General features: G+C 46.0%; 1 long non-coding RNA gene across 3 annotated transcripts; it reads right to left on the minus strand.

Annotated features, from left to right (window-relative positions):
• Positions 1 to 30,395: 30,395 nt before the first annotated feature.
• On the minus strand, positions 30,396 to 38,787 carry LOC122464892. 3 transcript variants are annotated; one of them, XR_006289304.1, is made up of 5 exons: positions 38,600 to 38,787; positions 36,257 to 36,372; positions 35,597 to 35,821; positions 31,345 to 31,491; positions 30,396 to 30,601 (listed from the first exon to the last, which is right to left on the minus strand). It is a non-coding gene; the product is annotated as an uncharacterized LOC122464892 (long non-coding RNA). The 3 variants fall into 3 exon arrangements; XR_006289302.1 differs by lacking the exon at positions 35,597 to 35,821 and having other exon boundaries at positions 38,600 to 38,777; XR_006289303.1 differs by lacking the exons at positions 31,345 to 31,491; positions 35,597 to 35,821 and having other exon boundaries at positions 38,600 to 38,767.
• Positions 38,788 to 72,089: the final 33,302 nt, after the last annotated feature.

A 72,089-nucleotide genomic window follows, 5' to 3' on the forward strand; every position in this document is an offset into this window, starting at 1 on the left:
GGAGAAAAGCTGGAGATAACAATATTTTGCTGTTGTACAGAAATGGGAAAGCATCTGTGAGCGCCATTGTTTCTCCCCCTCCATGGGAGGACCCCATGTGTCTGCCTCAGTTAAACCCAGAGATGCAAATATATTCAGGTTTCCATATATCCCAAATGCCCAGGCTGTTAAGTTAGTCACCCTTGGGGAAATAAACATACACACACACACAGAGTGATACTGATGCAAGAATTGTTTATAATTACAGACCATGATTTCAGAATCGTTTGATGTTAATTTATATAGACAGATTTTGTCTGGATGCTCTGAATCCCCTGTCTGAAGTTCCTCCATCTCCACTCAGTATGGTCTTTACTTTTATTTTGAACAACAAGGTACCCTATAAAAACACCTTCCTATGGTCCCTTCATTCTTATTACATCGAAGCGGTCGGCAAACACCACGAGCACGCAGGCACTGAAAGGGGCTGACCTGAACATCAGGATCTGCTGAAAGAAAAAGAACCTCTGTGATTTTTGAATTCATAAATTTGAGATCTGAGAATTTCAGAACAAGAGAGATAGTCTATTTAGCAGGTGTTGAGCACAGGTAAGTCAGCTACAAATGGTCTGAAACCATTGTCCTTACAGCCAGACTATCAGTCATAATTATAAAACCATATAGCTGCTACCAGTAACACCATGGAGACAGACAAACCATTCTGGATTAAACAATCAAGCCAAATAACTTCCTGTGTTAACATATGTAAGCAGAGTCAGGATGAGCTCCACCCTGACATCTGGTGGTGAGGTGTGGCAAGTTGTGGAAAAGAACTTCAGGGGATGATCTCATTTGCATAGGCACACCCACCCCGCCTAGAATGAGGCCATAGCTGCCCAAATGATCACTTTGGCTGCTGTGGGTTCCCAAGTGTCTCTGTTATTGGGGCAGGAAGAATAAATTGTTATTACCCTGATTATGGGAATCAAGGACAGTGGAACTGTACTTGGCCTTTTGTATGATGGAGGGACTCACCATCAACTAAGTAGCACTCGCTAGGCAAGGGACATGGGTTCCAAAACTCTGTGAATTGAGAGAGGCTTGAGATAGGTATTAGTACCTGGTGGTGTGGGCCCCTTTGTGAGGGTCTGAAATACCAATTGCAACTCTGTCTCTCCACTGTGGAATGTCAGAGCTAATTTTGGGTCTATTAAGAGTCTAGCTACAGGTACTGTGCTGAATTCACTTTGGCCTTATGGTGCACCAGCACTAAGGCTCCTACTACTACAAGCTGAAATCACTAAAGAGCTGAAATCACTGAGCACTGTGTCAAGTAGTGGGGAGCCTGAATATCTAGAGCACAGTGGTGTTGTTCGTGGCTGGGCTGGTAGAGCAGTTCATGGGATGGTGGCAGCTGCTTGCGTGATGCAGAGCGGAGCTGTTTGTGAGACAGGGAGTGGTTGGAGCGGAGCCGTTCACGAGACAGCGAGAGGAGCAGATCAGAGTGTGGAGCTGTGGGGCAGTCAGCTTCAGGTTACGTCAGGTGCCCCTTACCTCTTTCCCCCCACACACGCACATTTTTACCCAGACTGGGGAGTAACACTCTGCAGATGAACTTTTGAACTCTGGGGCTGGACTTTTTGGACTTTGGGTGAATTTTGGATTGCTGGACTCAAGAGATGTCAGGAACCCAAGGGAAAGGACGCGGCCCAATTTGCTGGGGTGGGTCTTAGCTCATGGTTTGGTTAATGAACACTAGTTGTGGTGTTTTCCCAATTTAATGCTGATGTCGTTTACCTCATGTTATTAAAGATTCTCTGCTACACCGAGTGCTTGCGAAGGGGAAGTATTGCTTCTCTGAGGCGCCCAGGGGTGTGTGTAAGATTTTCCCATGTCACTGGGTGGGGGCTCGAGCCAGTTTTGCATTTGCTTTGATGAGAGGGAACCGCTGTGTACTGAACCCAGCCCTTGCTGCTATCAACTCGGCCTGGCAGAAGAGTTACACATACAAAATAACTACAGCCTCTTTTCAATGAAACCCTTCCCCTTCTCCCATGCCCTTCTCCCACACAGGGGTTTTCTACCTTGGCTACCTTATGGATAAGCCAAAATATGGTTCCATAGGGTTCTCTAGATATTTTATACCCCCTCTAAACAGTGGGTCAAAACAAAATCCTAGATATTATGAGACCGAGTGTAAAGAGAGCGGCCACTTACAAAATCGGGATGAAGATTTGGGATCAGATTTGGAAAACCCTCAGTGTTCACATGGGTTCACATTGTAGGAGCGGGAGTATGTGAGGCCCATCCTTAGTTCTTCTTTTCCCTCGCATGTTTAAAACAATCTAGTGTGTCATCAATGACTTTAAAATAATCCCCTGTGTAACTGTGTAAGCCAGCTGGGCTCTGTCTTGACAAAACCACCCAAAATGGGGAGCAGAAAGGCAGGCAACAGCAGAGGTGAAGAATGATAGCATAGCAATTGCCGAGCAGTGACAGAGCCACTTTAAATATAACACAGCCATAGCTTTATGGGCCTGGATTCTCTGAGGAGCTCAGGACTAGACAGTCAATGCTCAGCACCCTCAATTCAGGCTCTTTAGCCAAGTGGCTCAGCAGCCAGCAGGTCGCCAGGGTGAATTTCAAAAGAGCCCACGCTCCACACTGAATTCTTTTGAAATATCTGGTCACTTCGTATCCCGCAACACGCCAGACATGTGTGTATATGAGGCACACTTTGTTGTGTGTTCTGACTTACATACATGCATGCACTCACACAAAGGTATCTACAACAGTCTCTCCACAGAACATGGATGTTGTTCTCTCACGTAATCAGATACTTCACTGGCAAACATATATTTCTCCATCTTACCTTTGGCAATGTCACCATCTTCCATTCCAATCCCATCATCCTCCGCAGCATCCAGGTTTTCAGACTCATCTTGTGGCACATCCTCGGGAAGGGGCTTGGGACTGGCCTGGACATGGAAAACCAAGCAAGCAACAGCAAAGAGAAGGTAAAGGGTCTTCATGGCTGAAGATCGGCTGGATCCCAGAGTCACCGCAGAGAAGAGGCACGGAGAGACAGTGAGACTGGTGCTCCTCTGCAGAAGGAGAAAGGAGAGTCCCTGCATTTATACAGTTCCCTAAGGAGGAAAGAAGATTAATTTACCATGTGGGGGGATTTTTAGGGTGCAGCTCCGGAGGCCATGAAATTGCTCCAAACCCCCTTTGATGTTGTTCTTATCTGGCCACTCTGCCCTCAGTCTGTCATCCTTTCTATTGACAATCCCTCGCAGGAGATAAGCCCTCCTGCTCCCCAGCTGTGTGAGTATCTGTTGGCTTTTCTGCAGCTGGCACATCTTAAGGAGCCATTGTCTCCCCCTTACCAGATATCATCATGATTAATTCAATCATTTCACCATAAACAAACATACGGAGCTGCTCCTAACTCAGTCTCTAGGCACCTTTGGCCATCGGTTACAAACCATCACAAGAGAACAGCACAGTCCTCCCAAAACACAACTTCCCCCCAGGATCCTCAACGAATGCGCATCACCCCCAGGCATCGACAGCCTCCCAATAGTCTTCAAAGAAACCCCAGCCTCAGCTATCTGCTCCCTCCCCAAGTGCCTGCTGAGGAAATGGGGCTTTTCAGCATGCCCAGACAGCCCGCAGAGCCAGGCTATTGCAGATGGAGGTGGGTAGTGCATTCCAAAGCTGAGGGGGGCTCGCTGAGAAAGCCTTGGCAAGACCTCACTCCCTACTATACCAAGGGGGCAGCAACTCAAGTGGCCATGTTGACTATAGCAGCAATGGCACAGGGAACATGGTCTTCATCCACGTAGGATCATCCAGGCAGTGTTGGGATTTATAGACCAGAATAACCCCTTCTGCTCCACCTAAATGCCAGATAGAATGGTATTTTATACAGGTTGGAAGCTCTTTGGCTCAGGGACTCCTCCATTTTTTGTGTTTGTACAGCATGTCGTACAATGGAGGCCTGGTCCATGACTGGGGCTCTGAGGTGCTGCCAAAATACAATAAGAATAACATGTTTGTATCACATTCATTCCAGAAACGAAAAACACGGGGCTAGGCCAGGCCATGTTCTTGTATGCGTGAAGATGCAAGAACCATCCTCTCCTTGGGCCCTGACACAACGTCTAGAGATAATCAGTCTCTGCACCCTCGAGAACATAAGAACGGCCATACTGGGTCAGACCAAAGGTCCATCTAGCCCAGTATCCTGTCTTCCGACAGTGGCCAGTGCCAGGTGCCCCAGAGGGAATGAACGGAACAGGTCATCATCAAGTAGTCCATCCCCTGTCACCCATTCCCAGCTTCTGGCAAACAGAGGCTAGGGACACCATCCCCGCCCATCCTGGCTAATAGCCATTGATGGACCTATCCTCCGTGAACTTATCTAGTTCTTTTTTGAACCTTGTTATGGTCTTGGCCTTCACAGCAGTCTCTAGCAAAGAGTTCCACAGGTTGACTGTGTGTTGTGTGAAGAAATACTTCTCTTTGTTTGTTTTAAACCTGCTGCCTATTAATTTCATTTGGCAACCCCTCATTCGTGTGTTATGAGAAGGAGTAAATAACACTTCCTTATTTACTTTCTCCACACCAGTCATGATTGCATAGACCTCAATCATATCCCCCCTTAGTCGTCTTTTCACCAAGCTGAAAAGTCCCAGTCTTAGTAATCTCTTCTCATATGCAGATGCTCCATATCCCTAATAATTTTTGTTGCCCTTTTCTGAACCGTTTCCAATTCCAATATATCTTTTTTGAGATGGGGTGACCACATCTGCACGCAGTATTCAAGATGTGGGTGTACCATGGATTTATATAGAGGCAATATGATATTTTCTGTTTCATTGTCTATCCCTTTCTTAATGATTCCCAACATTCTGTTTGCTTTTTTGACTGCCACTGCACATTGAGTGGATGTTTTCAGAGAACTATCCACAATGACTCCAAGGTCTCTTTCTCGAGTGGTAACAGATGATTTAGACCCCATCATTTCATATGTATAGTGGGGATTCTGTTTTCCAATGTGCATTATTTTGCATTTATCAAGACTGAATTTCATCTTCCATTTTGTTGCCAGCTCACCCTGTTTTGTGAGATCCTTTTGTAGCTCTTTGAAGTCTGCCTTGGACTTAAGTATCTTAGTAGTTTTATAGCATCTGCAGATTTTGCCACCTCACTGTTTACCCCTTTTTCCAGATCATCTATGAATATGCTGAATAGGACTGGGCCCAGTACAGACTCCTGGGGGATATCACTATTAACCTCTCTCCATTCTGAAAACTGACCATTTAGTCCTACCCTTTGTTTCCTATCTTTTAACCAGTTATTGATCCATGAGAGGACCTTCCCTCTTATCATGATATTTTGGGAAAAGAAGAGACACAAAGTTAAGGATTCAGATCTGCATAGACCTCCATAGGGCGTCACAACTGATATTTCATGGGGCACTTCATCCCTCTCAGAGCTATTGTTTTAGCCTCCCTGCATACTAAGGCAGACATCTCTGCATCGATTACACTTGATTTGCCTTGCCAAGCTTTTTTTTGTTGCCATAAGGTCTAGAATCACAATTAAAAATAAAAAGAAAGCCCAGATTACCCTATTCTCCCTAGCTCTTTGTTATCTACAAATTTAATCAGTATGCTCTCTATTCCTACATCCAGGTCATTAATCACAATGTTAAACAACATCGGACCTAGAACAAATCCCTGTGGATCCCCCACTGGAGCCCTCCTTCCAATCTGACCTCATTCCATTTATAGTTACTCTTTCTTTGTGGTTGTTTAACCAATTAAGTATCCACTTAATGGTAGTTCCACTGAACCCATATATCTTCAGTTTACTTATCAGAATGTCATATGGGACTGTGTCAAAAGCCCTGCTGAAGTCCAGTATGTTGTGTCCAACACATTCCGCCTCTCCACAAAAGCAGTTACCCTGTCAAAAAAGGAAATGAAGCTGGTTTGGCATGATTTGTTCATAGTAAATCCATGCTGGCTGCTAGTGATCACCCCTTCATCCTCCAGGTATTCACAAATTGACTGTTTTATAACAGTGGTCTCCAATCTTTTTACGCACAAGATGAGTTTTTGAATTTAAGATTGACCCAGGTACTACCCCGCCCCTTCTTCGAGGTCCTGCCCCTTCCCCGAGGCCCCGCCACGCTCACTCCATTTCCCCCTCCCTCAATCGCTCACTGTCTCCCACCCTCACTCACTTTCACCAGCCTGGGGCACAGGGCTGGGGCAGGCTCTGGGCTGGGGCTGAGAGGTTCGCAGTGTGGGAGGAGACTCCAGGCTGAGTCTGGGGCAGGGACTGGGGTGTTGGAGTGAGGGGTGCAAGCTCTGGGAGGGAGTTTGGGTACAGGGGTCATATGGTCACACTGCAACTAATCTCTTAGAATCCACTGGACATTTCATAAGTTTTACTTTTTATTAGTGTCATTTGTGGTTTATAGATCCAAAATCCTTCAGGGATTGTAAAAAACTGTGTAACGTTCTCAACTGTGAGGTGTGGATTGGCTGAGCCTGGGGCAGAGGGTTGGGGTACAGGAATGAGGAGCGCAAGCTCTGGGAGGGGGCGTAGGTACAGGAGGGTGCTCCAGGCTGGGGCAGAGTGTTGGAGTGCAGGAGGGGGCTCTGGGATGGGGTGCAGGAGGGGGTGCAAGGTGTAGGCTCCAGCCGGGAGGTTCTTACCACAGGCGGCTCCCAGTCGGCAGAGCAGTGGGGCTCAGGCAGGCTGCCTGCCTGCCCTGGCTCCATGCCACTTCTGGAAGTGGCTTTCTGCTGACATGTCTCTATGGCCCCTGGGAGAGGCAGGAGGCAGCGGGTCTCCATGCGCTGCCCATGCCCACAAGCACCGCCACTGCAACTCCCATTGGACATGAACCGGCCAGTGGGAGCTGCAGGGACAGTGCTGGGGCCAGGGGCAGCATGCGGTGCCGCCTCCCACCAGGGGCCGCAGAGACGTGCCAGCAGCCAGCTTCTTCTGGGAGCGGTGTGGGTCAGGGCAGGCAGGCAGCCTGTCTGAGCCCCGCTGTGCCACCAGACTTTTAGTGACCGGAGATCGCGATTGGCTGGCAGAGGCTCCAGGATTGACCAGTCGATTGCGATCGACCAGTTGGTGACTGCTGTTTTATAAATTGCTCTAGTAGCTTCCCAGGTATCAAGGTCAGGCTGACTGACCTATAGTTCCTTGGTCCCTCCTTTTTAAAGAGGGGCACTACATTAGCCCTTCTCCGGTCTTCTGGGACCTCTCCTGTCCTCCACAAGTTTGGGAGATACTTACTTCCAACACAATGCTGTTGGATGTGTGTTAACAGAATGCTGACTAGACCCAAGACTTGCAGTGTGATGTCTTATATTCTTAGAATCACTAAAATCATGCCAGTCTAAGAGAACATGGGCCTGATTCTCCACCATGTTGTACAGTTTTTACCTCAGTATATAGCTCAACTGATGAAAATGACAGTAGCTCGGTTGACTACAATGGAGCTAAGCTGATTAACTCCAGCTGAGGAATTGGCTTAGTGATGCTCGACCAGCACAGAAGTGGTGTAACACACTGGGTAATGTAGCCCAGTATATCATCTCCACAATTGCTGGAACCAATTATTGTTCTCCTAATTAGCCCAAGCCTAAAATGAATGACTGCATAATCTACTGGGAGTGAAATTTGGTTTTGGGGTGAAGCATGGCTAAGTAGGCCCACTTTTGTGTTTTCTTAAACAATATGATCCCTGGAGTCCTGGAGGGAAATGAGCCCTTATGGGGTGAGGGTGTTCTACTCTGGGAAGTAAAGGAACATTCTTTACCACCACTTAGCACTCTGTGAAGACAAGTGCTGTCGTGATTAAAACATGTGTTAGGAGGTTAAGGACGCAGGCTGAAAATGAGTCTAGACTAGTGGTTCCCAAAATTGGTTCATGGCTTGTTCAGGGTAAGCCTCTGGCGGACTGCGAGATGCTTTGTTTACCTCAGTGTCTGCAGGTACGGCCACTCGCAGCTCCCAGTGGCCGCGATTTGCGAACCACTGGTCTAGACACAAAAGTTCCTGTTTATACTTCATGTCTTGTTAGTTCTTATGAGACATAGTGTTACCGCTAGCAGTTTTCATCAGTAGACCCTAGCACTTTTCAAAGGAGGTCAGTATAATTATCCCCATTGTATAGATGGAGAAACTGAGTCACAGAGAGGTGATGTTGTGAAACACTGCACTTCAAAGTAGCACCCTGTAACTCCCATATTCATCATTTATATATGGTTGTGTTATTTCATTCAAAGCATGCCATGTAAGATATCATAGGAAAGATCATGATCTGCTGAAACCCATTATTATGTCAAAATATGTATATCGTTAGTGTGTATGAAGTTATGAGATTTTGCTGCATGGTGGTTATTGAAATATGTTGTGAGTCTGGGAGTAGCCCAAGCTAGCTCTTCAGTGACAACAACAAAGGACGTGACCAACCCTCCCGGGTGGGCACTGACCAGCAGGGGAGTAATAAACAAGGGATTTACAAAAAGAGAAGGAGTACTTGTGGCACCTTAGAGACTAACCAATTTATTTGAGCATAAGCTTTCCTGAGCTACAGCTCACCTCATCGGATGCATTCAGTGGAAAATTTGTGTCCATTGATTCTTTTTTCTTAGAGACTGTCCAGTTTGCCCAATGTCCAGGAAGTGGATCTCTTGTGTGGACTGGTCCAGGCTGAGGTTGATGGTGGGATGGAAGTTGTTGAAATCATGGTGGAATTCCTCAAAGGCTTCTTTTCCATGGGTCATGAAGATGTCATCAATGTAGCGCAAGTAGAGTAGGGGCATTAGGGGACGAGAGCTGAGGAAGCGTTGTTCTAAGTCAGTCATAAAAAAGTTGGCATACTGTGGGTACCCATAGCAGTGCCGCTGATTTGAAGGTATACATTGTCCCCAGACAATTGCACAAGACCACACCAGGGGATTTCTCAACTCTGTGACTCAGCAAGGCCAACCAGGCATGCCTTGGCTAGTATTTTCTAGGCACCTGGACTGAGTGTATGCAATTAGGGACAATGGGATCATGCTTTTGCCTTTCTCCACCCCCAACTATGCTGGAAGCAACAAGAACACTGGGAAGACAAAAACTTCAACTGAGGAGACTGGTCCCAGGCTTTAAGGGGAAGCCTGTGAATTAAGAACTGTAACATCTAGTGGGGTGAGAAAACTGCTTGATTCAAATACTACCTAGTCTAATAAGGTTTAAGATTAAATTGTGCACTTACCTTTTATTTTCTTTGGTAACCATCTCTGATCTTTTGTGACTACCACTTATAATCACTTAATCTATCTTTCTGTAGTTAATAAATCTGTTTTATATTTTACCTAAAGCAGTGTGTTTTGGTTGAAGTGTTTGGGAAATCTCAGTTCAGTTTACAAAAGCTTGTGTGTGTCCTCTCCACATTGAGGGAGGGGTGGACTGCGTAATAAGCTTACACTGGTCAGACTTCTGACCAGGGTAAGACGGTACACATCAAAAGTGGCGCCTTAGGTGCCGACTCCGTGGGTGCTCCGGGGCTGGAGCACCCATGGGGAAAATTTGGTGGGTGCAGAGCACTAACCGGCAGCTCCCCGCCCCATGCCCGTCCCCAGCTCACCTCCGCTCCGCCTCCACCCCTGAACGCGCCGCCCCGCTCTGCTTCTCCACCCACCCGCCGGCTTCCCGCAAATCAGCTGTTCGGCGGGAAGCTTGGGAGGGCTGAGAAGCAGGCGGCGGCTTCATGCTCAGGCCCAGGGTGGCGGAGGTGAGCTGGGGCGGGGAGCGGTTACCCTGTGCGCCCCCCGGCTTACCTGCTGCAGCATGGGCAGCCCTCCTCGCACGCCCCCCCCCCCCGCCCCAGCTCTCCTCCGCTCTGCCTCTGCCTCCCTGGGCCTGAGCACGAAGCCGCTGCCTGCTTCTCAGCCCTCCCAGGCTTCCCACGCGAACAGCTGATTTGCAGGAAGCCGGGGGGGGGCGGTGGCAGAGAAGCAGAGCGGGGCGGCGCGTTCAGGGGAGGAGGCGGAACGGAGGTGAGCTGGGGCCAGGTGCAGGGCGGGGCGGGGAGCTGCCGGTGGGTGCTCTGCACCCATCAAATTTTCCCCGTGGGTGCTCCAGCCCTGGAGCACCCACGGAGTCGGAACCTAAGGTGCCACTTTTGGCTGGTTGTTAAATTTAGAAGCCCTTTTAGAACCAGTTGTACCTCACGGGACAATCGGTTCTAAAAGGGCTTCTAAATTTAACAACCAGTTCTAGAGAACCGGTGCAAACCGGCTCCAGCTCACCACTGAGTAGGCCTGCTAGCCATCCTCGTCCATGGTGTACGGCTCCACCGCTTCCACTGCAACTCTGCTCTCCTGCTCTCCTGCGAGCTGGAGGCTTCTGCCTCAGGCTGCTCTCCCAGCCGGCAGCACTGCGCGGTCGCACCTACCCCAGCCTACCCCTTGCTTCCATGTCTCATGAAGCCTGGACAGTAGTAAGGAGCAGTTCAACTATAGGCTGAGCAAGTGCAGAATGGTGGTAGAATGCGCCTTTGGATGTTTAAAAGCTCGCTGGTGCTGTTGGTCAGACCTCAGCGCAACCAACATTCCCATTGTTATTGTTGCTTGCTGTGTGCTCCATAATATCTGTGAGAGTAAGGAGGAGACATTTATGACGGGGTGGGAGGTTGTGGCAAATTGCCTGGCATCCAATTTTGAGCAGCCAGACACCAGGGCAATTAGAAGAGCACAGCAGGGTGCGTTGTTCATCAGAGAGGCTTTGAAAACCAGTTTCATGACTGGCCAGGCTTCGGTGTGACAGCTGTGTGTGTTTCTCCTTGATGCAAACCCACCCCCTTTGTTGATTTTAATTCCCTATAAGCCTACCACCCTCCCCCCTTTGAAATAAAATAACTATTGTTTTGAAACCATGCATTCTTTCTTTATTAATTAAAAAAAAATTAGATAACGGACAAGGTAGCCAGGGTGGGATGGAGTGGGGGAGGAGGGAAGGACAAGGCCACATGGCTTATTGTAGCCACACAAAAATTAAACTGTCTGAATGACAGCCTTCTGTTGCTTGGGCCATCCTCTGGAGTGGAGTGGCTGGGTGTCTGGAGCCTTCCCCCCCCCCCCCCGCGTCCTTGGATGTCTGAGTGAGGAGGCTATGGAACATGGGGAGGAGGGTAGGCGGTTATACAGTGGATGCAGCAGGGGGCTGTGCTCTTGGCTTTCCTGCAGCTCCAACAGATGCTTCATCATGTCCGTTTGCTCCCACATTAGCCTCAGCATCGCGTCCTGCCTCCTCTCTTCATTCTGACTTAATTCTTTCCTGGCCTCTGCCACTGAATGCCTCCATGCATTAAGCTGTGCCCTATCAGAGCGGGAGGACTGCATGAGCTCAGAAAACATGTCATCGCGAGTGTGTTTTTTTCACCTTCTAATCTGCGATAATCTCAGGGATGGAGATGATAGGGGGAGCGTAGAAACATTCTGCATTCTACGATTCTGGGGGGACTGCATGGTCACCTGTGCTGCTGAGTTCGCCACGCTGAACAAAGAGGAAATGAAATTCAAAAGTTCCCTGTGTACCTGGCTAGTGCCTTGGAGTTCAAAGTGCTGACCAGAGCGGTCACAATGGAGCACTCTGGGATAGCTCCCGGAGGCCAATACCATCAATTTGCGTCCACACTGCCCCAAATTTGACCCAGCAAGGTTGATTTTAGCACTAGTCCCCTTGTCGGGGAGGAGTCGATTTTAAGAGCCGTTTAGGGCGACAGAACGGGGTTGGTTATGTGGATGCAGTCATTTTTAAATAGACCTAATGTGGCTAAATTCGACCTAACCCCATAGTGTAGACCAGGCCTTAGATGCTTCCTTGGCACGATGGGTCACCCCTCTCATAGAGCTTGAGTACTTGAGCCCTTCTTCTATGTCCAAATTTAGTTTCCTCACCCAAAAATGTTAGGATACATTTACTCCATGGACTACTATGTTTGTACACAGTGATGGCATATACATAGATATTAAAGACAATAGATCATTCTCACATTTGTTATTTCTGTCCTACCTGGTTATTTCAGTTCTTTCCTTGTGGTGTTCCTCTTAAGTTTACATAGGGTATAAACTTAGGAAGCCCCCTATGCCAACCTGCTTCAATGTATCCTTTATTATGCACCCTATGTTAAAGGTCGCAGCCATATATGGACTTTATGCTTTAGTTCATCACGCCCTATCTAGGTGAAAGGTCCCAACCATATGTATGCTAACTTTGCCTTAGCACAATATACAGGATGTGGCCTGTAAGTCCCTTGAGTTACAGCCAAAATACTTTAATATAAACCTATAAATCTATTAAAATAAAACAAATAATCCGACCCATAAGAAAATAAGAAATCCATAAGACAAGCTATATAGGCATGCAAGCAGGCTAGCCCTATAGGCTACATCTCTCTCCATGGGAGGACCCCATGTGGCTGCCTCTGATAAACCCAGACTTGCAAATGGAGTTAGGCTTGTAAAGAGCCCAAATACCCAGACTTAGAAATTAGCCTGTCTTGGGGAAATAAACACACACACACAGTGATACTAATGCAAGGATTGCTTTTAATTATAGCAACATGATTTCAGAACAGCTTGAGATATATAGATATATATGGATGGACACATTTGGTCTGGATGCTCTGAATTCTGTGTCTGGAGTTCTGACGTCTACACTCATGGTTTTCTTATACAGCACATTACGCCTGGGTAACACATTCCACTTGTCACTTCTTTACCACTGTCGCAAGATCCTTTGCAAGTACCGCCAGAAAACGAGCACACCATAGGGTTGGACTGACCACCAGGAGCTGCACAAATAAAAAAATTTCTGTGATTTTTATATTCACAAATTCAAGCTATGTGGATTTCCGAACAAGAGAGATAGTCCATTCAGTCAGTGAAGAGCACAGGTAAGTCGGCTACCAACAGGCGGAATCTATTATCCTCACAGCAAGACTATCATTCATCATTACAAACCCATCCAACTCTTAGTAATAACACAGCACAGATGGATACACCATTCTGGATTAAAAGATCAAAGCACGTATTTTCCTGTGTTAACATATTTGAGATCAGTACAGCATCCTTTCTATGAAACCCGTCCCACAGTCCTGTGCCCCTCTTCCCCCACAGAGGCTTTCTACCTTTGCTTTCTTACACAAAAGCCCAAATATGATTTCATTGGGTTCTGTAGATAGTGAGTACCCTCTTGTGCCAGTGGATTAAAAAACAAAACCCGAGATATTATGGTGCCCTCGTGTAAAGAGCAGGGATGCAGATTTGGAGTAATCATCGGCGTTCACATGGGTTCACATTTTGGGGATTGGTGGGTCCCACCCTTAATTCTTCTTCTCATGCTGTAAAACACTCTAGATGCCATTAGTGATTTTAAAATGCGCCCTTTCCCCTGTTTAAGCCAATCAGGCTTTGTCTCCCCAAAAGAGGGAGCAGAAAGGCAGGCAACAACGGTGGAGGGGAAGTTGGAGAGCACTGGCATAGCAGCTGCTGAGCAGTGACAGAGCCACTTTAAATATAACACAGCCATAGTTTTATGGGCCTGGATTCTCTGAGGAGCTCAGGGCTAGACTGTCAGTGCTCAGCACCCTCAATTCAGGCTGTTTAGCCAAGTGGCTCAGCAGCCAGCAGGTCCCCAGGGTGAATTTCAAAAGAGCCCACGCTCCACACTGAATTCTTTTGAAATATCCGGTCACTTCGTATCCCACAACACACCAGACCTGCGTGTGTGTCAGGCACACTTTGCTGTGTGTTATTGCTTACACACACACTCACTCACAGACATACATCCACATGCACACTCACACACAGGTATCTACAACTGTCTCTCCACAGACCATGGATATCGTCCTCTCACGTAATCAGATATTCCACTGGCAAACATATATTTCTCCAAATTACCTTCGACAACATCAACATCTTCCACTCCTATCCCATCGTCCAGGTTTTGCGGCTCCCCTTGTGGCACATCCTCAGGAACAGGCATGGGATTGGCCTGGACATGGGAAACTAAGCAGAAAACAGCAAAGAGAAGGTAAAGGGTCTTCATGGCTGAAGATTGGCTGGATCCCAGAGTCACTGCAGAGAAGAGGCACGGAGAGACAGTGAGACTGGTGCTCTTCTGCAGAAAGAGGAAGGAGAGTCCCTGCATTTATGCAGTTCCCTAAGGAGGAAAGAAGATTAATTTACCATGTGGGGGGATTTTTAGGGTGCAGCTCCGGAGGCCATGAAATTGCTCCAAACCCCCTTTGATGTTGCTCTTATCTGGCCACTCTGCCCTCAGTCTGTCATCCTTTCTATTGACAATCCCTCGCGGGAGATAAGCCCTCCTGCTCCCCAGCTGTATGAGTATCTGTTGTCTGTTGTGCAGCTGGCACATCTGAAGGATCCATCGTCTCCCTCTTCCCAGAATCTTCATGTTTAATTCATTCATTTCCGTCATAAAGAAACACACGGATCTGCTCCTAACTCAGTCTCTGGGCACCTTTGGCCATCGGTTACAAACCATCACAAGAGAACAGCAGAGTCCTCCCAACACACAACATCCGCCCAGGATCCTCAACGAATCCCCATCACCCCCAGCCATCTCCAGCCTCCCAATATTCCTCAGATAAACCCCAGCCTTCACAACATCCTCTTGCAAAAATTTCCACAGGTTGACTGTGTGTTGTGTGAAGAAATACTTCCCTTTGTTTCTTTTAAAACTGCTGCCTATTAATTTCATTTGGCGACCCCTCATTTGTGTGTTATGAGGAGTAAATAACACTTCCTTGTTTGCTTTTTCAACACCTGTCATGATTTTATAAACTTCTGTCATATCCCCCCTTAGTTCTCTTTTTTCCAAGCTGAAAAGTCCCGGTCTTATTAATGTCTCCTCATATGGCAGATGTTCCATACCCGTAATCATTTTTGTTGCCCTTATCTGAACCGTTTCCAATTCCAATATATCTTTTTTGAGATGGGGTGACCACATCTGCACGCAGTATTCAAGATGTGGGCGTACCATGGATTTATATAGAGGCAATATGATATTTTCTGTTTCACTGTCTATCCCTTTCTTAATGATTCCCAACATTCTGTTTGCTTTTTTGACTGCCACTGCACATTGAGTGGATGTTTTCAGAGAACTATCCACAATGACTCCAAGATCTCTTTCTCGAGTGGTAACAGATGATTTAGACCCCATCATTTCATATGTATAGTTGGGATTCTGTTTTCCAATGTGCATTACTTTGCATTTATCAAGACTGAATTTCATCTTCCATTTTGTTGCCAGCTCACCCTGTTTTGTGAGATCCTTTTGTAGCTCTTTGAAGTCTGCCTTGGACTTAAGTATCTTAGTAGTTTTATATCATCTACAAATTTTGCCACCTCACTGTTTACCCCTTTTTCCAGATCATCTATGAATATGCTGAATAGGACTGGGCCCAGTACAGACTCCTGGGGGATATCACTATTAACCTCTCTCCATTCTGAAAACTGACCATTTAGTCCTACCCTTTGTTTCCTATCTTTTAAACAGTTATTGATCCATGAGAGGACCTTCCCTCTTATCATGATATTTTGGGAAAAGAAGAGACACAAAGTTAAGGATTCAGATCTGCATAGACCTCCATAGGGCATCACAACTGATATTTCATGGGGCACTTCATCCCTCTCAGAGCTATTGTTTTAGCCTCCCTGCATACTAAGGCAGACATCTCTGCATCGATTACACTTGATTTGCCTTGCCAAGCTTTTTTTTGTTGCCATAAGGTCTAGAATCACAATTAAAAATAAAAAGAAAGCCCAGATTACCCTATTCTCCCTAGCTCTTTGTTATCTACAAATTTAATCAGTATGCTCTCTATTCCTACATCCAGGTCATTAATCACAATGTTAAACAACATCGGACCTAGAACAAATCCCTGTGGATCCCCCACTGGAGCCCTCCTTCCAATCTGACCTCATTCCATTTATAGTTACTCTTTCTTTGTGGTTGTTTAACCAATTAAGTATCCACTTAATGGTAGTTCCACTGAACCCATATATCTTCAGTTTACTTATCAGAATGTCATATGGGACTGTGTCAAAAGCCCTGCTGAAGTCCAGGTATGTTGTGTCCAACACATTCCGCCTATCCACAAAAGCCGTTTCCCTGTCAAAAAAGGAAATGAAGCTGGTTTGGCATGATTTGTTCTTAGTAAATCCATGCTGGCTGCTAGTGATCAACCCTTCATCCTCCAGGTATTCACAAATTGACTGTTTTATAACAGTGGTCTCCAATCTTTTTACGCACAAGATGAGTTTTTGAATTTAAGATTGACCCAGGTACTACCCCGCCCCTTCTTCGAGGTCCTGCCCCTTCCCCGAGGCCCCGCCACGCTCACTCCATTTCCCCCTCCCTCAATCGCTCACTGTCTCCCACCCTCACTCACTTTCACCAGCCTGGGGCACAGGGCTGGGGCAGGCTCTGGGCTGGGGCTGAGAGGTTCGCAGTGTGGGAGGAGACTCCAGGCTGAGTCTGGGGCAGGGACTGGGGTGTTGGAGTGAGGGGTGCAAGCTCTGGGAGGGAGTTTGGGTACAGGGGTCATATGGTCACACTGCAACTAATCTCTTAGAATCCACTGGACATTTCATAAGTTTTACTTTTTATTAGTGTCATTTGTGGTTTATAGATCCAAAATCCTTCAGGGATTGTAAAAAACTGTGTAACGTTCTCAACTGTGAGGTGTGCGTTGGCTGAGCCTGGGGCAGAGGGTTGGGGTACAGGAATGAGGAGCGCAAGCTCTGGGAGGGGGCGTAGGTACAGGAGGGTGCTCCAGGCTGGGGCAGAGTGTTGGAGTGCAGGAGGGGGCTCTGGGATGGGGTGCAGGAGGGGGTGCAAGGTGTAGGCTCCAGCCGGGAGGTTCTTACCACAGGCGGCTCCCAGTCGGCAGAGCAGTGGGGCTCAGGCAGGCTGCCTGCCTGCCCTGGCTCCATGCCACTTCTAGAAGTGGCTTTCTGCTGACATGTCTCTATGGCCCCTGGGAGAGGCAGGAGGCAGCGGGTCTCCATGCGCTGCCCATGCCCACAAGCACCGCCTCCGCAGCTCCCATTGGCCATGAACCGGCCAGTGGGAGCTGCGGGGACAGTGCTGGGGCCAGGGGCAGCATGCGGAGCCGCCTCCCACCAGGGGCCGCAGAGACGTGCCAGCAGCCAGCTTCTTCTGGGAGCGGTGTGGGCCAGGGCAGGCAGGCAGCCTGCCTGAGCCCCGCTGTGCCACTGGACTTTTAGTGACCGGAGATCGCGATTGGCTGGCAGAGGCTCCAGGATTGACCAGTCGATTGCGATCGACCAGTTGGTGACAGTAGCTCGGTTGACTTCAATGGAGCTAAGCTGATTAACACCAGCTGAGGAATTGGCTTAGTGATGCTCGACCAGCACAGAAGTGGTGTAACACACTGGGTAATGTAGCCCAGTATATTATCTCCACAATTGCTGGAACCAGTTATTGTTCTCCTAATTAGCCCAAGCCTAAAATGAATGACTGCATAATCTACTGGGAGTGAAACTTGGTTTTGGGGTGAAGCAAAGTAGGCCCACTTTTGTGTTTTCTTAAACAATATGATCCCTGGAGGGAAATGAGCCCATATGGGGCAAGGGTGTTCTACTCTGGGAAGTAAAGGAACATTCTTTACCACCACTTAGCACTCTGTGAAGACAAGTGCTGTCGTGATTAAAACATGTGTTAGGAGGTTAAGGACCCAGGCTGAAAATGAATCTAGACAAGTGGTTCCCAAAATTGGTTCATGGCTTGTTCAGGGTAAGCCCCTGGCGGGCTGCGAGATGCTTTGTTTACCTCAGTGTCTGCAGGTACGGCCACTCGCAGCTCCCAGTGGCCGCGATTTGCGAACCACTGGTCTAGACACAAAAGTTCCTGTTTATACTTCATGTCTTGTTAGTTCTTATGAGACATAGTGTTACCTCTAGCAATTTTCATCAGTAGACCTGAAGCACTTTTCAAAGGAGGTCAATATAATTATCCCCATTGTATAGATGGAGAAACTGAGTCACAGAGCGGTGATGCTGTGAAACACTGTACCTCAAAGTAGCACCTTGTAACTCCCATATTCATCATTTATATATGGTTGTGATATTTCATTCAAAGCATGCCATGTAAGATATCATAGGAAAGGTCATGATCTGCTGAAACCCATTATTATGTCAAAATATGTATATCGTTAGTGTGTATGAAGTTATGAGATTTTGCTGCATGGTGGTTATTGAAGTATGTTGTGATTTTGGGAGTAGCCCAAGCTAGCTCTTCAGTGACAACAACAAAGGAGGTGACCAACCCTCCCGGGTGGGCACTGACCAGCAGGGGAATAATAAACAAGGGATTTACAAAAAGAGAAGGAGGACTTGTGGCACCTTAGAGACTAACCAATTTATTTGAGCATAAGCTTTCCTGAGCTACAGCTCACTTCATCGGATGCATTCAGTGGAAAATACAGTGGGGAGATTTATATACATAGAGAACATGAAACAATGGGTGTTACCATACACACTGTAACCAGAGTGATCACTTAAGGTGAGCTATTACCAGCAGAAGAGTTGTGGGGGGGGACCTTTTGTAGTGATAATCAAGGTGGGCCATTTCCAGCAGTTGACAAGAACGTCTGAGGAACAGTGGGGGGTTGGGGGGAAATAAACAGGGGGAAATAATTTTACTTTGTGTAATGACCCATCCACTCCCAGTCTCTATTCAAGCCTAAGTTAATTGTATCCAGTTTTCAAATTAATTCCAATTCAGCAGTCTCTCATTGGAGTCTGTTTTTGAAGTTTTTTTGTTGAAGAATTGCCACTTTTAGGTCTGTAATCGAATGACCAGAGATATTGAAGTGTTCTCCAACTGGTTTTTGAATGTTATAATTCTTGACGTCTGATTTGTGTCCATTGATTCTTTTTTCTTAGAGACTGTCCAGTTTGCCCAATGTACATGGCAGAGGGGCATTGCTGGCACATGGTGGCATATATCACATTGGTAGATGTGCAGGTGAACGAGCCTCTGATAGTGTGCCTGATGTGATTAGACCCTATGATGGTGTCCCCTGAATAGATATGTGGACACAGTTGGCAACAGGTTTTGTTGTAAGGATAGGTTCCTGGGTTAGTGGTTCTGTGGTGTGGTGTGTGGTTACTGGTGAGTATTTGCTTCAGGTTGGGGGGCTGTCTGTAAGCAAGGACTGGCCTGTCTCCCAAGATCTGTGAGAGTGATGGGTCGTCCCTCAGGATAGGTTGTAGATCCTTGATGATGCGTTGGAGAGGTTTTAGTTGGGGGCTGAAGGTGATGGCTAGTGGCTTTCTGTTATTTTCTTTGTTGGGCCTGTCCTGTAGTAGGTGACTTCTGGGTACTCTTCTGGCTCTGTCAATCTGTTTCTTCACTTCAGCAGGTGGGTATTGTAGTTGTAAGAATGCTTGATAGAGATCTTGTAGGTATTTGTCTCGTCTGAGGGGTTGGAGCAAATGCGGTTGTATCGTAGAGCTTGGCTATAGACAATGGATCATGTGATGTGGTCTGGATGAAAGCTGGAGGCAAGTAGGTGGGAATAGCGCTCAGTAGGTTTCCGGTATAGGGTGGTGTTTATGTGACCATCTCTTATTAGCACCGTAGTGTCCAGGAAGTGGATCTCTTGTGTGGACTGGTCCAGGCTGAGGTTGATGGTGGGATGGAAATTGTTGAAATCATGGTGGAATTCCTCAAGGGCTTCTTTTCCATGGGTCCAGATGATGAAGATGTCATCAATGTAGCGCAAGTAGAGTAGGAGCATTAGGGGACGAGGGCTGAGGAAGCATTGTTCTAAGTCAGCCATACAAATGTTGGCATACTGTCGGGCTATGCGGGTACCCATAGCAGTGCTGCTGATTTGAAGGTATACATTGTCCCCAGACAATTGCACAAGACCACACCAGGGGATTTCACAACTCTGTGACTCAGCAAGGCCAACCAGGCATGCCTTGGCTAGTATTTTCTAGGCACCTGGACTGAGTGTATGCAATTAGGGACAATGGGATCATGCCTTTGCCTTTCTCCTCCCCCATCTATGCTGGAAGCAACAAGAACACTGGGAAGACAAAGACTTCAACTGAGGAGACTGGTCCCAGGCTTAAAAGGGGAAGCCTGTGAATTAAGAACTGTAACATCTAGTGGGGTGAGAAAACTGCTTGATTCAAATACTACCTAGTCTAATAAGGTTTAAGATTAAATTGTGCACTTACCTTCTATTTTCTTTGGTAACCATCTCTGATCTTTTGTGACTACCACTTATAACCACTTAATCTATCTTTCTGTAGTTAATAAATCTGTTTTATATTTTACCTAAAGCAGTGTGATTTGGTTGAAGTGCTTGGGAAACCTCAGTTCAGTTTACAAAACTTGTGCGTGTCCTCTCCACATTGAGGGAGGGATGGACTGGGTAATAAGCTTACACTGGTCAGACTTCTGACCAGGGTAAGACAGTACACATCAAAAGTGGCGCTTTAGGTGCTGACTCCGTGGGTACTCCGGGGCTGGAGCACCCATGGGGAAAATTTGGTGGGTGCAGAGCAGTCACCGGCAGCTCCCCGCCCCGCGCCCAGCCCCATCTCACCTCCGCTCCTCCTCCGCCCCTGAACGCGCCGCCCCGCTCTGCTTCTCCACCCACCCGCCGGCTTCCCGCAAATCAGCTTTTCGGCGGGAAGCCTGGAAGGGCTGAGAAGCAGGCGGAGTCTTCATGCTCAGGCCCAGGGTGGCAGAGGTGAGCTGGGGCAGGGAGCGGTTACCCTGTGCGCCCCCCGGGTTACCTGCTGCAGCGTGGGCGGCCCTCCTCGCACCACCCCCCAGCGCCAGCTCTCCTCCGCTCTGCCTCTGCCTCCCTGGGCCTGAGCGCGAAGCCGCCGCCTGCTTGTCAGCCCTCCCAGGATTCCCGCTTCCCACGCAAACAGCTGATTTGCGGGAAGCTGGCAGGGTGGCGGAGAAGCAGAGCGGGGCGGCGCGTTCAGGGGAGGAGGCGGAACGGAGGTGAGCTGGGGCCAGGTGCAGGACGGGGCGGGGAGCTGCCGGTGGGTGCTCTGCACCCATCAAATTTTCCTCGTGGGTGCTCCAGCCCCGGAGCACCCACGGAGTCAGAGCCTAAGGTGCCACTTTTGGCTGGTTGTTAAATTTAGAAGCCTTTTAGAACCAGTTGTCCCTCACGGGACACTCGGTTCTAAAAGGGCTTCTAAATTTAACAACCAGTTCTAGCGAACCGGTGCCAACTGGCTCCAGCTCACCACTGAGTAGGACTGCTAGCCATCCTCGTCCATGGTGTACGGCTCCACCGCTTCCACTGCAACTCTGCTCTCCTGCGAGCTGGAGGCTTCTGCCTCAGGCTGCTCTCCCAGCCGTCAGCACTGTGTGGTCGCACCCACCCCAGCCTACCCCTTGCTTCCATGGCTCATGAAGCCTGGACAGTAGTAAGGAGCAGTTCAACTATAGGCTGAGCAAGTGCAGAATGGTGGTAGAATGCGCCTTTGGACGTTTAAAAGCTCCATGGTGCTGTTGGTCAGACCTCAGCGTAATCAACATTCCCATTGTTATTGCTGCTTGCTGTGTGCTCCATAATATCTATGAGAGTAAGGGGGAGACATTTATGGTGGGGTGGGAGGTTGAGGCAAATCGCCTGGCATCCAATTTTGAGCAGCCAGACACCAGGGAGATTAGAAGAGCACAGCAAGGTGCGCTGCTCATCAGATAGGCTTTGAAAACCAGTTTCATGACTGGCCAGGCTTCGGTGTGACAGTTCTGTGTTTCTCCTTGATGCAAACCCACCCCCTTTGTTGATTTTAATTCCCTGTAAGCCAACCACCCTCCCCCCTTTGAAATAAAGTAACTATTGTTTTGAAACCATGCATTCTTTCTTTATTAATTAAAAAATATTAGATAACGGACAAGGTAGCCAGGGTGGGATGGGGTGGGGTGGGGTGGGGGAGGAAGGAAGGACAAGGCTACATGGCTTATTGTAGCCACACAAAAATTAAACTGTCTGAATGACAGCCTTCTGTTGCTTGGGCCATGGGACATGGAAAACTAAGCAGAAAACAGCAAAGAGAAGGTAAAGGGTCTTCATGGCTGAAGATTGGCTGGATCCCAGAGTCACTGCAGAGAAGAGGCACGGAGAGACAGTGAAACTGGTGCTCCTCTGCCGAAAGAGGAAGGAGAGTCCCTGCATTTATGCAGTTCCCTAAGGAGGAAAGAAGATTAATTTACCATGTGGGGGGATTTTTAGGGTGCAGCTCCGGAGGCCATGAAATTGCTCCAAACCCCCTTTGATGTTGCTCTTATCTGGCCACTCTGCCCTCAGTCTGTCATCCTTTCTATTGACAATCCCTCGCAGGAGATAAGCCCTCCTGCTCCCCAGCTGTATGAGCATCTGTTGTCTGTTGTGCAGCTGGCACATCTGAAGGATCCATCATCTCCCTCTTCCCAGAATCTTCATGTTTAATTCATTCATTTCCGTCATAAAGAAACACACGGATCTGCTCCTAACTCAGTCTCTGGGCACCTTTGGCCATCGGTTACAAACCAACACAAGAGAACAGCAGAGTCCTCCCAACACACAACATCCGCCCAGGATCCTCAACGAATCCCCATCACCCCCAGCCATCTCCAGCCTCCCAATATTCCTCAGATAAACCCCAGCCTTCACAACATCCTCTAGCAAAAAATTCCACAGGTTGACTTTGTGTTGTGTGAAGAAATAGTTCCCTTTGTTTCTTTTAAACCTGCTGCCTATTAATTTCATTTGGCGACCCCTCGTTCGTGTGTTATGAGGAGTAAATAACACTTCCTTGTTTACTTTCTCAACACCAGTCATGATTTTATAGACTTCTATCATATCCCCGCTTAGTTCTCTTTTTTCCAAGCTGAAAAGTCCCAGTCTTATTAATGTCTCCTCATATGGCAGATGTTCCATACCCGTAATCATTTTTGTTGCCCTTATCTGAACCGTTTCCAATTCCAATATATCTTTTTTGAGATGGGGTGACCACATCTGCACACAGTATTCAAGATGTGGGAGTATCATGGATTTATATAGAGGCAATATGATATTTTCTGTTTCATTGTCTATCCCTTTCTTAATGATTCCCAAGATTCTGTTTGCTTTTTTGACTGCCTCTGCACACTGAGTGGATGTTTTCAGAAAACTAGCCAGAATGACTCCAAGATCTCTTTCTTGAGTGGTAACAGCTAATTTAGTCCCCCATCAGTCCATATGTGTAGTTGGGATTATGTTTTCCAATGTGCGTTACTTTGCATTTATCAACATTGAATTTCATCTGCCATTTTGTTGCCAGGTCACCCAGTTTGGTGAGATCCTTTCGTAGTTTTTTGAAATCTGCTTGGGACTTAACTATCTTGAGTAGTTTTGTATCATCTGCAAATGTTGCCATCTCACTGTTTACCCCCTTTTCCAGATCATTTATGAATATGTTAAAAAGGTCTGGTCCCAGTACGGACCCCTGGGGGATATCACTATTAACCTCTCTCCATTCTGAAAACTGATCATTTAGTCCTACCCTTTGTTTCCTATCTTTTAACCAGTTATTGATGCATGAGAGGACCTTCCCTCTTATCTTGATAATTTGGGAAAAGAAAAGACATAAAGTTAAGGTTTCAGATCTGCATAGACCTCCATAGGGCATCACAACTGACATTTCATAGAGATGAATGGGGCACTTCATCACTCTCAGAGCTATTATTTTAGCTTCCCTGCATACTCAGGCAGACATCTCTGCATTGATTACACTTGATTTGCCTTGCCAAGCTTTTTTTGTCGCCATAATATCTAGAATCAGAATTAAAAACAAAAAGAAAGCTTAGATTACCCTATTCTCTCTAGCTTTTTTTTATCTGCAAATTGGATCAGTACGCTCTCTATTCCTACATCCAGGTCATTAATCACAATGTTAAACAACATTGGACCTAGAACAAATCCCTGTGGATCCCCCACTGGAGCCCTCCTTCCAATCTGACATCATTCCTTTAGTAGTTACTAATTGTTTGTGGTTGTTTAACCAATTAAGTATCTACCAAACCAGTTACCCTGTCAAAGAAGGAAATGAAGCTGGTTTGGCATGATTTGTGCTTGGTAAAACCATGCTGGCTGCTAGCAATCACGCCTTTTTCCTCTAGGTATTCGCAAATCTAATGTTTTATAACAGTGGTCTCCAACCTTTTTACGCATAAGATCACTTTTTGAATTTAAGATCGACCCAGGATCTACTGTACCCCATCCCCAAGGCCCAGCCCTTTCCCGAGGCCCCGCCCTGCTCCCTCCATTCCCTCCTCGTTCCGTCACTCGCTCTCCCACACCCTCACTCACTTTCACTGGACTCGAGCAGGAGGTTGGGGTGCGGGAGGGGGTGCTGGCTCTGGGCTGGGGCTGAGGGGTTTGGAGTGTGGGAGGGGGCTCTGGGCTGAGCCTGGGTCAGGGGGTTGGGGTGCAGGAGTGAGAGGTGCAAGCTCTGCGAGGGAGTTTGGTGCAGGAGGGGGCTCTGGGCTGGGGCAGGGGGTTGGGGTGCGAGGTGTAGTCTCTGGATGGGAGGCGACTACCACAGGCTCCCAGTCGGCAGCGCAGCGGGGATCAGGCAGGCTGCCTGCCTGCCCTGACCCCATGCTGCTCCCCAAAGCGGCTGTCTGCTGGCATGTCTCTTCGGCTCCTGAGGGGTGCGGGGGCATCGGGTCTCCCTGTGCTATCCGCACCTACAAGCACTGGTCCCGCATGCTGCGGGGACAGTGCTGGGGCCAGGGGCAGCGTGCGGAGCTGCCTCCTCCCAGGGGCTGGAGAGACGTGCCAGCAGCCAGCTGCTTCTGGGAGCGGTGCGGGGCCAGGGCAGGCAGGCAGCCTGCCTGAGCTCCACTGTGCCACCGGACTTTTAGTGGCCGGAGATCACGATTGGCTGGCAGAGGCTCCAGGATCGACCAGTCGATCGTGATCGACCAGTTGGTGACCGCTGTTTTATAAATTGCTCTAGTAGCTTCCTAAGTATCAAGGTCAGGCTGACTGACCTATAGTCCCCTGGTCCCTCCTTTTTAAAGATGGCCCTTCTCCAGTCTTCTGGGACCTCTCCTGTCATCCACGAATTTGCAAATATTATTGTCAGTGACTCTGAGATTTCTTTAGCTAATTCCTTCAACACCCTTGGGTGAATAGCATCAGGCCCTGCTGAGGTGAATTCATTAAAATTAGTAAGAAGGTCTGACATGTTCTTTATCTTATCCCAATCTGCATCCCTCCCCCTTTATTGTCTATGGCAGCTTTCCTAGTCACCCAGTCATATGTTATTTTTTGTGAGGAGACAGAAGCAAAGTAGGCATTGAGCGCTTGAGCACTTTTCCTGACTATAATCTTCTGTTACCAGCTCACCTTCACTGAGCAGCACACACACACAATCCTTGACCTATCTTATTTGTCTGACGTATTTGAAGAACCCCTTCTTCTCGTCTCTATCATTCCTTCCCAGCCGTAACTCATTCTTTGCCTTGGCTTTCCTGCTTTTGTCCCTACATGCTCGCGCTATTCAGAGGACGCCATTTTGTAGAACAGTTGTTCTGGGAAGGCAGATGCATTCAGGGGCGAAATGGAATTGTCCTGTGGGCTGGATCCCACCTGTGGGCCACCAACCGGAGCACCATAAGTCAGGTGTATCGGGTCATCTGCTTAGGCATTGAAGCCCCTCTCTTCTCCCCATTCCTCTCCTCAGCATTTCACTGATGGCTGGTGTAGACAGCTCCCCACTCAGCTGACCAGCTTCTGAAAACCCTTCTATAGGCACCTAAATCTCACCACACATTGCAGGGGAGCCTGGGTGCCTCGCTCAGGGTTGAAAATCCCACCGGATAGCAGGGCTCTAAAGGTTAGCCATTGCAAAAGCTAGTGACACAATGCCTAAGTACCTGTAAGGATCTGGATTTCAACTCTCTGTGCCTCCATTCCCCATTCTTAAAACAGGGGTAACAGCACGGACCTCCCTCACCAAGGTGTTGTGAGGGTAAGTACATTAACGATTGTCAGATGTTCAGACACTACAGTAACGGAGGCCAGATGAGTATCTTAGCTAGAATACCAGAGGATCTGATTTCTGAGTTTGAAAATGGTGCAGGCATCAGATGAGTCCTAGGAAACAAAGTGAGGAGGCAACGCACGGTGCATTGTAAAAATTGCCCAGAATGCTATATGGCTGGAAACAGTGCAAAGAAACCTGGGAGATACTTACTTAGAACAGGTTTCAGAGTAGCATCCGTCTTAGTCTGTATTCGCAAAAAGAAAAGGAGTACTTGTGGCACCTTAGAGACTAACAAATTTATTTGAGCATAAGCTTTCGTGAGCTACAGCTCACTTCATCGGATGTATGCTCAAATAAATTTGTTAGTCTCTAAGGTGCCACAATTACTCCTTTTCTTTTTACTTAAAACACAATGCTTTTGGATGTATGTTAACAGAATGCTGACTAGACCCAAGACTTGCAATGTGATGTCTTATATTCTTATATTCTTTGGATCACTAAAATCATGCCAGTCTAAGAGAACATGGGTCTGATTCTCCACCATTTGAATACAGGTTTTACCTCAGTATATAGCTCAGCTGGTGAGAATGACAGTAGCTCGGTTGACTTCAATGGAGCTAAGCTGATTAACACCAGCTGAGGAATTGGCTCAGTGAAGCTCGACCAGCACAGAAGTGGTGTAACACATGGGGTAATGTGGCCCAGTATATTATCTCCACAATTACTATTATGGCTGGAACCAATTATGGGGAACCAATTATTGTTCTCCTAATTAGCCCAAGCCTAAAATGAATGACTGCATAATCTACTGAGAGTGAAACTTGTTTTTTGGTTGAAGTGCTTGGGAAATCTCAGTTCAGTTTCAAAATCTTGTGTGTGTCCTCTCCACATTGAGGGAGGGGTGGACTGGGTAATAAGCTTACACTGGTCAGACTTCTGACCAGGGAAGATGGTATAGTTCTGGGGTGCAAGGCTGGTGGGTTGGGAGATTTGCTGTTGCCTTTCTCTGTGTAATTCATGAGTGGCTCAGGGAGCATTCATGCAATCTAGCTGGGTGTTGGGTTCCACATGCTGTTGTGCTGAGTGATCACAGTGCCTGGAGGGGCTTCCCGCTTGTCACTAGCAAAGCATTGTGAGAGACAGCCCAGGCTGGAGGGTTAAGAGGGCACAGCGGTACCCCAGTTCCAGGTTGTACCCTGGGGATCCCATCACAGATGTCACTTCCCTAAGGTCACACAAAGGTCAGAGCCAGGAATAGACTCCAGATCTCCTATGTCCCACACCAGTGCTCTCATCACGAGGCTACACTGCCTTCCCTGTTAATACATTAACAACTTTTGTAACACTGTGCCTTTTCCCAGTAAAGAAAAGTCCCTCCAGGGCTGGTCCCTGCAGAGACCAAGGTAAGGGCTGTGAGGGAGAGCTGGGCACGGGGCAGGGGGATAGGGCACTGGGAAAAGGAGCTGATTTGTGGAGAAAAGCTGGAGGTAACAATATTTTGCCGCTGCACAGAAATGACAAAGCCGCTGTGAGTTCCATTGTTTCTCGCTGTTGCCTTATTTTAGGAGGTTAATATTACTCATTTGGATAGTATGGGTTATAGGCTCACCAATTAATCTGATCAGAAGATAATGAGGTTCTTGTCCCAGAATCAGGCTACACAGAGTTTGCAAGGGCTCTCGAGGGTATGACAAGGATGTTCACACTGAGACAAATATAGTCTTAAAGAATTTTATTGAGATAAATGGAATTCTGATCAAATAGTAATCTAATGCTAACATAATCAGAGTTACAAATGCAATACTATTATTCTAAAGATACATGTGGTATTACATACTATAAAGCTTTTGATTAATATACTCACACCCTTCCTTGATAACCTTGTGGTAAGAGACAAAGGACCAGCCCCACCTCTGGCATTCCAAGAGAGTTTAGGTCCAGGTTCCTCAATTCTTGAGTGCGAGGTGCAGAGCTTAGGAGAAGCTAAAGAGATCTCAAAGCTAACTTAGAGTTTTACTTAACTTACTGTCTTAAAACTTACATTTAAGAACTAATAGACTAATAAACAAAGAAGCCTGGAAACGTGAAGCTCGAAGCTCAGGAGCCCTGAAGCTTAGAAACTTAGACACTTCCTTGGCATGGTGGGTCACCCCTCTCATAGAGCTTGAGTACTTGAGCCCTTCTTCTATGTCCAAATTTAGTTTCCTCACCCACAAATGTTAGGATACACTTACTCCATGGACTACTATGTTTGTACATAGTGATGACATATACATACATATTAAAGACAATAGAACATTCTCACATTTGTTATTTCTGTCCTACCTGGTTATTTCAGTTCTTTCCTTGTGGTGAACCTATTAAGTTCACAGGGGATATAAACTTAGGAAGCCCCTGAGGCCAACCTGCTTCAATGCATCCTTTGTTATGCATCCTATGTTAAAGGTCGCAGCCATATATGGACTTTATGCTTTAGTTCATCAAGCCCTATCTAGGTGAAAGGTCCCAACCATATGTATGCTAACTTTGCCTTAGCACAATATACAGGATGTGGCCTGTAAGTCCCTTGAGTTACAGCCAAAATACTTTAATATAAACCTATACATCTATTAAAATAAAACAAATAATCCAACCCATAAGAAAATAAGAAATCCTTAAGAAAAGCTATATAGGCATGCAAGCAGGCTAGCCCTATAGGCTACATCTCTCTCCATGGGAGGACCCCATGTGGCTGCCTCCGATAAACCCAGACTTGCAAATGTAGTTAAGCTTCTAAAGAGCCCAAATACCCAGACTCATAAATTAGCCTGTCTTGGGGAAATAAACACACACACACAGTGATACTAATGCAAGGATTGCTTTTAATTATAGGAACATGATTTCAGAACAGCTTGATATATATATATATATATATATATATATATATGGATGGACACATTTGGTCTGGATGCTCTGAATTCTGTGTCTGGAGTTCTGACGTCTCCACTCATGGTCTTATACAGCACACTACGCCTGGGTAACACATTCCACTTGTCACTTCTCTACCAACGCATCCATAATTTCTGCAAGTACCACCAGAAAACGAGCACACCATAGGGTTGGACTGACCACCAGGAGCTGCACACACAAAAAAATCTCTGTGATTTTTATATTCACAAATTCAAGCTATGTGGATTTCCGAACAAGAGAAATAGTCCATTCAGTCAGTGAAGAGCACAGGTAAGTCGGCTACCAACAGGCGGAATCTATTATCCTCACAGCAAGACTATCATTCATCATTACAAACCCATCCAACTCTTAGTAATAACACAGCACAGATGGATACACCATTCTGGATTAAAAGATCAAAGCACGTATTTTCCTGTGTTAACATATTTGAGATCAGTACAGCATCCTTTCTGTGAAACCCGTCCCACAGTCCTGTGCTCCTCTTCCCCCACAGAGGCTTTCTACCTTTGCTTTCTTACACAAAAGCCCAAATATGATTTCATTGGGTTCTGTAGATAGTGAGTACCCTCTTGTTCCAGTGGATTAAAAAACAAAACCCGAGATATTATGATGCCCTCGTGTAAAGAGCAGGGATGCAGATTTGGAATAATCATCAGCTTTCACATGGGTTCACATTTTGGGGATAGGTGGGTCCAACCCTTAATTCTTCTTCTCATGCTGTAAAACACTCTAGATGCCATTAGTGATTTTAAAATGCTCCCTTTCCCCTGTTTAAGCCAATCAGGCTTTGTCTCCCCAAAAGAGGGAGCAGAAAGGCAGGCAACAACGGTGGAGGGGAAGTTGGAGAGCACTGGCATAGCAGCTGCTGAGCAGTGACAGAGCCACTTTAAATATAACACCGCCATAGTTTTATGGGCCTGGATTCTCTGAGGAGCTCAGGGCTAGACAGTCAATGCTCAGCACCCTCAATTCAGGCTGTTTAGCCAAGTGGCTCAGCAGCCAGCAGGTCCTCAGGGTGAATTTCAAAAGAGCCCACGCTCCACACTGAATTCTTTTGAAATATCTGGTCACTTCGTATCCCACAACACACCAGACCTGCGTGTGTGTCAGGCACACTTTGCTGTGTGTTATTGCTTACACACACACTCACTCACAGACATACATCCACATGCACACTCACACACAGGTATCTACAACTGTCTCTCCACAGACCATGGATATCGTTCTCTCACGTATTCAGATATTCCACTGGCAAACATATATTTCTCCAAATTACCTTCGACAACATCAACATCTTCCACTCCTATCCCATCGTCCAGGTTTTGGGGCTCCCCTTGTGGCACATCCTCAGGAACAGGCATGGGATTGGCCTGGACATGGAAAACTAAGCAGAAAACAGCAAAGAGAAGGTAAAGGGTCTTCATGGCTGAAGATTGGCTGGATCCCAGAGTCACTGCAGAGAAGAGGCACGGAGAGACAATGAGACTGGTGCTCCTCTGCAGAAGGAGAAAGGAGAGTCCCTGCATTTATGCAGTTCCCTAAGGAGGAAAGAAGATTAATTTACCATGTGGGGGGATTTTTAGGGTGCGGCTCCGGAGGCCATGAAATTGCTCCAAACCCCCTTTGATGTTGCTCTTATCTGGCCACTCTGCCCTCAGTCTGTCATCCTTTCTATTGACAATCCCTCGCAGGAGATAAGCCCTCCTGCTCCCCAGCTGTATGAGCATCTGTTGTCTGTTGTGCAGCTGGCACATCTGAAGGATCCATCGTCTCCCTCTTACCAGAATCTTCATGTTTAATTCATTCATTTCCGTCATAAACAAACACACGGATCTGCTCCTAACTCAGTCTCTGGGCACCTTTGGCCATCGGTTACAAACCATCACAAGAGAACAGCAGAGTCCTCCCAACACACAACATCCGCCCAGGATCCTCAACGAGTCCCCATCACTCCTAGCCATCTGCAACCTCATAATATTCCTCAAAGAAACCCCAGCCTCAGCTATCTGCTCCTTCCCCGAGTGCCTGCTGAGGAAACCAGGCTTTTCAGCATGCCCTGACAGCCTGTAAATTCAGGCTGTTGCAGAGGGAAGTGGGTAGTGCATTCTAAAGCTGAGGGGGGCTTGCTGAGAAAGCCTTGGCAACACTTCATTCCCTAGTGTATTAAGGGAGCAGCAGCTCCAGTGGCCTTGCTGACTGGAGCAGCAAAGGCACGGGGAGCGTGGTGGTCTTCCACATAGGATCATCCAGGCAGTGTTGGGATTTATAGGCCAGAACCTACCCCCTTCTGCTCCACCTGGATGCCAGCTGGAATGGTATTTTATATAGGTTGGAAGCTCTTTGGCTTAAAGATTCCGCCTTTTTGTTCTGTTTCCGCAGCATGTAGCACAATGGAGGCCTGGTCCATGACTGGCGCTCTGGGATGCCACTGCAATACAATAACACCACATATTTCTATTGCTTTGCTTCCAGAAACGGAGAGCCCAGGGATAGACCAGGCCACATTCTTGCATGCGTGAAGGTGCAAGAACCGTCCCCTCCTTGGGCCCCTCACACAATGACTAGAGATAATCAGTCTCCTCACCCTGGAGAGTGTATGTGTAACTTACTGTTCAGTGTAATGAATGCATCCAATGAAGTGAGCTGTAGCTCATGAAAGCTTATGCTCAAATAAATTTGTTAGTCTCTAAGGTGCCACAAGTCCTCCTTTTCTTTTTGTTCAGTGTATGTTACAGGAACCCCTCGGTGCCCAACTTGCAAAGGAAGTGAGCTGTTACTGCCTCAACTGGGGAGTCTTGGCTGTTTAACTCAAGCTATAACAGCTCCTGCCGTTAGCTCTGAAGCTCTTCGGTTCAATCACGGGCGTATCAGCCAAGATGGCAGCTGTCACACATTTATTGCTGTCTCCTAGCACTCCAGGGGTGCAAACCACCTCAAAGTGGGAGGGATGAGAAGAAGTTAGGATAATATCTCCTCTCCTCATTGACCAGCAGAGCTGTCTGGGCCCAGAATGTCCCTCGGGATGGTCCTGAGCAATGTGCAGGCCTCCCCTGCACAAAGGGGGACACAGTGATAACCCCCACTGTGCAATTTCACTTATCTCTGTTAATGAGGCAAAACTACCTGCAGAAGCACATTCAGGCCACCAGGGTGTGTCCTGCGGAGCAGCTTCAATGGGATAAGCCTGGCTCATGTCAGGGGAGGGGCTTTGTGGAAGGACCAGCTTGGCCATCCTCTCTCCACATTGCTTCCCCTCCCGAAAACCCTGTCTCTGTCATGGCCAATGCCTCTATGAACTTTGCTGATACCGGCACAGGTGAGGAGAAACTTGCGACTATCTTACATAGAACCACGGAACCCAGGAGCCACTGTCAGCAAAGTTCATACAGGCCTTGTCCAGGTGTAACGATGCTGGTTCTGGCGGGACCCTACTGAGAGTGCCAATTCAGGACAAATTGCTTACAGCAGGGCAGTTACAGCCCAAGGCTGGGGTTTCTATGCACACCAAGGCAAACCAAACCAGCCAAACAGAGAAGACTTTGGTTTTACCCCATTGGCTAACCACAAGTCACACAAGCAATTCCCTTTGACACTCCAGTTTCCCAGTATCACCACCCTCGTTATGGGGACAAATGGTTATGAAAACCAATACCCCAGTAAAAGAAAAAAGGTTATCTCGATCCCAAAGGACCAAGCCCCAGACCCAGGTCAATATACAAATCAGATCTTACCCACAAATCACGCTGTTGCCAATCCTTTAGAATCTAAAATCTAAAGGTTTATTCATAAAAGGAAATAGATATAGATGAGAGCTAGAACTGGTTAAATGGAATCAATTACATACAGTACTGGCAAAGTTCTTGGTTCAGGCTTGCAGCAGTGATAGAATAAACTGCAGGTTCAAATCAAGTCTCTGGAGAACATCCACAGCTGGGATGGGTCATCAGTCCTTTGTTCAAAGCTTCAGTGTAGCAAAGTTCCTCCAGAGGTAAGAAGCAGGATTGAAGACCAGATGGAGGAGCTGCAGCAGCTTTTTATATTCTCTTGCCATGTGGTTTTTCTTTCTTTGTCCCAAAGACAAGCTGCCCATCACATGGCCTGGAAAAACCTCAGAGTTCTGTCCATAGGCAGGTCCCTGCATACCTTGCTGAGTCGCAAGGCGTGTCTGCCTTCTCTCAATGGGTCAGTTGTATAGCTGATGGTCCTTAATGGGCCATCCAGCAGGCTAGGCAGAGCTGACACCAACTTGTCTGGGGTGTCACCCAGAAGCATAGCATAAATTTGAAACACAGACAGTATAGAGCCAATACTTATATCTTTAAATACAAAAATGATACATGCAAACAGATAGCATAATCATACCCAACAAACCATAACCTCGTCTTAGACACCTTATTTGACCCCCTTTATACAAGATTTGGTGCCACTACAGGACCTTGGTTGCAACAATGTTCTATACGGTCCCAGTGCAAGTCAATAACGTCACACCAGGATAGAGACGAGATCTTCAGGAGGGGATGCAATGCAGGGAGCAGAGAGCCAGGCAGGTCCTTCCACAAAGCAATTCTCCTCCCTATATTCATTCACATGTGCCAACAAATCGTCAGAAGGGTAACTCTGCATTGCAAGCCTAGGCAGTCACAAATCTGGATTCAGGCCCAACAAAAATCATGAGATTGTCTTTGAGATTGTCTTTTAAAAAAATAATTATGGCTATTTTTCCTTGGCCTTCTGGGTTCTGAGGCTTTATGGAACATTACAGTCGCATTCTCATACTTCCCCACAAAGAGGAGGGCTAGAAATTGGGAAACATATTTTTTGTTTTTTAAATGAAAGCTGAGAATCAAAGGACAGAGGAACCATTTTGGGGATGGTCTAGGTATACTTAATCTTGCCTCAGTGCAGGGGGATGGACTAGATGACATCTTGAGGCCCCTTTCAGCACTACATTTCTATGATTCCATGATTATGATAATCTAGTCTGGCCTCCAGCGTAATATAAGCCAAAGAACCTCACCCACTAATTTTTGCATCATGCCCATAACTTTGGTTTCAGCTATACCATATCTTTTAGAAAGTTAGCCCAGTCTTGATATAGAGACGTCAAGTTATGAAGAATCCACCACAACCCTTGCTAACTTGTTCCAATGGTCAATTGACCTAGCTGTTAAAAACATTTCTAGCCTGGATTCTTCTAGCTTTAGGCACCATCTATCAGATCTCATTATGCCTTTCTTCTGCAATTGCTTGATTCCAGCAGCTGGGGCTTAAACAAAAGCACCAAATATTGCAAGACTCGCAATGAAATCATGAGAGTTGGCAACACAGGTTGATGTTCCACTTCACCTGACTCTCAATTTACTTGTCTCTCTTTGGCTGTGAGCTCCTCAAAGAAGGGATCACACTTTTGTCTACGGTCTGGAAAGAGCCTAATGTGGCTAATGTAATAATGATGCCGACGACAATGATGATGATGAAGAAACTGTCCTAGAATGTGAACCAGGTGCCTCAGTGGAAATGTAGCCTAATGGACAGTGGAATGGTTGGCAGATGCTTCACAAGAGAAATAATAAGTGACATGGCTAACTGTGTATGTTACCTGAATAAGGAGGAGATGAGAAACAGATACTGTAGTTATCTACACGTATGAAAACAAAGGAAAGAGAGCAGTTAGATTATATGGTATGAAGGTGATTGCCACATAGTGTGGGACATTCTCATGCTGCAGGGCCGGACACTCTCATGCTGCAGGGTTAGCTCAGCACTGAGCTCCTAGTAAGATGTCATCCACACCCTGAACTTCTCAATCCACTTTGCTCATCCCAGGCTTCCATACCAAGATGATTCCACCACTGGTTGTCCAGACCCAAAGAATTATCTCCACAGACTCAAGTACCAGGTCCCCATCTAGCAATTACCACCATCTGTGGAATCTCCTGGCAACCACCACAGACCCCTTATTGTGCTTCTCCAATATAAGGACAGGAAGGATGGTCCCGGGGCTAGGGACCAGCCTGGGACTTGGGGACCTGGCTTCAATTCCAGGCTTCACCACAGACTTCTTGTGTGAAGTTGGTCAAGTCACTTAGGCTCAGTTTCTTAGGCATCTAAGACCATCATTTAGGTGCCACTGTCATTTTCAAAGCTGCCGCTCAGCTGCCTCTAACTCCACAGGCACCTAAATCCCCCTGGCCGACCCCACAGCTAATGGCTTTTTTGCAGCCCTCACTCAAGCCCAAACTCTGGAGCTATGAAGTGGGATTTTTCAACTAGACAGGGGAATGCCTATTTTTGATAGGGAGTTAATCTTACAGGCGGTCTCTGAGCATGACTAAGACCTGTTACCTGCCAGCCCCAACATCAGGAAGGCCAGAGACAGGCTATGGATGGGGGGGAGGGCACAGAAGACTATCATCAGAAAGGACAGCCCAGAGCTCAGGGAAACATAGGGTGAGCATGAGAAAGATATTGAGCAGCAGACTGAAAGAGAGTGAGTCTTGGCTTCTATGGCATGGGCTACCTAAGCGACTGACCTTGCTTAGAAGCCTAACTCCAGGAGAGAGTTTGTGACTGAAGATCCCAAGCAGAAGGAGGCACCTATCCCTGTCCCATCATTGTCCTCCATGCAGCATGACATTGTAAGTATGGTGAGTGAGTGGTCACGCTGTGTAGAGGACACCATTTGTAGCGTAGTTCTTCTGGGATGGTGAGCAAATTCAGGGGCCTGACGAAATCATCCCCATGGGCTGGTTTTCCCCCTGTAGGCCACCAGTTGAAGCACCATGAGCCAGGTGCACCAGGTCACCTGCTTAGGTGCCTAAGCCCCTCCCTTCTCCCCACCCTTCTTCTCAGCATTTCAGTCCTGGCTAGCTTAGGCAGCTCTCCACTCAGCTGACCAGCTTGTGAAAATCCCTTCCATAGACACCTCACTCTCCCCATACATTGTAAGGGAAACTTGGGCGCCTTGCTCAGGCTTGAAAATCCCACTGGGCAGCATGGTTAGGCATTGCATGAGTCAGTAACACAATGCTTAAGTGCCTTTAAGAATCTGGATTTAAACTCTCTTTGCCTCCGTTCCCCATTCTTAAAACAGGGGTAACAGCACTGACCTCCCTCACCAAGGTGTTGTGAGGGTAAATACATTAACGATTGTCAGGTGCTCAGATGCTATTGTAATGAGGCCAGATAAGTACCTTAGCTAACACACCACAGGATCTACTTTCCTCTCATTCCATACACAGGATTGCAAGTATTCTTCAGTCGTGATGGCACCACGTAGTTTGAAAATGGCACTAGAATCAGATGAGTTCTGGGAAAGAGAGGAAATAAGGAGGTCACCCACTGTCCATTGTGAAAACTGCCCAGAAGGCTTTGAGGCTGGAAACAGTGCCAAGGACCCTGGGAGATACTTACTCACAATGCAATGCCATTCAATCTATGTGAGCAGAATGCTGTGTAGACACAAGCCTCGTAATGCGATATGGCTTATGACAGTGTGAATGCACAAAACCAATGTAATGCAATGGTTTAGCAACATTGATAGAAGACAAAATAGTGCAACATTTGTGTGTAGACAAGCAATAGGAGTAATGGGGTCTCTCTATCGACCTTATAGAGACCCTCGTGTCCTAGTAGCTGAGCACCTAACCCAGTGTAAATTTAGACGGGCAATCAGTAAATAATCCCCACCATAAGCACCATTAGACAGTGTTAGCACATTGCAAGGGAAGATGTGGAAGCTGCATTGCTTGGTACATTTTCCACTAGACTGCACAGGGCACAAGGAAATGGACTGATAAAATCAATCTTGCACTGGTCCCAAAGAACAGACTAGATGACCTACCTGTTCTTTCCTAACATCTGATTTTCATGAGTCAATGATTTCTATGTTGTGAACACTCCTGTGAAGCACAGGGGCCTGCCTGGATCACAAAGTCATCTTTTCTGGCCCTACATCATCTGTATGCGTGGGGGATTAGAGGAATGAAAAGACCTGTTGCTCTGATCTGGTGACTCTTCCCTAAGAGCCGTAACCTTTAAGTTTAACCTGGAGTTGCTGAGGATTATCCCTCCTGCTCACCACCTGTTTCACTGTTTATTCAGTTGGGCAGACACTGTATAGCATCAAGGGGACCCTTGACTTTTACAGCAGGTACAAAGACAATTATCCTTTCAAGTCCGGGAGTAGATAACACATAAAAACATTAATGAGGAATCTTTTCAACTGGGCTGTTTTTTTTCCCCAAGTTACTCCTGATGACGTCCTCACTCCTCAAGTCTTTCAGCTTGCTCTTCAGGCACATGCTTTCCCATGGGCCTCTATCTCTCTACTGACCATGAGCTGGCAGGTTTCCATGTTCCTATACCCACCTTTAATGATTCCCGGTGGAGTCCTGGTGCTGCTTTTGGGTTCTATTCTCATGGGCAGCAGGAATTGTTCAGATGCAGATTGCATCGCTCACCAGCACACAGGAGAATTTAAATCAAACAACCAGTTAACCAGGGAATCCTGAATCCCCACTTATAAAGAAATAATACAGCTGGATTTTTAGATACCTATCTGTGTCACTTTTCTGAGCATAAATGTATATTAAAATACTGTGACCAAGATTTTCCAAGCAGCTAGTGATTTTTAAGGGCCTCACTTTGGGGGTACTCAAACTGGCATACCTTCAGGGAGCCTGTTTTTCCCAAAAGAACTGAGCACCTGTCCTCTGACACTCAAGACCTTTCGAAGGTTTCTGAAGTTGAGCACCCAAAAATCACTGATCACTTTTGAAAACCTTGGCCTAAGGCTGTTGCTTTGTTTATTTTCTATTTGTAATTCATGCTGTACGATTTGTAGGGCTAGTTTTAAAAAAAGGGGGGAATTCTCTACCAGGAAGAGTTTTTGACAAAATGAATTTTGTTTTATTTTGTTGGAAATTGTTCACTGAATGTTCTGATTTTTCAACAAAAAGGTTCAGTACAAAAATTTTATTGTGATTTGAATCCAATGGGGTTGAAATGTTGTGGGGTTTGAGGTCTGACCCCCCAGCAACGGATAAAAAGGGGGAATGAGTGAGGGAATGAAGGTTTTACCAGGGTAGGGACTGTGTTTGTCCAGCACATAGCACAATGGGGTCCTAGGCCAAGACTGGGGCTCCTAGATACGACCACAAAACAAATAACAATAATTAATAATAATTCTTTCTTTCCAATGAGATAGAATTGGGAAAATGTTCAAACCATTCAAAGATTTTTGATCTTTTGACGAAATGTTTTGAAATGAACAATTTTTGTTTTGATTTGAATCAAATGGAACAAATGAAAAATGGTTCAGTTTTCATTTTTATGGGTGTTTCCCCTTTTTTCCCTCTCTCTTTTCCTCTTAGAAAGAGAAAAAAAGTGCAACTGCTCTCCCACCTCTCAAAATGAAAAAGTTTGGATTTGTTTCCATGTGATTCAAATCAAACCAAAAATTATTCATTTCAAAACATTTCATCAGAAAATAAAAGCATTTTTAATAGTATCAAAATATATTTTTTAATTTTTACCTCAGCTGCAGGAAAGAATGCATCCCCCAGGAGAACAGTCAAACAGCTGGAAAGCAGGAGAGATTATCAACTCCAAATCTGGAATAAATAGAAAGAACTGCAGGTGGAGAGCAGAGACAGCAGATTAGAGCAACTTGGAATGACGTGGGAGGTAATTTTGCAATAACCTATCTGTATGATGGATGACTTCACTGATCCCATTTTTAGGGAAACCTGCTAGCTGATTTCCATGCAAATTATTAGTCGCAGTCTTCTTTCAGATAGGCTAACTCACAGTTACTTAGTAAGTGGAGATTTTCTAATTTACCCCACAGGGAGTCCCTTGTAGTCAGCAAGCACGTCTTTCAATCATAGGGTCAGTTTATCCATTGCTATTATGTGTGCCAGGGCCTCTGTAAATGGACTGGATAATTTCCAGTTTCTAGCTATTCCACTTTGTGCAACCAAGGAGAGAAGAGGACAGACATCTCATTGGTAGAGCCTGGGGAGGAAGCTCTATGTAAAACCCTGGGATCTATGGCCCATTGAACTGTAGCAGTGTCCAAAATGCACTGGCTGACCATTTGCCAAAAGTCAATGATGTGAGGAAACTCCCATCATATGTGCAGAAAGGAGCAACCTATGCCAAAGTAGAGGAGAACCAACGGTGATGTGTTGAACTTTACTGCTCATTTGTAGCTGAGTTTCCCTTGCTAAGTGGTAGAGACATTTTACCAGTTGTTGCCAATTTTTGTCAACTGGGCATTGAATAAGTGTAGTGTCTAGGTTTCTCTGTCAGACAGGTGTTTGTCTGTCTGCAGCCCTGATAATTGCATCCCCTAAGTGTAGTACCCTGACTATTTTACATTTTATCTGGAGACTGATTCTCATGTACATTAAGGTTCCTGTAGTATGGCAGTGTGCAAGGGGCTCATTCCTACTTTAAGGCTTCACACTGTCTTTACTGTGTCCAAGCAGCTTCAGCATCATGCATTCATACACCTATCTTTAATAGGGGAACAAAGAGGACTGGCGGAATTTAAGACCAGTCAGCCTAACTTCGATACTTGGCGAGATACTGGGACAAATTATTAAACAATCAATTTGTAAGCACCTGGAGAATAACAGGAATATAAGGAATAGCCAGCATGGATTTGTGAAGAAAAAAATCATGTCAAATCAACCTAATTTCCTTCTTTGACAGGATTATTGGCCTAATGGATAGGAGGAAGCTGTAGACAAAATATACCTTGAGTTTACCAAGGCTTTTGACAAACTCCCACATGACATTTCCATACGCAAACTAGGGAGATGTAGTCTACAGCAGTGAGACTCAGACCTCAGTGGTTCAGGAGCCAAATTAGTGATCGACATTACTTAAAAGAGCCACAGTCATGCGAATTCATTGTTTCATTTACAGTCGTACTGTTCATATTTAAACAGTATGGCAGTGGAAATATCTATCTATCTATCTATCTATCTATCTATCTATCTATCTATCTATCTAATTCTTACAGCAAATAAGTTAATAATTTAGTGCAAGTAGATAAGCTAATTGGTTAATCACATACTAAAAGCATCCTGACTGGTTAATAACTTAGATTGGTTAATAATTAAGTCACACAGTGTTTTAATATCACGTGCTGCAAAGAGCCACAGGAGACACATTAAAGAACCACTTGCGAGCCGCAATCTGAATATCACTGGTCAAGAGGAAAGTCATAGAATCATAGAATCTCAGGGTTGGAAGAGACCTCAGGAGGTCATCTAGGCCAACCCCCTGCTCAAAGCAGGACCAACACCCACTAAATCATCGCAGCCAGGGCTTTATCAAGCCGGGCCTTAAAAACCTCTACTACCTCCCTAGGTAACCCATTCCATTGCTTCACCACCCTCCTAGTGAAATAGTGTTTCTTAATATCCAACCTAGACCTCCCCCACTGCAACTTGAGACCATTGCTCCTTGTTCTGTCATCTGCCACCACTGAGAACAGCCAAGCTCCATCCTCTTTGGAACCCCCTTTCAGGTAGTTGAAGGCTGCTATCAAATCCCACCTCACTCTTCTCTTCTGCAGACTAAACAAGCCCAGTTCCCTCAGCCGCTCCTTGTAAGTCATGTGCCCCAGCCCCCGATCATTTTTGTTGCTCTCCGCTGGACTCTCTCCAATTTGTCCACATCCTTTCTGTAGTGAGGGGCCCAAAACGGGATGCAATACACCATATGTGGCCTCACAATGTGCTGAATAGAAGGGAATAATCAATTCCTTCGATCTGCTGGCAATGCTCCTACTAATGCAGCCCAATATGCCATTAGCCTTCTTGGCAACAAGGGCACAGTGCTGACTGATAACCAGCTTCTTGGCCATGTAATCCCCAGGTCCTTTTCTGCAGAACTGCTGCTTAGCTGGTCGGTCCCCAGCCTGTAGCGGTGCACGGGATTCTTCCTTCCTAAGTGCAGGACTCTCCACTTGTCCTTGTTGAACCTCATCAAATTTTTTTAGCCCAATCCTCCAGTTTGTCTAGGTCACTCTGAACCCTATCCCTACCCTCCAGCATATCTATCTCTCCCCGCAGCTTAGTGTCATCTGTGAACTTGCTGAGGTTGCAATCCATCCCATCATTCAGAGCATTAATAAAGATATTGAACAAAACCGGCGCCAGGACTGACCCTTGGGGCACTCCACTTGATACCGGCTGCCAACTAGACATCGAGCCATTGATCACTACCCGTTGAGCCCAACAATCTAGCCAGCTTTCTATCCACCTTATAGTCCATTTATCCAATTCATACTTTTTTAACTTGCTGGCAAGAATACTGTGGGAGACTGTATCAAAAGCTTTGCTAAAGTCAAGACATATCATGTCCGCTGCTTTCTCCATATCCACAGAGCCAGTTATTGCATCATAGAAAGCAATCAGGTAGGTCAGGCATGACTTGCCCTTGATGAATCCCTGTTGACTGTTCCTGATCACCTTCCTCTCCTCCAAGTGCTTCAAAATGGTTTCCTTGAGGTCCTGCTCCAAGATTTTTCCAGGGACTAAGGTGAGGCTGACCAGTCTGTAGTTCCCTGGATTCTCCTTCTTCCCTTTTTAAAGATGGGCACTATATTTGCCTTTTTCCAATCATCCAGGACCTCCCCCGATTGACATGAGTTTTCAGAGATAATGGCCAAAGGCTCTGCAATCACATCAGCCAATTTCCTCAGCACCTTTGGATGCATTAGATCTGGACCCATGGACTTGTGCATGTCCAGCTTTTCTAAATAGTTCTTAACCTCTTCTTTCACCACTGAGGGCTGCTCACCTCCTCCCCATACTGTGTTGCCCAGGACAGCAGTCTGGGAGCTGCCCTTGTCTGTGAAGACCGAGGCAAAAAAAGCATTGAGTACTTCAGCTTTTTCCACATCATCCATCACTAGGTTGCCTCCCCCATTCGTTAAGGGTCCCACACTTTCCCTGACTTTTTTCTTGTTCCTAACAAACCTGGAGAAACACTCCTTGTTGCCCTTCACATCCCTTGCTAGCTGCAAATCCAGTTGTGTTTTGGCCTTCCTGATTACACCCCTGCAGGATTAAACAATATTTTTATACTCCTCCCTTCTCAACTGTCCAAGTTTCCACTTCTTGTAAGCTTCCTTTTTGTGTTTAAGCTCACCAAAGATTTCACTGTTAAGCCAAGCTGGTCGTCTGCCATATTTGCTATTCTTTCTGCACATTGGGATGGTTTGTTCCTGTGCCTTCAATAAGGCTTCTTTAAAATACAGTCCTATGAGGTAATCACATAACTGGTTGAAAGACAATACTCAAAGAGTTTTTATCAATGGTTTGCTATCATACTGGGAGGACATGTCTAGTGGGGTCCTGCAGAGGTCTGTCCTTGGTCTGTAACTGGTCAATATTTTCATTAATGACTTGAATAATGGACTTGAGAGTCTACTTCTGAAATTTGCAGATGACACCAGCTGGTAGGGGTTGCAAGAACTTTGGAGGACAGGATTAGAGTTCAAAAAGACCGCACAAATTGGAGAATGGGTCTGAAATCAACAAAATGGAATTCAATAAAGACAAGTGCAAAATTCTACACTTAGGAAGGAAAAATCAAATGTACAACTACACAATAGGGAATAACTGGCTAGGTGGCCGTACTGCTGAAAAGGATCTGGGGGGGTATAGTGGATCACAAATTGAATATGAGTCAACAATGTGATGCAGTTGCAAAAAAGACTAATCATTCTGGGGCCTATTAACAGGAGTGTCACATGTAAGGCATGAGAAGTAACTGTCCTGTTCTACTCAGCACTGGTGAGGCCTCAGCTAGAATACTGTGGCCCACTCTGATCACCATATTAAAGAAAGATGTGGACAAATTGGGGAGAATCCAGAGGAGATCAACCAAAATGATAAAAGGTTGAGAAAACCTGACCCGTGAGGAGAAGTTAAAAGGACTGGGTATGTTTAATCTTGAGAAAAGGAGACTCAGGGGGACCCTGATAACAGTCTGCAAGGGGCTATTCTAAAGAGGATGGTGATCAACCTTTTTCCATGTCCTCTGAAATAATAGGTTCAATCTGCAGCCAGGGAGATTTGGGTTAGATATTAGGGAAATCTTTCTAACGATAAGGGTAGTTAAGATCTGGAACAGGCTTCCAAGTGAGAGAGTGGAATCCCCATCATTGGAGGTTTTTAAGCAGAACTTGGACAAACACCTGTCAGTGATGGTCTAGGCTTGGTCCTGTCTCAATGTAGGGGGTTGGATTAGATGATCTCTGGCCGTCCCTTCCCTGTCTAAGATTGAACTCTAGGTGAGAAGAAGGATGGTCCACTGCTCTGGGTACTAACTGAGGATTTGAAGACCCGGGTTCAATTCTATGTTCTGCTGCAAACTTCTTGTGTGGACTTGGACAAGGCTGTGTGCCTCAGTTTCCCCTGTTTACTTGGAAGATAGCACTGCTCTGCCTCAGAGGAAGGTTGAGAGGATAAATATGTTAACCCTTATGACGTGCTCAGATACTGTAGGGATGGGGGCTGGCTAAGTACCTTAGATAGGTGATTCCAAAAGACAACAGTGTTTTCCTAGTGAAGACCAGGCCTGTGAGGGGAGAGGTCAAGCATAATCTTGGCATGTGATCTCATATAATTCTCACTGTCTTTTCTGCTTTTGGCAGGGAGCTGGTATTTATCTTTCTCTTGGATCAGAAGGAGATGACAGGTCCCTCAGTTGCTTCATTTGCACATCTTCAAACAGATAGGGAGTAGGAGAGATTATCATCAGCAAGCCTAAAGTAAATAGATTGGATGTGCAGCTGAGGGCAGAGCCCTAATCAGAATAACATCAAAGGGAATTTGCAGGAATTTCATTTACACATGCACACACACAATATCCTGTCCTCTGCTTTATAACCCACATTAAAACCGGGACTCTAGCCTCTTTTATCTTTTAAAGCAGAATAGTCTCAACCTGTCTCTGAGTCTCTTCTCCGCAGGGACACTAAGATCCCAGCCGAGCATCAGCCATGCGGGCTCTTTACCTTCTCTTTGCTCTTCTCTTCTTGGTTTTCCAGGAACAGGCCCAGTCTGAGGACCAAGATGAACCCCAGGAACCTGCCTTGCTGGATGACATAGAAGGAGCCATGGGAGCCCCAGGTAAAATGCCAATTTGTGTAGGCTTGTAAATGGGATGTGTCTATCAATGTGAGGGAAACACACCAATATCAGCTGATTGCAGTTCTCCAGGCTAGATTACTGTTGAGATATATTTAAGATGTCCACTCTTGTTACTATTAATTACTTTTCAAGCATCCTCCAGTCAGCACGGGGGTCTGAAGCTCTGGAGCTTCAGGTGAGGACGGATCTCAAAGGGAAGCTCGGCCCAAACCTCAGGGATCCAGCTGGCTTTGGGCTGGAACTGTGTGAGCTTGTGGATTTTGTAACCTCAGGGCTCCAGCTGGCTTTGGGCTGGAACTGTGTGAGCTTGTGGATTTTGTATAATTCCAACTCACAAATCAAGCCAGGTTTGTCTGAGACTGGGACAGGCTCCAGAGGGAGACCTTTTGAACCTGAGCAAATGTATCTCACAAAACCTAAACCTCACAAATACTGCCTTTGCCCTTAAAGGCTTATAGTGTAAATAGCGGTTGCAGTCTATATATACTCAGAGCCAGGGAAATACAGATCTGCTCCAACTTCCAGAGAAGACACTGGGGGGGGCGGGGGGGGGGGAGGCAGGGCATGTAATAGCATAGACCAGTAGGATACCTAGGGAGGTGGTGGAATCTTCATCCTTAGAGGTTTTTAAGGCCCGGCTTGACAAAGCCCTGGCTGGGATGATTTAGTTGGTGTTGGTCCTGCTTTGATCAGGGGATTGGACTAGATGACTTCCTGAGGTCTCTTCGAACCCTAATCTTCTATGATTCTATGACTGTTACTAAAGGGGGGGTAGAATAATCAATGGCCCTGATTGGCTAATAGGATACACCCAGCACAGATTCGAACTGGTTACTAGAGAGGGTTGGAGCATTTTTGATTAATTGAAACTTTGTCCAAACCAAAATGTTTCAAGAAAGATTAGGGTGTGTGTGGAAAGGGAGCTCTGGACCCCCAAAACCTTCCCAAGTTGAAGGGATTTGTTTTCATTCCAAAGCAGAATGAACACAGCACTTTCCTGGGGCAGCCAGTCTAGTACTACAGCACTGCAGGATCTGCGGTTGTGTCTACACTGCAATTAAAAACCTGCCAGCTGCCTTGGGCTAAAGGGCTGTTTAATTGCAGGGCAGACGTCTGCGCTCGGCCTGAGCTGTGGGATCTTCCCGCCTTGCAAGGTCCTAGAGCCTGGGCTCCAGCCCAAGCCAGAGCATCTTATACCACAATTAAACAGCCCCTTAGCCTGAGCCCCATGTGCCTGAGTCAGCTGGCCCGGGCCAGCCGCGGGGGTCTAAGTGCAGCGCAGACATTCCCTAAGCGCTCAGGGGAGGTGAAGGGTTCCCATTGTGCGCAGCTGTGCAGTGTAGGAGAGGCTCCTTGCAGCTATACAGGAACACACACAATCAGATAAACTGTGCCCACCAGATCTGCCCCCATGGCCCTTTGGACAGGTGAGACCTGCTTTGACAACTCCATGCAAACATGGGGGCGTGAAATTTGCACACGGGCCACTCGTCAAACGCAGCTGTGAGTGCTCCAGGCAAATCCTGCTTTTCTAAAGGTCAGTAGCTGTTCCTGTTGATGTCATTTGGGATGCGGTTCGTTAAATCCAAGGAATCCCTGCCTGTGGTCTTACATTAGGCCATGGCCCCTGTTATTAACCATACAGAAGTCAGGGTTTCTCAAGGATACTGTGCAATGAGCCGTAGGCCCTACATGCGACTCACAGGGTTCTGCGTAGACCTTTGGGCTGGCCATGCGTGAGCTCTCGGTTGCCATGGTAACAGGGCTTGGATCCAAAGGGGCTTCAGTCGGGGGCCTTGAGAGTTTAGTTAACTTCAGCTTCTCAGCAGCTGAAAGTCAGATAGAGCATAAAATCCACCAGCACCTCTCTGTACCAGAGTCTCCGGCCCTCCCCAGAAATCATGGAATCATAGAATACCAGGTTGGAAGGGACCTCCATCTAGTCCAATCCCCAATCAACAGCTCAGTGGCTTCCCTCTCATTTGAACCAGTGTTTCGGGCTTGTCTGTACCACCGATGCGGCCGTGCCAGGGGAGCTGGTAATAACACAGCTGCCCCCCCAGCCATGATAAGAACACAGCTCCATCTTGCAGTGTAGACAAGACGTAACTGTGTTCTCCAGTGCGACAGCCTTGGCCAGAGCAGCAAAGTTGATGGGAAGGAGGAGCTGAGAGGGGAGCAACTGGGTAAGGAAGCTTGGGAGGGAGGCGAAGAGCAGTCTCACACTATGGTAGCCACGGATATCTTGTAGGTGCTTATACCCCTCCTGCCCCAACAAGCTATAAAGGAGGAAAGAATAATGACTGGAACATGAGCAACTGTACAATAGGGACCATCCTGTTCCGTCGGGGTGGGGCAGATGACCTGGTAGGTCTTTCCCGTCTCTATCGTCTAGGAGATAGCAGGGTCAGCTGATTAGCACATAATACAAAGGTTCTGTCTCCCGTGCCAAAGGAGGTGTGTTTTCCCAGTAAGATAGTTAACATGAGTTAGCTATTGTGCTATAAGGGCCTAGTGGAGACAAGCCTCTGCCGTTTTTACCTCATTGTAGCTAGTCCAAGGTAAACACCAGGTGGGTGGATACAGTGTTGTCTCGACTGGCTACAGTGAGGTAAAAGCTACCTGTGCCTTGTCGCTACTAGGATTTCATAGTGAGCGAGCTCTTCTGAGTTACTGATCTCGGTGTTGAAACACATCCTGTTTGGCTGGGAAGATATAGCCAAAGAATCTCTGACCCCAACTCAGCCACTGCCTCTCTATGGATACACAGCATCAGGCTGTATCAGACACAAACACACCCAGTGGGTTGGCCCCAGTTCAGGTTCTGTCATCTATAGAACCACTCACTGGCAATTCATCCTGTGGATAGCAACATACAGCCTTGTAGCCATGATGCTGACAACAGCGGGGGTTAGCATAACCCGCCTGTTTCCAAAAAGTCTAGAAATGCTTCTTTACCAAGAAATATACCAAACCTCAGCATTGCCCGACCATCCCAGAGCTCTGTAAATATAGAGAGCATCTGATTTCAGCAGCGAAAAATCTGTGTTGGCGCCTACTATCTCCAGTGATGCTAGGTCAGGTTCCCTTTGTTTGATCCTTTGACCGCACTCCTGTCCCTGTTATTTCATTTGTTGTCTCCCGGAATCACTTGGCTTCCAGGTCCTGTTGATCCTCCCCTTAGGCTGGGGGGGGGTCCTTTAGCAGTGGACGGGCTTCCGCCCGCCCACTTCCTGGATCCCAATAGGATCCCCAGTGATGCTAGGCTCAGCAGACCTGCAGTACGGAAGAGCCTTTATTGTCTCTTGGCTGTTCTTACCTTCTTTGTCCAGGCTGCTCCAGCTGATGGTGCGCTGCTTCAGCGTGCAGTTAATCTGGGTATGGAGACCAGCATTTTGCATGTGTGCAAATTTCCACCTATTTGTACCTATGAGACTACAAAAAGAAGGGCTCAAATTCTTAGTACTTAAAACAGGTCATTAGCTCCCTTCCACTGCCCAGATTCCCCCAGCACCTTGCTCCTTCTCCAAATAATCTCCTACCCCTTACCATTGCCCAGAAAGCTCCCCCAGGGTACGAATGATTTGGAATTAAGGGGAGCGCCAGTCCCTATTTACACATGGAGCAGTACCCTCCCTCCACAACTCAGGATTTACTTTTAGTGGTAGGTTTTTCTGACCATCCATGCCTGGACCGCATAGAGCCAGGAGTTCACACATAGATTTTTAGAAACAAGCGTGACAATCCCAGATTCCAGATTCCAGACCAAATCCTGCAACCCTTGCTCGGGGTAACCCCCTTACATTCAAATTTCTTCAGTGTAAATGGGCAGGATGCCTAAGTAAGGACTGCAGGGTGTGGCCCTTCTTCATCAACAATAAACCAAAGGGCACAGAAGATTTTTTTGTGGAGAAGATTTTTTTAAAAAAAGCAAAATCCAGCTGTTTCTTGGTACCAGGCACACACAGCTTGTTTTATAGGGCAGCGAAAGGCTGCTAAGAACACATCACCAGACAACCGGCATCCCTATGCCCTGCTAACCAGCCGGGGTAGAACAGCAGGGGTTCTTGGCCAGCATTACTGGGAAGACCCATGGGGCCAAACACATCCCTGGTGAAACTCCAGTGAAGTCAGTGTAGCTACACCAGGGCCACTGGCAATAGGCAGGGGATTCTATGAGGGGCAGGGCATACAACCCCCCAGGGAAGGCATCATTCCTATACCACGTCCCCTTGAGATGGGGCTGAAGTAGGTCACAGTGTAGCTTGGAGTGGCTGGTGGGTTCTGAACACCCCCTATTTTTTTCTCTGTGGGTGCTTAAGCCCTGGGCACCCATGCAGTTGGCGCATATGCTTCGTATTACCATGTCCCACTGACAGGCTTCAGAGTAGCAGCCGTGTTCGTCTGTATTCACAAAAAGAACAGGAGGACTTGTGGCACCTTAGAGACTAACCAATTTATTTGAGCATAAGCTTTCATGAGCTACAGCTCACTTCATCGGATGTCCCATTGGTTATCATAGTTCCACCAACTTTCTGTGGTGCCTGCCTATTATGTCAATACCTTTTAACACAGATTCATATTTAGACTTCTAGCATTTGTGTACAAGCACCTGTAAAATTTGTCAATATTTAGTTGTCTGCCTTCACGTGATGTAATTGAATGAGGCTTTTTTTTTCGTTGAGTGTTTCTCTTCAGTTCTTACCTGTACTTTATCAAATTCTATCCTCTCTTCTTTATTAGGATATAGAGAATCCCCTTGAATAAATCCTCCTGTAAGGGATGTGATTTTCTGAACTGGATGCTTCTCTTTCTTTCCCCGAGCCCTTAGTTTAAAAACTCCTTTATGTCCTCTTTTACTTTACATCATCATCAGTCTGGTTCCATTTTGGTTTAGGTGGAGCCCATCCTTTCTGTACAGGATCCTCCTTTCCCAAAAGGTTTCCCAGTTCATAATAAGCCTCAATCCCTTATCTCAACACCTTTGTCTCATCCACACATTGATACCCTGCAGTTCTGCCTGGCTCAGTGGTCCTGCCCTTGGAACTGGAAGCATTTCAGAGAATGCTACGATGGAGGTCCTGGGCTTTAATCTCTTATTTAGCAGCTAAAATTTGGCCTCCAGGACCTCTCTCCTATCTTTCCCTACGCCATTGGTACAGCAAGTACCACAACCACCAGCTCCTGCCCAGCACTGCACATAAGACTATCTAGATGTCTCATGAGTGGATTGTTCCAAACAGGATCTATTTAATTATAGAGATCATAGGCACCGACTCTGGAACACCCATGGGGAAAATAGTGGGTACTCAGCACCCACTGGTAGACCTGCTGATCAGCTCCTCCCCCTCCCTCCCAGCGCCTCCCGCCTGCCAGTCAGCTGTTCAGCAGCGTGCAGGAGGCTCTGGGGGCAGAGGGAGGAGTGGGGGCAGGAAGAGGCAGGGGCAGGGGGCGGGGTGGGGTGGGAAGAAGCGGGGATGGTGGTTTGAGGGAAGGAGTGGAGTGGGAGCGGGGCCTCGGGCAGAGCGAGGGTCAAGAACGCCCTGGGAACTGAGGAAGTCGGCGCCTATGGCGAGATGACATGGATTGGAACACTCTTGTTTATGGTGAATGTAAAACAGCATTGTTTCCAGACTATATAGCAAGGACTAGAGGTTCAAGGTGGGTGAGATAATATCTTTTATTCCATCAACTTCTCTTGGTGAGAGAGACAATCTTTTGAGCTACACAGAGCTCTTCTTCAGGTCTGGGAAAGGTATTAAGCGTTTCAGCTAAATGCAAGTTTGACCAGCTACTTTAGCATAAGCAGTTGGCACACATTCTAAGAGACCATTCAGGTTGAAGAAGCCAATTAACACCCCTGTAACACAGGGCGAAAAGGGGGATTAGTGGGTTACAGGTTGTTGTTATAAACCATAAATCCAGTGTCTGTGTTAAGACCATGATTTTTAGTGTCTAGCAAAGCTATGAATATAAGCTCCCAGGCTTGGCTTTTGAAAGTGTTGTGTAAGTTTCTTTTGAGGATGAGGACTGATAGATCAGATATAGAGTGCTCAGTGATAGATGATGTGGTGTTTTTGTCTTTTATCATTGTCCTGTGTGAGTTCATTTGAGAGCGTAGTGATTGTCTGGTTTCACCCACGTAGGTATTGGGGCAGTTAGTACACTGGGATGAAGTACTAGAGGTGAGATATGAAGACTAGAAGTGAAATATTAGTGGTTCCCAATGCTTGTGAGTGAGCTTGAGTCCGGTTGCTGGACCATAGATGTTGGGTGCATTGCAGAGATGAATATGTGGTATATAAGGTGCAGGCATAGGTGCAGGAATGGTAGCTTGGTGTGTGGCAGGATAGGCAGAGATGGGAATTCTCTTCTTGGTCTTTACTTTGGGTCATGACCTCTAGAGTGGTATGTCTGTTGATGAGCATTGTGTATACTGATGGGCATTGTGTATGTTTATTGAAGGGCATTTGATATAGGTGAGTGGCTTGTAGAACCTTTACTATGAATTTGTAGACCTTTGGATGTTGGTTTTATTTAAACCGTCTTGCCAAATCCATCATATCTTTAGACCTCCCCATTAGTTAATTTTCAAATGTTGGAAGGGATGATTATATTTTCTAACTCCGATATTCACATTCAGCAGTTTGCTGTTGATATTATAACATGTATAAGTGCAGTTAATGGCATTTTTGCTCTGGTAATTATTAATACAATTAAACTGTTTATGTGTTTAATTTTTAGTTGATTCCATTTGCAATATGGGAAGCTTGAGCAGCTGGGAAAGTAGCAGAAAGGTGAGTTATCTCAGTGCTTACGGAGGAGATCACAGTATGGTAAACATTAATTTCTTCCGCCCACCTTGCCCAGGCTCCCGGTCCCTCCTAATCTTCACCCTTTGCCCCAGTTTATAGCCTCCTTCACTGGAATGTTCCACATTCTTGCAACCACCTTCCCACCTCTTGTGGCTCTATCAGAGGGCTTGCTGTTTTGTTGTGCCAGGCCCTTCCTCTTTCAAAAGGCTGAGGAATGATGTCTCCAGGATGTTCTCAGCCATTATTGGCAGCAGACAGAACCAGATTCATAGAAGACACCTGGCCTGGGATGTGAACATGAAGAAACCAGGAAGAAAAAACACTTTTGGTTTTTCTACAGAGGAAAATCCATTAAAAATTTCCCTAATTAAACAGCTTGTGTTTTTTCCTTCCAATCTCTTCCCATTATAACAATCTTAGATGTAGCAGTTCAGCAGGGGAAACATTTTTGGACAGAAGGGTGACGGGGTTTTTTTTAAGTGTGCAGTGTCCCTTTAAGAAGCTTCTACCTGGGAGAAGCTAATCAGAGCCACAAACAAAATAGAGATTGACCCATTGGGAGGCTAGCAGCTGCCCTCTGCACTTGTCGGTAGAAGTTCAGCAAGACCCATTGTATATCTGGGTCTGTGTTCTCTCTTCCACGCATGGCAGACCATTGAAGTCAATGGGTCAGACCCTCCATTCGTGTAAACTGGTGTAGATCTGACCTCCAAAGGCCCTTGTTTCTTGCAGAGGAAGACAAAAACTTCGAGGCACATTCCGATATGAACTCTGGAGTGGGAGGAGCATTTCAATTTGCATAAGCAATTGTATATTGAAAAGTTGCTTTTAGAGCAATAGGAAAATTCCACGACTCTGGTTCTTAAAAAAACCCAAAGACCATAGAAAACTGGTTGTTTAAAACTGGGCCAAACCCGTACAAACCGTATGAAAAGTAAAACCATTTACACAGCAGTGTCCTGAGAGGGGACATGTAATGGGGCTGTGCACAGAAAAATTCCTGCTTGCAATTCAGACTCATGAATGCTGGTGACCTGCAGATCTCTCTTTAAGGAGTAGATTCTGATCTCTGATTCAAATTAGGAGGAACTTCCTTGAAGGGAATTACATTTGTGAGTTCTGAGCACCTCTGTAAATCCAATCACTGGCTTAGTTTCCTAAATGTGGATTTAGGTCTGGTCTACATGTAAAATTTAGATTGCCATGGCTACGTCGCTCAGGGGTGTGGAAAAATTCACATCCATGGGCACCATATCTATGTCGACCGAACCTGCTTTGTAATGCAGCCAGGTCAAGGGAAGATTGCATCCATTGACTGAGGTACCATTGCTCAGGGAGTTGGTTACCTATGGCAACGGAAACACCCTTCCATCACTGTAGAAACTGTCTACACTACAGCAGCATACCTGTAGCACCATAGCTGTGCCGCTGTAGCACCAGTCGCGTAGACAAGCCCTTAAATGCCTAACTTTAGGCTCCTCAGTTTGAAAACTTTGGCCCAAATCCTCAAAGGTATTTAGACTCCTAGCTCTGATGGCCTAGTGACAGCATCTGTATCATAGCAACCATTTCACAACTCATTATCTCTTTGCTCACTTACCTATTCTCTGTGGCCCAGATCCACAAAGGTGTTGAGGCTCCTCATTTCCATTGTGTGGCTCGAGGCCTATGCCCCTATGTGGCCTTGTGTACCCTGTATTCTGCCGTCCTGCAGCTGCTGAATGTGCCACAGAATCCATACCTTGGTTCAGAATCATGATCCAGAATCTAAGCTTTCCTTTAAAACCATATATTTCTAGGTCCTCAGAGTTCTGACTGATGGAGTCTTGTCTGCCTGTGTCAGTTTTAACCAGCCTGAACCCAGAGCTCTAAGAGGGGTCAGTTGCATGAATGAGGTGGTGACTCAGGAACCCACAGATGACAAATTATTTGCCAAGATTGCTAACTATTTCACTGCCAATTATTTTAGTATAAACATCTACCTACGGTGTTTATCCCACAGTCCCTAACTGTCCCCGAAGACTCCTCAGAGCCCAGAAGATCCAGCTACCAAAAAAATCAGTTTCTCCCTGACAACTTTTATTCTGAGATCTCATGTTGTCAATATAAAAATCTATGGCACATCAATGGCTAATGAACTGTTAAATTGAACTTTGCCTTACTCTTTGTGGGGCTCCAAATCCTGATACAGAAACCCATGTCCCTAGATTTCTGATTCCTGACTGACACATTCATTCCCTCAAGGGTATCTAAGAACTATCACTTTTTAGAGTTCCTCTTTGCAATCTGAGGCTCTGTTCCAGGACAGGTCCCCAACTGCCTTGTGTCCTTCCAGCAATATGTGACAGCCACCATTTTGGCTGACATGTGGGGGACCACCAAAGCTAACATACAACTTGAGCTAAGGGTTCTTAGCTGAGGTGGTAACAGACTTATATCCTCTGTGGATCAGGCATAGAGGGGGACTTGTAACATACAAACACCAATGGGTTACAAATTAATTTGGTGTTTTAATGTCTATTCCCCATGAGAAGCCATTTTTCCAGGTTAGAATATAAGAATGGCCATACCAGGTCAGACCAATGGTCCATCTAGCTCAGTGTCCTGTCTTCTGACAGTGGTCAGTACCAGATGTTTCAGAGGGAATGAACAGAACAGGGCAATTTATCAAGTGATCCATCCTCTGTTGTCCAGTCCCAGCTTCTGGGAATCACAGATTTAGGGATAACCAGAGAATGGAGTTGTGTCTCTGACCATCTTGGTTAATAGCTATTGATAGACCTATCCATTGTCAAGGTCAGATTCAGGACTCACATAATTTGTCAGACCACTCTGTTTATTAGCAAAGCGCCTTGCTAATGCACCCAGATGTGAGCCCTTCTCTGAGGTTCAAGATAACTTATTTATACAGCTAAGCCAAAGCCAATTTAACATAAGAGACAAAAGAAAGCAGAAACTGACAAATATACATACATATCTTATTTGCATACTAACGTTTACCAATCTCCTAGCTCAGTAGGAGCTCTAAGTTAATTAGTTTGAGGACCCCTTGTCTCACACTCCTTAATGTTTCTCTTCCTGACAACTGTATTTCAACAAACCCTTCAAGTAGCATTTCTTTAATGAATTATAATTTCAATATAATTCATTCTTAATTCATTCTACTTTCACAATCCCTCCTTTTGGTCAAGCTACACAATGACCAACAATGACTGGGTTCCACATATCAATCGTTCTTTATCTCTTTGTTCATCAGTGATATTTAAAATAGTCAAATTAGCACTCTGGTTTGGGGCAGCTATCTGTGTAGCATGCCTGATACAATTTTGGATACAACAGGAAAGTAACTGAAAACATACAAAAATTATTAGGATTCCAAACAGCAGAGTTAGGGCTCCCTGAAACAATCAGTTTCCTATGCCAGAGAAATTGAAAAGGTTACTTAGCCACTTCCATAAAGAACTTGGCTCTTCGTGGGGAAGATATGCGATTTGTTCTAAATGGCTAGCACGATCTATTACCTCATTGGTGTTGTCTGGTATATACACACAGCAGTCTTTTCCAATGAGAGCGCAAGTCCCTCCTTTTGCCGCCAGCACTATGTCCAATGCCTGACGGTTTTGGAGGGCCATCTGTCAGATTGCCCCTGTTTCTTTGGCCAGGGCTCTTAAACTTTCTTCGGTTTCGTTTGCCATTATTTCAACTACTGCTTGTAACCTTAGGAGCCTTTTTGCATGGTGTATTACTCCCCCTAATGGTATTAAGGAACTGCCAATGGCCTCTTCCTAGGTTAAGGGGCTTATGTTATTTACTTGCTGTTGGGCATCTGTTAAGTCCCTTCTTTTTTGCCTGAAATTGCGGAGGCATTCTCGAAGGAAGGTTCCTAGCACTCGGAATTGTGGGAAGAGTCAGGCAGGATAACAGGTTCCTGACCAATTAGCTGTTAGTTCGGTATAAGCTCTGGTCCCACACACCCAGTGATGGCCTATTAAGGCCAGGAAGGGTCGGTTGCACCCATTTGTCATATAGGTGTTTGCAAAGGAGGAGTAGTATCCCCCGAAGGGTACAGGATAATTCTCCTTACGAGGAGTGGTATTATTTGCATGACATTGAAAGATTGTATTGTTTTCACTAAGGTTACTGTAGGGGGAACATGAGATTGATTTCTCTGTTTGATCCCAGGTTGAGAAAAAATTCATATCTCCATACCCGGCCCGCCACTTTTTAGTTTTGTTTGAATAATCCCATGCACCATTGGCCACAATACGCTGAAGGCAACGGTTTTTCCCCTGATCCAGCCCTGTCCCATTACACACCCAACACCAATGACCTTTTCCCTCCACCACACTTATCCATTTAGTTGCATTTATTCCCACCGCTTCCCAAGTGTCATTGCTGATCCATATTTTGTTAAACGGACGAGGCCCTCCAGTGATGTCTGGGGACTTGAGTGGGATAGCCAGGACAGGAACACCAGTTTGAGAGTGGGCTGGGATGTGGCTGCAGACCCAACAATTAGAAATATTAAGGGTCTGAGCTATCCACACCTGCTGCTGGATAAAATAATTGTCATTGTGGTCTCCCCAGACCATAAGATGCCAGCAGCCGAGGAACAGCGTCTGCTTCTGGCAACCCTTACGAGAGCGTAGATTATAAGGTATTGCAGACTGTTCCTCTACGTCTTCTTCTGGAGTCAAAATTGACTCAGCGTTGTCCTGAGGTGATGATTGGTTCCCTGGAGAGGTGCCTTCTTACACTGTGAAGCATGTATCCACGCTGCGATGCCAGATAGTTTAACAGCCGTCTGTGTAGTAAGCAGTACCTGATGAGGACCCTTCCACCGGGGCTCCAAGGTGTGCTTTCGATGATGGCGCCATACGTAGACCCAATCACCTGGCTCGAGGTTGTGGCAAGCATCGGAGGTGGGTTCCCTGGGCCAGGCGACTCAAACCTGTGAATGGAAGTGACTTACAGCTTGTATTAGTCCCTTGCAATACTGAAGGAGCGCACTGTGAGTCAAGTTCAAATCTGGAACAGGAGTAATAGTAGTCATAGCTCGCATAGGGCATCCCATAACAATTTCAAAGGGACTTAATTTATGCCTTTGGGATGGCGTGGATCTCATGTCCATAAGGGCTAATGGTAAGGCTACTGGCCAGCTTAATCCTGTAGAGTCACAAATTTTAGCAAGCTTATTCTTAAGTACACCATTTTGTCTTTCAACTGCACCTGCACTCTGTGGGTGGTAGGGACAGTGCAACAGGTGTTTGATATGCAATATACGGTCCAGGTGTTGAACAAGTTGTCCAGTAAAATGTGTACCCCGATCACTGGACAGAGTAGCAGGAATTCCCTTGGCAGGCATAATATGATTTAACAAACATTTGGCAACAGACAGTGAGTCAGCCTTGCGACAAGGAAAGGCTTCAATCCAACCGGAGAATAAACATACCATAACCAATATAAATTCATATTGTTGACACTTAGGCATTTGTGCAAGAACGGTGCTTGAGGCAGGCCCCGGAACCCCTGGGCCACTTTTACAGGTTTACCAGTATTATGGCTTTGGCAAATGGTACAGGCTGCACAGTGGCGGGCTGCAAAAGAGCTAAAATGGGGGGGCCACCATCCTGTCTTTGTTACAGCAGAGACCATCCCCTCCTTTCCGACATGCGAAACACCGTGTAGCAGGGCGGCCAGAGATGGGTAGTGTGAAAAGGGGGCTACAAAGGCGCCAGTAGGCGAGCGCCAAAAGGAATCGGGATGTAGAGAGCAACCTTGGGCAACTCAGGATTCTTTCTCGGTTTCTGGGGCAGAGTCTTGGAGCAGGGTGAGGTCAGTGAGGGACCAGGAGGGTAAGAGGAGAGCGGAGAACAAGGGAATCAGACATTTCGACTAGGCATGCTGCAGCAGCCACAGCACGCAGGCAGGGGGGTAAGCCTTGGGCAACAGGGTCTAAAGTGGCAGAGAAATAAGCCACTGGGCGGTTCTTTTCTCCGTGCGTCTGAGTGAGAACTCCAAGTGCACACCCAGATTGTTCGTGGCAGAAAAGGGTAAAAGGCTTAGAATAGTCAGGCAGCCCTAAGGCGGGGGCAGAAGCCAAACCCTGTTTGAGGGAAACAAAGGCAGAATTGGCCTCAGGGGGCCACGGCATGGGGTCAGGCACAGAGAATCGACTGAGTTCCTGGAAAGGTTTTGCAAGGGAGGCATATTGGGGAATCCATTGTCTGCAAAATCCAGCCATGCCTAAAAACTTCTGGACCTGGCGTGGGGAGCAGGGTCGGGGAAAGCTAAGGATAGCTTGGACGCGGGTAAGAGAAAGTGCACGGGAACCCTGGGAGAGGAGAAAGCCAAGGTATGTGACAGAAGCTTGACAGAGTTGTAGTTTAGAGCGAGAAGCTTTGTGACCTTTATTTGCTAGGGCAGTAAGGAGCACTAAAGAGTCAGACAATGAAGGGGAACAGAGGAGTAGAACATCTACATATTGGACTAGTGTGGACCTGGATGGGAAAACAAGGTCAGCAAGGTCTCGGGCTAATGCCTGGGAAAAATATGACGGGCTTTCAGTATACCCCTGGGGCAGTGTGGTCCATGTGTACTGTTGCCCCTTGTAAGAAAAGGCAAACAGGAACTGGGAGTCAGGGTGAACCAGGACAGAAAAGAAAGCAGAGCACAAATCAACAACAGTAAAATGAGTTGCATCTGGTGGGATAGAAGCCAGAATCTTTGAGAGAGACAAGTTTTGATTCTGTCCACCTATGATTTGCCTCTTCCCACCACTGCATGAAACAATCAACCTCTCCTTTTGCCAGTTTAGTTTTAGATTGGCCGAGTTTGTCTTTTAGAACGTCTACTCGGTCTTTGTCCCAAGATCCTAACAGTGGCCACTGAATTTTGGAATTCTCCTGAGTTAGCCTTTTGCATTCCCATACACATCTTCCCCCCCCTCCCCCCAAGGTCAGCCTTTTGAAGCCATCCCCCACCCATGTCATGAGGTTTTCTGTTCATTAAAACACAACAATGCTAGCAACAAGACAAACACCACAGACAAACAACACAAAACATAGATCCATGGTATTCTGAGTTATTCTTCCGCTGGCGCCAGCTTGCTTGTAGAGTCTAAAAACAAAAGAAACAATTTCCACCCCCCCTGGTGGGGACAGATTATTGATTAATAATAATACCACTTTCTTTTACAAATTCCATTGCTAATTGCAGGAAAAACAGAGGAATTGCCCCCACATTTTCCTGTTTTTGTTCTATAGGTAGGCCAGGTTTCAATGGCTTTTATCTTTTAAGGGTTATGGGGAAATTATCCCACTGTTTAGTCATTAAATCCCTGAGTTTTCCTTCTTATACAGCAGACCAAGTTTATAATGTTTTTCCTGCTGTGTTAAGCTTTAAGTTTTATTTACAGGTAATAACTGAGAAGCATCATTACCATACGACCTTAAAGGGTTTTTCCAAAAATCATACACACTATACGTTGTTACAGGGATACTTATTATCATTAAATTTATTAAAATTATCTTGTTATCCCATGACTTTTATTTAGACAATTTGTTTGCTGACCAGGTGTGTCCTTTATCTGCAGCTCCTTTGTGCTGCTAGTTCTTTCCTTCCTTTATCATTTAGGTAATTTGCATTTTCACAGACACTTCCTGCTTTTGGATTTAAAGCCATCAGCAGCTCAGAGACTCTATCTTAAAAGGGACACAATCAACTTTCATCAGAGTTTTGATTACTTTTAACTTCTGCTTCCAAAACACACAGCAATCTGAAAAAGAAAACCCAACCCATTGTGGCTCCCTTTGGAGCCCTAATAGCATTTTAATTAAGTAGCATGGTATGTTTGCATTTCTTTTGCCCCTTCTACAATATACCCTGCACATGTTCTGGGGCAAATGCACATTCCTTCCATAGTTTAACTTCTATAAAATTATCCAGATCCATTTTTATATAAGGTGTCACTATTTCTTTTTTTTGCTTACAGAGTTTTCATGTACCTTTATCAAAGTGACAGTCTGATTACTCAGAGCCGTTTTAAGACTCAGTGTTTTGAACATTGTTTTGTTTTGTTTTGTGCACTTCACTCCTGCTGTTGCTTCATAAGGGCACTGTCTTTTTTTAATTTTTTTTTTACTACAATTCTCATCTGCTATTTTGTTACAAAAACAAACAAACAAAAAACAAACAAACAAAAAGAATCCAGAATTTTTTTTTCTATTCTCCTGATTTTGACTGCCCTGCTGCAGCCACAACTTAAAAACATTTTAAATTTTGTAAAGCATTGAGTTACCTTTTAAGGGTTAAATGCCAAATCCCAAAGCCAAACAACACTAATTACCTGTGTCTAGCAAAAAGGTCTGTCAGTTTTGCAACTTTGAATAAAGAGTCAAATGGATTTTTAGTGGCATTATTTAAAACAAAATCAAAACCAACTGGTCCTTAGAACTTTACATATTTACACACACACAGACAGATACATACACATTTTCTTTCCCTTAACATCCCTTCCACACTGCTGTGTTTTTTTTTTTTTTTACATCTTACATTCCCTTTATACATTTGAGGCAGTTAAGTTCCAGTAGAACACCCTTACATCCTTTAGTGATTTTGATTACATTACCCAATAGTCAAACAATTTTGATCAGTTTCTCTCTCTGCCTGCTGCCTGCAGAAGTCCCTTATAGACCATTTCTGTGGGAAAAGGGCCCATTTTCCCTCAGAATAGCTGTAAAGGCTTCTGGGGACAGAAGCGTAGTGCTGGTAGTAGCCACTCTACCTGACCCCCTTAGCCTAGACCATTTTTCCAGAAATTTACAGGAGTCCGGACTCTTCCTAAAATACATAAACTGAGCCAGCGTTCCTTTAGGGAACTGTCCCGACTAAGACGTCTGGTTACCCATACAGGAGGACTTTACACACCAATCACACAAGAAGGAAAGTCGGGTTCGTCAGAGCGATGCCCGGTGCAACACACAAAAGGAGCCCACAGGCTACTGCCTCAGTCGCCCTTGCTTTCACGCCAAGGGTTTTACCCAAAGCGTGGTACGGCTGCGATTGTGCAGATTTCACTCACTCAGACCGTGGGGACAGGAACCCTTCGGTCAGCCGATCCCCAGACGGAGACGGCGCCCAGACTCAAACACACCACAGGGGGGACGGATAGACACAGAGACAAGACAGTCCTCAGTCCGGACAAAACACAGAAATAATTACCTGACCAGATTCCTGATGTCAGATCCCGGGATCCCTATCAAAACAGAGTGGGAACCAACACGTTTGATGGCGTAGACTTCACTGTGGTCATGCACCCTTCTGTTCTGGCGGAGGACCGCTCGGGCCAAATGCCCAGGTGCCAGCTTGCCACGGCTGTCCTAAGAACAGTCAGGAGTCACACGGCCCCAGTGAAGACGGTTGCCATCTCGGTGGAACCTCCAAATTGTCAAAGTCAGATTCAGGACTCGCATAATTTGTCAGACCACTCTGTTTATTAGCAAAGCGCCTTGCTAATGCACCCAGATGTGAGCCCCTCTCTGAGGCCCAAGATAACCTATTTATACAGCTAAGCCAAAACCAATTTAACATAAGAGACAAAAGAAAGCAGAAACTGACAAATATACATACATATCTTATTTGCATACTAACGTTCACCAATCTCCTAGCTCAGTAGGAGCTCTAAGTTAATTAGTTTGAGGACCCCTTGTCTCACACTCCTTAATGTTTCTTTTCCTGACAACTATATTTCAACAAACCCTTCAAATAGCATTTCTTTAATGAATTATAATTTCAATATAATTCATTCTTAATTCATTCTACTTTCACACCATGAACTTATCCAGCTCTTTTTTTAACCTAGTTGCACTTTTGGCCTTCACAACGTCCCCTGGCAACACAAGTGTGTGCTGTGTGAAGAAGTACCTCCTTATGTTTGTTTCAAAGCTGCTGCCTATTAATTTCATTGGATGAAATGAATGTTCTTCTGTTACATGAAGGAATAAATAACACTTCCTTATACACTTTCTCCACCCCATTCATAACTTTATAGACCTCTATCATAGACCCCTCAGTCTTCTCTTTTCTAAGCTAAAAAGTCCCAGTCTTTCTGATCTCTCCTCATATGGAAGCTGTTTCATACCCTTAATAATTTTTTGTTTACTCTGTACTTCTTCCAATTCTAATATATTGTTTTTGAGATGGGGCAACCAGAACTGCATGCAGTATTGAAGGTTGAAGGCATACTATGGATTTATATAGTGGTATTATATTTTCTGTCTTATTATCTACCCCTTTACTAATAGTTCCTAATATTCTGTTACCTTTTTTGACTGCTGCTGCACACTGAGCACATGTTTTCAGAGAACTATCCATGATGACTCCAAGATCTCTTTGCATTTTTCAACATTGAATTTCATCTACCATTTTCTTGTCCTGTCACCCAGTTTAGTGAGATCCTTTTATAACTCTTCACAGTCCGCTTGGGACTTAACTATCTTGTGTAATTTGTATCATCTGCAAACTTTGCCACCTCACCCTTTTTCCAGATCATTTTGAATATGTTGAATAGCACTGGTCCCGGTACAGATTCTCGTGGGGACCCCTCTATTTACCTCTCTCCACTGTGAAAACTGACCATTTCTTTCTACTCTTTGTTTCCTGTCTTTTAACCAGTTACTGATCCATGAGAGAGAGGTTTGTCAGTTGTATATGGCTAGAGCCTCATTGCCCCAAATCATCAGCAGGTTTTTTCCCCATAAGATTTCCCAGGAGAAATGGGAAGAGAGAATTGGGGAAGGGACTGCAACCTTTCTATATCCTCTAAAAAACACAACTCTCTGTCTTGGACCCTGCTGATTCAAATAGCTTATTATTATTATTTGTATTACTCTAATGCCTAAGGGTATGTGTAAATTGCAAAGAAAAACACAGCACTGAGCTGACTTGAGCTCATGGGGCTCAGGTTGTGGGGCTAGAAAATAGCAGTATATGTTCCCAGTCAAGCTGGAGCCTGGGTCCAAGACCCTACCCCGTTTCTGGATTTCAGAGCCTGGGCTCCAGCCAGAGCAGGAATGTCTACACTGCTCTTTTTAGCACCACAGCCAGAGTCCCACAAGTCAGAGTCAATTGACGCAAGTCTGAGACTTGGCAAGATGAGTTTTTCTTTGCAGTGTAGACATACCCTTTTAGCTAGACAGGCAATGTGTTTTGACAGCTAGGCCAAAGTAGCTGCTATTACATCACCTGGGATTCTTCCACAGAACATGAGCCAGAACTTCAGCTGGGGTACATCAGCTCCCTTTGATGCATGGAATGTAAAGGAAAGGAGTACTTGTGGCACCTTAGAGACTAACCAATTTATTTGAGCATGAGCTTTCGTGAGCTACAGCTCACTTCATCGGATGCATACTGTGGAAGCTGCAGAAGACATTATATACACACAGACACCATGAAACAATACCTCCTCCCACCCCACTCTCCTGCTGGTAATAGCTTATCTAAAGTGATCATCAAGTTGGGCCATTTCCAGCACAAATCCAGGTTTTCTCATGTAATGTAAAGGGGCAGCAGGAGGATCTTTTACTCTAGTCACTCTAGGACTGCAGCAGTCCAGAATCCAGATTCACATGCTCCCTAGGCAGAGCAGGTTGTGATAATGCTTCCTGCTCTGCCCCACTGGAAGGCACCTCATGTAAGTAGGGCATCTGTCCTACTATAGTAGGAGAAGTTCTCTATGTACACAATACCACAGATGACCCAAGTGACAAAAGGATCTGAGTCCTCCTCCACACACACCCCAATTCACTTCACCCCAGTATCTGCCTGCCTTTACTTTCCCTCCCAGTCTGTGTGAACAGGACTCGCATCACACAGGGAGGACTGAGTCCAGAGGTTCCTGGGTGTTTACCCCAGTCTCTCTAGCTCTGGGCAGCAACAAGGATGCCCTTAGTCCAGGATATGCCTAATTTACTTGCAACCCTCTTAACCCATACTCACTGCAATTCACTTAAACATATATACAATTGATTTACACTAGAACTATTTCTTGGGGATTAAAGAACACTTTGCAGTGTAAACACTGTGAGGGAATGGACTACATAAGGTTCAATGCAGCACTCGGTAAAGTGCAATAAATTTTATAGTAAGAACTAATGTATGAGTCCAGTGTCTTGTTTCTGGACCTGGATGTGCTGCTGTGACACGGCTGGTGTTGCACTCCCCCAGGGGTGGGTTAAGACTCTGTGGATGGAATCCTCTCTGCACCTGTGGTTATGGCCCTCCTGTCAGGTCACGTCCCCCTCTGGGTCTGACACTGGATTCCCTCGTGATCAGCCACGTCCCCTACTGGGTCTAGCACTTGATGACCTCTCGATCAGCCACATTCCCTCTGTGTCTGACACTTGATGCCCTCTCAACCTGCTACATCCCCCTCTGGGTCTGTCACTTGATGCCCTGTCTGGGCTTCCAACGCTTCTCCGGCCCCAGCTATTGTACCGCTGCCTCTCACCCAGGCCTCCCGTCCTCTGATCAGTGCTCGGCAGCCCCGTTCCCCATATGGTTTCTTCCCAACCTCCCCCTGTACTGCTTCACTCCCTGGGGCAGATAGGCTGTCCACTGGGGGAAGTGCTGGGCTGTACCACTCACCTGGGGCGCCGTGGCAGCTGGATGGGCCACTGGGACTGTGGCACTGGCAGATCAGGTGCCAGCTGACGCCAAGGCTCCTAGGCCACAGCTGAACACTGACAAATGCATTGTGTGAAACCAGTCTGGCTCACCTGTGTGCTGGCATTGTTAAAAGAGATATTAGATTCAGACACATGTGGTCAGCGTTTAGACTTTATGAAATGCTTGTAGGATGTTGCATGTATTAATCTTACTTAACCTCTGTGCCCCATGTCATATTAAGGGTTTACATTGTTAACTTCTCTAACCGTGTAACTCCCCAAGCAGGAAAGAAACATTCATTAATAGAAAGGCTGGCTTCCTGCTGAAGGGGTTAGGTTCTGCACACGAGAAGGCCCATTGAAACCAAATGAGCCCTGTGAAACGTCAAAGACTTTGTTAATTGCTCCCCAACTTTTGTTGGTGAGAGGGACAAGCAGGGACCCTGTATCTGGTATCATGAGAGCAGTAAAGCTGGGTTCAGTATAGCTCTATGTATGTGAAATGCTGCACCGGCTGCTGAATGGCTCTGTCGATGTTTCTGGCACACAATCACATCTGGTTATGGGGAATACTTGAGAGACTGGCCTCATCAAAGGGAGGAGCACTACTTTCTGTACACCTTCTGGGGATCTGAGCCCCAGTGGTTTGGTTTGGTGTGAGCTTTTTTACTCCTCCTTTCTATGTGGTACAGTTTTTTATGCAAAGTGTAATGGGATTCCCCTCCCAGGTAGTTCAGCTGGGGTGTGGTGCCATCTGTAGCCAGCTCTAGGGCAGACTGGGACCTCCATGGGAGGTTCGCTAATGGACAGTTGGGTTTCAATTGCTGCATGCAGCACAGCTGTAGCTGTGTCAGTCCCAAGATACCAGAGAGACAAGGAGAGTGAGGTAATATCTTTTATTGGACTAACTTCGGTGGGTGAGAGAGACGAGCTCGGAAATTTGTCTCTCTCACCCACAGAAGTTGGTCCAATAAAAGATATTACCTCACCCACCTGGTTGGATTTCAAGGCTGATGCATTCCAATTACCCTGGTGCTGCAGTTTCTTTGTAAGTTGGAGTCATTATATTGGTGGGGGTTGGGTGTTTTTTAATTACACAGCAAGCACCAGTTTCTGGAGCGGTTATTGCGACCCCACGGCTGTGACACTTTGGTAGCTGATACTTCCACCATCACAAACACATTCTTCCTCCCACTCCTCTTCCCCCACTTGCAGCCTCCCACCCCACAAGTGTAAAATGAATTCTCACAAACCGCAGTTGGATTTCACAACAGCTTATTTTTATTGAAGGGAGACATTTCCTCTTGAGGCTGCTGCTCACTCATGCCTTGTGGATTTCGGCAGATCAGGGGGCTGTTGGCCGTTTGCAGCAGTTAATCTTTCCGTTGATGCAGGTTCCAACGAGTGTGGTGGAGATGGGGCAGTCCCCCGCGTGGCAGAAGCCAAAGTTACTTCTACAGTTGATATTATCCAGGAAATCAGCATTCCCTGAGCAAAGAGTGAGAATCGTTTAGAGTCTGAACTTTTATTCATAAATAGAGGGAAACCATGAGCAGAAATTATTATATATAGATCCGTAAATTGTGAGGCCAGAAGGGACCATTATGATCATCTCGTCCACTGTTTCTCGACCTTTTTGATACCAGGGAGTGGCTTGCTAGCTTCCTAAACTGTTTCAGGGAGATCTTATGGACTGGTGCTGGTCCACGGACCGTTCATTGAGAAACATTGATCTAGTCTGATTTCCTGTATAACACAGGCCAGAGAATTTCACCCAGGGGTTCCTGCATCAAGCCCATAACTTCTAGTTGAGCTAGGGCACATCTTTTAGAAAATCCTTAAATAAGGCCCCCCAAAACAGGATTAGATGTATCATTATCAGAGGTTGACCCCAAGATTTCCAGCCCGAGTGTGATCGTCCATAGCTTAGGCTAACAGACAAAACCTCTTAGCTCCACGGGCCCTGAAGGTTCCTATATCATTGTTTTCAGTGCATCTGTTGCCTGTTGTAAAAGTCCAGTCACAGAATGTGACTATTGAAGAAAGCATTATAACTATGTGCAAATTCAGACGCAGTCTCCACAGTCAGGAGAGACCAAAGGATTCCAACAGCTGTGCAGGTTACCTGGTTGAAGAGTCAGGTGCTGCACCTTTGAACCTGCCTTTCTTGCCCTAGAACACCCCCCCCCCCCTTTAGACTGTGAGCTCTTTGGGGCAGAGACTATCTGCTTCTCTGTGTTTGTACAGCTCCTGGAAAAATGGGGCCCCAGTTTTGGTTGGTCCTTCAGCATTACCAGTAATCAGCATAATTGCACTCCCCTTTTACACTAGTGCAATTTAAATGATTTCAGCAGAGTTACTCTTGATTGATGCCAGTGTGAGAAGAGAATCAGACCCACCACATCTATGCCTGGGAATGTGGAGATGAAGATGAGCTAAGGCCTGATTCTCCACTACACTTTGCACTGCTTTGCACGGGTGCAAATGATAACAAACAGTGCAGGGTAATGGCGAATCCAGCTCAATGGTTGATTTTGATCTGTGGAAGCCTTTTGTAGGTTAGCTCTGGATGGTCAGTGTAACTGGTCATTCATCATCCTGACAGCTGGAATACTCTTGCTAGGGTCTTGTCTAGCTTAGGGAAAATTGCACTGTTGGAACTACACTACTGCAAGCCCCTAATGAAGATATGCTGCCCCTGGGTAAAGAGTTGCACTCGTGTTACTTACAGAGTGATTTATATGAATAGAGTTTGACACCCACTTTGGATGGGGTGACTGCCCAAGGTTCAAGGCAGAGGAAAAACAGGACAATTGTCCTATCTATTGCACCAGCCCTGACTGCAGATTGAGGATCAGGAAATGATTCTGCATTAGCTCATTATTTTAGCATCCTCATCCTCTCATACAAATATCTCATTTTATTTATCCTCCCTATAATTACTTGGATCCATCTCACCTGGTGCACCCTGGAAGAGGAAGAAGAGAACAGCAAAGAGCAAATAAAGGATCCTCATGGCTGAAGGTCTGCGGGGGTCTGTCCGTCACTGCCGAGGCAAGACTCGTGGGAGATGGAGGTGAAGGTCCCTTTGGGATGGAGAGCCCCTGTATTTATAAGGGTTTGGAGATTGTGGAATGCAGAGGTTTTGGAATCTGGTCAATAATTAAGCCTCTTATAGCGTGGTTACCTTTGCTATGGCTGATCGGTTACCTCAGTTATTGGTGAACTTAGTCAAGTGTGTCCCTTATCCTGCAATCTGCAGAGTGAACTAACAGCAAACAGCTGTGTACATTACATATGCTAAATCACAGTTTAATCATTTATTGGACCTAAGATTTCTTCAAGCTGATGGCTGTTCCCATGGACAAGTGTGACAGAGAGCAATGTTGTCTAGTGTTCTGAGCAGAAGACTGGGAGACTGTGTCCAGTGTCTAACATTGACTCCCTCTCTGGCCTCAGGCTAGTCAGTCTCCCCGTATATAAAATGGGGCTAATAACAATGAATTGCAGTGTCTTCCTCATAGGGACTGAGGATTTATGTGTCAACGGTCCTTTCTGCAATAAGACAAAGGCTATCATGCTCAGAATTCAGAGGGGTAGCTGTGTTAGTCTGTATCAGCAAAAACAACGAGGAGTCCTTGTGGCACCTTAGAGACTAACAAATTTATCTGGACATAAGCTTTCGTGGGCTAAAACCCACTTCATCAGATGCATGGAGTGGAAAATACAGAGGCAGGTATAAATACACAGCACTTGAAAAGAAGGGAGTTGCCTTACTGAGTGGGGGGGGTCAGTGCTAACAAGCCAATTCAATTAAGGTGGAAGTGGGCTATTCTCAACAGTTGACAAGAAGGGGTGAATATCAAGGGAGGAAAATTACTTTTATGTTGCTAATGAGGCCAATGTAATCAAGGTGGCCCATTTCAAACAGGTAACAAGAAGGCTCAGGATGGCAATTTCTATCTTTCTACCAGTGAGATTTCTATCAAATCCAGCACCTTCAACACCAAATAGCCTCTACAAGTGGAGTCAGTTTAGCTGCAGTGAAGCAGGAGGCTGCTTAAATTACAGCCTGTAGAAATGTGACCACAGACACTATTATGTCCCCATTCTTGTTGCCTTGCTAATAAAGAGCCTGATCCTGTAGTCCTCACTCTGGCAAAGCTACTGGTGACTCCAAAGCAAGTTTTGCCTGAGTCAGGACTGCAGACTTGCACCCAATGTACACACTAGCGTATTTAATATTCTCAGTCTGAGGATCTGCACCAAAATATATGAAATCAAATTCATCCCTGGGATAAATATGGTGACTCAAGTTGAGTTACGCTGGGGTTAAATTGGGCCTCTGGGTCAAATTCAGAGCCTGTGTAAGCAGGTAAAACTCCACTGACGCCCTCTTCCTTCCATTATACAACCCCATTGGGACTTCCAACCTCCTTTCCTTTTAACCACTCAGGGGCTGCTGTGGTGTGAATGTTTGGTGCAGAAGCTTCCTTTATTCATATGAATAGATCCTGTTTTTCTGACAATGGTTTGGTTTCTTCTCTCTTTCCCATATGAAGCCCCAAAAGCATTTATGAACATCAGAACAGCACTTGACAGGGACTTTTATTAGCAGAGCATTTAGCTTATAAAGGGTCTGGGGAAGCACAATCATATTGGTAAGCCTCGTGAATGTCCAGACAGAGCAGTGATTGCTCAGGGAAAAGATTCCTCCTACGTAGGTTGAGGGTAAATATTTGCGTGGTGCACTTTGTTGCCAAAAAAAAAAAAAAAATCTCCCATAGCTTGCCCTTTAAGACCTCACATATAAATACTACAGACAGGGCTTCCCTCAACCATAGTTCAACCTAATTTGACTGGGCCGCCAACCAGCTGTTTGGCAGCTGGTGGGACATGCCTGAGGGAGGGTGGACAGCAGCAAGCAGCAGGCAGGTGGAGGCTTCAGAGGAGAGGCAGAGCAGGAGTGGGAAGAGGCGGAGCAAGGGTGGGGCCTCAGGGGAAGTGACAGAGTGGGGGTGGGGCCTCAGGGTGAAATGTGGGTGAAGCACTGATGAGTAAAAATAAAAGTCAGCTCCTATGATACTAGGGTACAAAATATATAAGGATGGGATAGTAGGTCGTGCTGGGGAGGGAGTGAGACTATATGTGAAAGAAAGAATAGAGTCAAATATAGCAAAAATCTTAAATGAATCAAACTGTACCATAAAAAGAAAAGGAGTACTTGTGGCACCTTAGAGACTAACAAATTTATTTGAGCATAAGCTTTCATGAGCTAGAGCTCACTTCATTGGATACATCCAGTGGAAAATTTTTTCTCTAAGGTGCCACAAGTACTCCTTTTCTTTTTGAGGATACAGACTAACACGACTGCTGCTCTGAAAACTGTACCATAGAATCTCTATGGGTAGAATTTTCCGTGCTTGAATAAGAAGACTACAGCACTACGAATATAATACTGACCACCTGACCAGGATGGTGATGGTGATTTCGAAATGCTCAGGGAGATCAGAGAGGCTTCAAAGGCAGAAAACACAGTAATAATGGTAGAGTTCAACTATTCTCATATTTACTGGGTACATATCACCTCAGGAAGGAATGCTGAAATGAAATTCCTAGACACCAAGAAGCAATCATTAATGGAGTAGCTTGTCCTGGAACTCTCACGGGAAGACACAATTCTTGATTTAGCACTAAGTGGAACACAGGATTTGGGCTAAGAGGTGAATATAGATGAACTGCTCAGTAATAGCATCCACACTGTAATTAAATTTAACATCCTTGCGGGAAAATAGAAAGGAGCATAAACTCTGGCAAGTCAAATGTAAAAGTATAATTAGTCAGGCTGTGACAGGTTCCCCCCTTTAAAGTGCCACCTGATGTACTGGGATACAACTGAGCCCACCTGTTCTGCCAGCCTGGGCCCCCTTTTGCCCAGTCTTGCTGAGCCAGGCTCTTAAGCCTCCACTAGCACACAGACAGGCAGGGCCACACCCAGGTGCAGAAAGACACAGACACTGAGATCAGCTCTGGGAAGACACATCTTAAGGGACTTGCCCCAGTACTCAGGTGCCCACCTCCCTTGAAGTGCAGACCCAAAAGTATATTGTGAAATCCGCCCCCTCCCTCAGTGTGGAGCCTCTTACCCCCGACCCCCCATGAATGGCACAAACTGGGTTTTAGAATAAACAAAAACAAGTTTATTCTAAACAACTAGAAAGAGTAGATTTTAAGTGATTATAAGAGATAGCAAACAGAACAAAGCATATTATCGAGGAAACAAAACAAAATAAAACATGCAGAATAAACTTAATACATTAAAGAAATTGGCTACAAATAGTAATTTCTCACCCTAAATGTTGTCTCAGGTAGATTACAGAGATTCTTGAAAGCCAGCTGCACTGGCCTGCAGCTTGAAACGTCAGGCATTTTTGCTCACAGGCTGGATACCCTTCTCCAGCCTGGGCTCAGATCTTCTCCCTCCAGTTCAGTTCTTGTTTACAGGTCTTTCCCAGTGTCTCTTTGGGTGGGGAGGCAGAGGAGAACCACAATGATGTCACTTCCCTGCCTTTTTTTTTTGCATTTGTGTATGGTGGGAACCCTTTGTCTTCCAGTAGAAAAACACTGGCATTCCAAGGTGGGGTCCAGTACCAGGTGACTCAGTCGCATGTCTGTAACAGACATTACTCTCAGGCTGTTTGGAGCGTCCACAGGAAGACTAAGCTCTTCACAGTCTATTGTCTTTGCTGATGGGCCATCAGCCCTGTCTGGCTTTTTCATTGTTGTACCTGAAGAGCTAGTTGTGGGTGTCACCCAAAGCAGCACATTTGAAATTCAGACACATGGTCAATATTCCTAGCTTCAGATACAAAAATGATACATGCATGCAAATTGGATAAACACATTCCATAGATCATAACCTTTTCAATGATACCTCATATGACCCCTCTTGCATAAAACATATCTTAGTCGTGCCATATTCATATCATAACAATATTTCTATGAAGAATATGGGGTGTAACGTCACACAGGCCAAAAAAAGAATTTGGAGAGCAACTACAAAAAGACATAAAAACAAATAGTATTTTTTTAAGTGCACCAGAAGCAGGAAACCTGCCAGTCAGTGGGGCCACTAGTCAATCACAGTCCTAAAACTTCACTCAAGAAATACAAGGTCATTGCAGAGAACCTAAATGAATTGTTTGTATCAGTCCTCACTGCAGAGGATGTGAGAGAGATTCCCACACCCGAGGCACTCTTTTTAGATGTCAGAACTGAGAAACTGTCCCCCACAGAGGAGGTTTTGAACAAATTGATAAATTAAACAGTAATTAATCACCAGGTCCAGATGGTATTCACCCAAGAGTTTTGAAGGGACTCAGATATGAAATTGCAGAACTACTAATTGTGGTATGTAACCTATTGCTTAAATCAGACTCTTTACTCGATGATTGGAGGATAGTTAATGTAATGCCACTTTTTAAAGAGGGCTCCAGAGGCGATCCTGACAATTACAGGTTGGTAAACCTAACTTCAGTACCAGGCAAATTGGTTGAACCTATAGTGAAAAACAGAATTATCAGACACATAAATGAACATACTATACCGAGGAAGAGTCTACACAACTTTTATAAAGGGATTTCATGCCTCACCAATCTATTAGACTTCTTTGAGGGTGTCAATAATCATGTGGACAAAGGTGACACAGTGACAATAATGTACTTGGACTTCCAGAACGCCTTTGACAAGGTCCCACACCAGAGGCTCTTAAGCAAAATAAGTGGTCATGGGATAGGAGGAGAAGGTTCTCTCATGGATCAGTAATTGGTTAAAAGACAGGAAACAAAGAATAGGAATAAATGGGCAGTTTTCTCAGTGGAGAGAGGTAAATAGCCGGGTCCCCCAAAGATCGGTACTGGAACCTTTGTTGTTCGACATATTCATAAATGATCTGTGTGATAGGGGGCTCAAAGGGCTGGGCAGCCTAGTGGTTAGAGCACCTCACTTCTGGCCGCTTGCCCTTCTGTCAGGATGGTAGAGGTGCCTGTTCCTGACCTTAAGCTTGGAGTCTTCAGCTTTCCACCTGCATCTGGGCCTCGGCCCTTAAGTAGATGTGGTAGTGGGACCTAGGCCCTCCCTCTACACTGGGGTCTTTCCCAGAATGCTGTGGGAAGCAACACGGCCAAGATTGTCACTGCAACTAGTCTAAATTCACTTCCCTGGGCTACCCCCTACCAATAGGTTCCTACAATTTGGGGCATGGCCCCTATAGTCCAAAAAGTCTGTGGCTCAACTGAATAAAGAGTCCAAAGGAGCAGGGCCCTGCAGGAATTGCTGGGTTTCAGAGAGGGTGGTGGCAAGTGAAGG

Source organism: Chelonia mydas, chromosome 3, assembly GCF_015237465.2.
Source record: "Chelonia mydas isolate rCheMyd1 chromosome 3, rCheMyd1.pri.v2, whole genome shotgun sequence".
NCBI lineage: Eukaryota > Metazoa > Chordata > Testudines > Cheloniidae > Chelonia > Chelonia mydas.